The sequence below is a fragment of the Bos javanicus genome, chromosome 2 (assembly GCF_032452875.1).
Source record: "Bos javanicus breed banteng chromosome 2, ARS-OSU_banteng_1.0, whole genome shotgun sequence".
NCBI classification, from domain to species: Eukaryota; Metazoa; Chordata; class Mammalia; order Artiodactyla; family Bovidae; genus Bos; species Bos javanicus.
The window spans coordinates 4,018,588-4,090,676 of NC_083869.1; the positions used below are offsets into that span (position 1 = coordinate 4,018,588).

Consider the following 72,089-nt stretch of genomic DNA (forward strand, 5'->3'; position numbering starts at 1 on the left):
AATATCCCAACTCAAGGCAGTCAGGCAGAAGGCATTTACATTTTTGTGCTGTTCAGGTTCTTGGCTGATTGGTGACAGCAACCACATGGGGAGGGCAGGCTGCTTTCCTCAATCTACCAATTCAAATGTTAATCTCAGCTCCTTCACAGACATACCCAGAATAATGGTTAACCAAACATCTGAGCACCCTTTGGCCCAATCAAGTTGACATTATAAGATTAACCATCACATGAAATGCCAGGCTGTATCTGCCTCTATGCACAGGAGGAAGGGCACACAGAAAGCAGCCTCTTCTAGGGGATAGGGTACAAAGAGCTTGTGTAATACAGCTAATGCTGCCCTGCTCCACTGAGGTCCATCTCCAGGTTTTTACTAGCATGTTTCCCCCAGCCATAAATTCCCTCCTTCCTCTTTGTGGTTACCCTAGCCTTACTGACCGCTCAAGGTCCAGCAAGATGTACGCACCTACTGTCTGAATCCCAACTCCCCAGAAAAGCTGCAAGCAGGGCTGATTGTGGGAAAGGGGGTAGTCTCTGCCCAAAGCTGGGGCTGAACTGAAGATCGGGAGTCAGTGTCCAGCTGGATCCTGATGGCAGATGGGGCAGGCCAATGTAGACCAATAGCTGAGTGCCAGGGCCAGGGGGAGAGGAGAGGAGAGCAGGAGAGGAGAGCCCAAGGGTAGCCGTGGGCACCCACTCAGGCCTTCCTTGCTCCACAGCACACACTTCTGGGTGAGGCAGGAGACAGATGGCCCCAGGCTGAAGCAGCTGTAGTCTGTGCTCTGTGGACAAATACTCCAGGATGAAGATAATAGCAGGAGGGGAGAGGAGCTGAGCCCTGCCCTGCCCAGATAAGAGATAAAGAGTCCACGTAGTTCTCATTCTTGAGGTTGAGAGAACCTTCCAGACTCCACACACACAGAAAGGCTCCTTGGGGGATCTAAAGGGGAGGTGATGCCACCTCATAGTAAGAAGTGTCAACCTTCCAACAGGCCTCTGTGCTAGAAGACATCTTGACTAAGATATGCGTGCACACACATGGGAGGATCCTGAGAGATACCATAAATGGACTCAGAGCCAGGCAAAGCAAAATGGCCAGAGGAAACCAGAAGAAATGCCCCATATCAGTGGTTCATACTACCACGAGGATGCTACTGTCTCTCCGAGCCCCTTCACCACCCCCACCTCCGCCCCATGTGAACCTATTCATATACTTTTAAAGAGTCAGACACGACTGAGCGACTTCACTTTCTAATGAACACTTTACTTGTTTCACTACTTTCTCTTTATGGAACTTCACTTCTACAAAACCAATGGGCTTTGTCATTGGCCACTGGTTTAGTGGCTAGGATTCAGCGCTCTCACCACCACAGCCTGACTTCCATCTCTGGGTGGGACTCAAAATCCTGCTTCAAGCTGCTGCAGGTCGAGGCCACCCAAGATCATGTGGACTGGATGCACCCAAGATGATTTTGCCTCCTTCACTCACCAGGAGGACTTGCACACACCATTTCTCTGCCACCATCAGCCTAAGACACAAACCTGGCCCCTCCTGCACTGTTAGAGAAGACAAAAGGCACTCATTTAATGGGCTGGGCCAAGGGTAATGGTTATCTCCACTGCCAGTTGCCCCCTTCCCTGTGAAACGCATAATATACCATAAGCACTGCTCAGAGGCAGATAAAAATAGCTTTGAATCAAAGAGGTAGTTTCCTTATTTTGTCTCCAAGGACAGATCAGAGGACTGGACTGCATGTGGGCAAATCAGTTTTTCCTCTTGGCAGGAGTTTCAGTGCTTTTCCTCCATAAGCACGGAAAAGTCTGCCAATGTCGATATCTGAAGCTGAGATAATAGGCTGGGGCAGTGTTTTATCTTTTCTTGACCCACTCCCGGCCTTCAAGGTCTCTGCTATCCTTCTGTAGACAGACAGGCTAAGCCAGACATAACAGCAATAGCAGAGAAATCCCCCAGGCCTGCCAGACTGATGCAGCTATGTAATGATGATCATTGTTTCCACTGCAGACATCTGCCTGACATTCTGCAGACCCATAGCAGCAGCCTCATTTTACAAGTGGGGAAACCGAGGCTCAGAGAAGCCACGTTATTTTGTTAAGGATCAGAGCTTAATCCAGTTACCCTCAAAACTTGAAGCATTTTAGGACTCTGCAGATGTGGAATTACAATCCAGGGTTTGCCTCCTAACTCCTCCTTTTAAAAGCTTAGTCTCAGAGATTCGGCTCTTCATCTCTCTGAGCCCCCGTTTCTTCATCTGTAAAATGGGAGTCAAAACTGCTTCCAGAGCTGTTTGCAACTCTAAGGAGATCACATAGGAGTTTTTTAATCTGAAAATTGACATGTAGATACTAGTTGTTGTTATTCTTTTAATTGAGCATTTAATGCACACAAGGCAGTGCTCACCAGGCCCCTAAGAGGCAGGTACTATTAATATCTCCACTCTGCAGCTGAGACATGGAGGTACAAGAAGGCTAAGGCCTTGTGCACAGCTAGAAGGAGGTGAAGCCCTCATGTAAACAGAGGCAGCTGGCCCCAGAGCAGGCACAGTGAAGTCTGAACAAGGCGATGCTTATCCCAGATGTATTTTCCTGTCCTGAAGACTGTTAGGGGTGATGGCACCTTTGCAAGAGAATCTTCACCTCCCTTCAAATTCTCCCAAAGGTCTATTCTGTTCTCTAGTACAATCTTCAGTCTTGGGGGGAAGAAAGGATCTGATAAAGAAGTCACACCAAGGTGGTGCTGCAGATAACGGCTCAGTCTGTAACCAGCACTGTGTTTGCATTCAAATCAAAGCCTGGAGGGACCATGTTTAATTCAAAGGGCATAATCCGAACAAGACAAGCAGAAGGCAGACAGAGGGTCAGTGCCCAGCCAACCACCTCTGCAGCGCATCCATTTTTTAGCCCAGCACCCCTCGAAAGGGGGCAAGGAAGGGGGCAGTAGGGGATGGGGGCTTCTGGAGAAGACTTTAGCTCACTAATGTGGGCACTCACCCCGTCAGTACATTGGACTAGACAGCAAGTCCAAGTGCACCTTGGCCCCACACCAGCCCTCTGGTACCTACTCCAGGGCAAGGATGTGGGAGGGGCCTGAGCAAGCCAGCCATGCCCTGTGGCAGAGTCCCCACAGATACCGCTCCTAGCCCTGCCCCCAACTGCCCAGCACTGGGAAGAGTGTCTGGAGCATTCCTTCCCCTGTAATTGGTACCAGGGCCTCTCACCCCAGGTGGCAATGAAGGTTGGATGAGTTGCATGTGTAGTCATGGTTGCAGAGCAGATGATTGCAGGTGGTCATTGCCCCCTCCACCCCCATGCACACCCCTCCCCAGCACCCATGCTGCCTGCCTCCCATGAGCTCACACACCTCATGCTCTTCTCAGTGCTGTGTTGAGTGGGTGCTAAGCATTCAACCCAGTGGCTAGCACCCGCTCCCTCTTTCTTTTGACCAGAACAGAGTGGGAAGTCCAGATGCCCCTACCACCAGGCAGGCAGGGCCAAGGACCTGTGTGCCCATCGAAGGGAATGAGCAGAGCTGAGCTCAGGATTTACCCAGAGGCCCGGAAGAAAGCTGTCTTTTAGCTGGACTTCCCTAAGGAGTGCTGAGGCTGGCCCCAAGAGCCATCTTCTCATAGAGTATTGAGGAGCAAGACCTGCATGAGGAGGAGAGAGGGGAGGAGAAGGAGCGGGGACCTCTTAGGAGCTGTCTCGGTCAGCTTGTCTGCCATAACAAAATGCTGCACAGCAAGTGGCTACAACAACAGGAATTGATTACACAGCCTGGAGATTGAAAGGCCAAGATCAGGGTGCCAGCAAAGTCTGGTGAGATTTCTCTTCCTGAACTGTTGCATGCTATCTCTGATAAGGAACAGCTCAGCCCTGAGCCAATGTGTTACGGACTGAATCTTTCTGTCCTCCCAAAATCCATTTGTTCAAACCCCGAGTATGATCGTATTTGAAGACAGGGCCTTGACTGCATTTGGGTGTCAGAAGAGGTCATGAGGGTGGGGCCCTCATGAGGGGACTAGTGCCTTCATAAGAAGAGACACCAGAAGCTTGCTTTCTCCCTCTCTTCTTGCCCCACTAGCCCCCAGCTAAAAGGCTTCTGCTTCTCTCTCTCCTTTTCCCTGGCCTGGTCTTACCTAGTTTGAGGGAGAGGAAAATTTGGCTTATGAGCTTGCTGACCTTTAGAGACTCTTCTCTCTATATCTACATTTCTGCCTCTTCTCAATATGACACGGGGGAGGGAAAATTGTTTTAGGTGATCCTGCCAAGAAATAGGTTGGCAGGGCTCAGAAGAGGTTCCTAGGGAGGAGCAGAGATAGGACGACAAAGGCTCGGACAGAGCCTAGCACACCCATATCCTGAACAGCACAGGGCAGAAGGACAGCTGAGGAAAGGCAGCCAGAGAAGGGTGGGGAGCCTGCAGTGAGCCTGGCCACCCCGAGGCCAAGAGATGAAGGCATTGTGAGACTAGGCAGGATCGAGGCTGACACATGCTGCTGAGAAGTAGAGAGGAGCACAGAGACGTTGAACTTGACCCCTTGGGGAGAGGAGGTGATCTCAGGTGGCCTCTGCCCACAGCAACTTGGAGCAGGGTCGCAGTTCTGGCCAGAGATTGAAGCCAGGCTGCAGCAGCGAGGGCACTGAATCCTAGCCAGTGGACCACCAGAGACCAGTGGCCAAGGACAAGGCCCGGGCCGTCAGCTGTGCATAAATGAGTTCCCACATGGAGACAGCAAGTAGTGAAACAAGCAGAGTGTTTATTAGGAGGAAACACAATGAATGTGGACAGACACATGAGCAGGCTGAGAGACAGTCGCACTTTCGTGGTAGTTTGAACCACTTTTATAGGACTTTCTTCCGGGTTTCCTCTGGCCATTCATCCTGGTTCTGAGTCCACATTTAGTATATCTCAGGATCCTTCCATGGAGAAGGTGATGGCACTCCACTCCAGCACTCTTGCCTGGAAAATCCCATGGATGGAGGAGCCTGGTGGGCTGCATTCCATGGGGTCTCAAAGAGTCAGATACGACTGAGCGACTTCACTTTCACTTTTCACTTTCATGCATTGGAGAAGGAAATGGCAATCCACTCCAGTGTTCTTGCCTGGAGAATCCCAGGGACGGGGAAGCCTGGTGGGCTGCTGTCGATGGGGTTGCACAGAGTCAGACACGACTGAAGTGACTTAGCAGCAGCAGCAGCAGCAGCAGGATCCTCCCATGTGTGTGAGAGCGTCTCTCAGCCAAGATGGATTCTAGCAAAGAGGCCAATAGGTAGGTTGACATCACTTATTATTAGGTGACGTTGTCCCCTCTCTTTTGACCTCCACGAAGCCTTTCTACACACATGTAGTCAGGAAGATCTTGACTTTGAGAATGAGAAATACGTGTTCTTTTATATCTCATCTAGGCAAGGCTCGGTTCCTCTCTCACTCCTGCTAATTCGGAATATCTGTCCAGAGGGGATGATCTCTGGCTCCTTAGCCTGGGGTCCATCTACCCCCTGCCTCAGAAGCAGTAGGAGGACAGACAAATCCAGCAGGATGAAGAATGAAATGAAGAAAGCAGCAGCCCATGGGGAAGTCATGGGAAATAAGGCTTCTGAGAAGCTGGGCAGCCTCCCAGGGGCCGCGTGTTCCATCCTGAGGAGCCCAGAGCACCATCCCAGGGAGGCGGCAGAGCTGGGAAGGTCCATCTGCTGTCTTTCATCCATTCCACAGTTGGCTGGGTCCATCATTTTCATGCTTACACATCCTCTCTCACCAAAGAATATTTGAAGATTACAAATGCTAATCAAGTCTTCTTTCTCATTTGTTTTTTTCTGGACATACCTTTTGTTTTCTGAGTACAAAAATAACGTACAGTTGTTTAAAAAAATCACATGACCTAGAAAAAGCGTAAGATAGAGCATAAACTTCCTTCTCAAACCTTCCTTCTAAACTTAACCGCTGCTTACTGATCCTTCCAGACATTGTTGCTACATCTTCATTTTTTTTCTTTGACAAGGATGGAATGATATCTTATATGCATTTCTCCTAACCCTGCTTTTAAAACTAGCAGTCAAGAACATGTTCCTACCTCAATGCAGAGTGATCAAATTCATTGTTTTAACATTTTCATCACCTTCGAAAGAAGCATTGTCCCCTTCAGCTCTCACCCCTTTTACATGCTCACCCTCCCCTAGCTCCAAGAAACCACCAATCTACCTCTATCTCTGTAAAGTTCTCTATTTTGGACTTTCACACCACATGGAATCACATAATATGTGGTCAGTTGTAACTGGCTTCTTTCACGGAGCATATTTTCAAGATTCCCCCATGTATCAGTACTTAATTTCTTATTACGGCAGAATAATATTCCTATATATGCATATATCACATTTTGTGCATGTATTCATCAGTTGATGGAGATTTGAGCTGTTTCTGCCTTTTCACTATTATGAATAATGCTACTTTAAAGACTTCTACAAGTTTTAAATAGACATATGTTATCATGTATGTTAAATGGCATCTCATTGTGGTTTTATTCTGTTAATATAAATGCTGTTAAGCATCTTTTCATATGCTTATTGACGATTTCTACATTTTCCTTGGAGAAATGTCTGTTCAAATCTTTTGCCCATTTTTAGTGGGGTTCATTGTCATTATTATTACTGAATTGTAAGTGTTTTTTATATACTCTAGGTATAAGTTTCTTAGATATGTGACCTTAAATATATTCTTCCATCCAGTAGATTGCCTTTTTACTTTCCTGATGGTGTCTTTGAAGCACGAAAGGTTTTCATTTTTATGAAATCCAATTTATTCATTTTTCTTCTGTTGATCATGCTTTTACTAAGATATCTGAGTATTTTGCCAAGTCATGTAGTAATAGAATTACAAAGATTTACCTGTATACTTTCTTCTAACAGTTTTATGGTTTTAGCACTTATACTCAGATCTCTGATACATTTTAAGTTATGAAAATAGCTTCTTGAGTGTGTATATCAAGTGTAAGGTAAGTTCAACTTCATTGCATGTGACTGTCACCATTTGTTGAAAGACATTTTTTCCTGATTGGCAATCTTGTTAAAAATCATTTGACCATAGATGGGTGGGATTTGTATCCAGACTGTCAATTCTATTGCTTTGTAGTAAGGTTTGAAATCGGAAAGTGTGAATCCTTATATATTTTTTCTTCTTTCTCAAATTTGTTTGGCTATGTGGAGCTCATAATTCCATGTGAATTTTTGAATTATCTTGTCAGCTTCAATAAAGAAAACAGCTGATATTCTAACAAGGATTGTGTTGAATCTGTAGATCGGTGGGGGAATGTGGTCATCTTAACAATAATAAGTCTTTTGATCCATGAAAACGGGAGTTTTTTCAATCCATTTATATCCTCTTTAAATTGAATTTTAAATTTTTTTAATTTAATTTAAAAATTAAATTCAATTAATAATTTTTAATTTTAAATAATTAAATTTATTTTTAATTTACATTTTAAATTTACATTTTATAATTTTAAGAGTGTGAGTTTTGTGCTTTTATTAAAATTATTTCTAAGAATTTTATTTATTTTGATGCTGTTACAAATGGAATTAGTTTCTTAATTTCATTTTTAGAATATTCAGTGAATCTGTATAGAAAGACAAGTGATTTTTTTATCCTGATCTTGTATTCTGAAACCTTACCAAACTTATTTATTCTAATAGTTTTTGAGTGAATATCCTATATCATTTAGTGTTTTATATGAGTAAAGATAGACTTTCCTCCTGGTTTTGAGCCTGGATGTCTATTATTTTTCCTGTTGTATTGCCATTCCAGTATGATGTTAGACAGAAGAGGCAAGAGCAGATGTCTTCATCTTGTTCCTGATCTTAGGGAGAAAGCATCCAGTCTTTCTCATTAAGTATGACAATCATTGTGGGTATTTCATAAATGCTCTTTAACAGATTGAGGAAGTTTCCTGCTCATTCTGGTTGTTACTTATTTTATGATGAAACAATACTGAATTTTGTCAAATGTTTTTTTCTGTATCTATTGAGATAATCATGTGGTTTTTATTTTTTGGTCTATTGATATGCTCTGTTACAGTAATTGATTCTTACATGTTGAACTAACTTTGCATTCCTAGGGTAACTCCCACTTGGTTATAGTATATATTCTTTCATATGCTGCTGGATTCAGGTTCCTAGCATTTTTCCTGAGGATATTTTTATCCATATTTATAAGAGATACTTGGAGAAGGCAATGGCACCCCACTCCAGTACTCTGGCCTGGAAAATCCCATGGACGGAGGAGCCTGGTAGGCTGCAGTCCATGGGGTCGCTAGAGTCAGACATGACTGAGCAACTTCACTTTCACTTTTCACTTTCATGCATTGGAGAAGGAAATGGCAACCCACTCCAGTATTCTTGCCTGGAGAATCCCAGGGAAGGGGGAGCCTGGTGGGCTGCTGTCTATGGGGTTGCACATGACTGAAGCGACTTAGCAGCCGCAGCAGCATAAGAGATAGTGGTCTGCAGTTTTCTTATGATGCTCTTTCTGGGTTTGGGTATGGGTAATATTGGGCTCAAAATGAATTCACAATTGTTTCTTTCTGTTCCATCTTTTTAAAGAGGTTTTGAACGATTGGTATTAATTCTTCTTTCAATGTTTGGAATTAAAATTCAGTGATGGAGCTACACGAATTTTAGTTTTTCTATGTGGGTAGTTTTTAATTCCTAATTCAATATTTTCACTTGTTTTAGGTCTATTTAGGTTGTCTAGTTCTTCTTGAATCAGTCTAGGTAACTTGTGTCTTTCTAGAAATTTGTACATTTCATCTTATCTGATTTTCTTGTCATATCGTTATTCATAGTGTCAACTACACTTGGCATTGGCACTTGCCATCTATATCTACAAGGATTGAATCATGTGCTGCTACAGGTGCTGATTTCAACATCCCCAAGAGGAATTCAGGGTGCAGAGCAGAAATGAGGCACTCTGTGCTCTGGGAAAAACTGGCAGAACAGGTCTTCAAATAGGTATTTTCAGGAGCTGATTTTATGAGCCCAATTCTTTTATCTCTTCTTATCTAGAAAAGCACTAAAATCCTTTATGGTGATGCCTGCTCCTCATGCCTATCAATAACCATTTGCAAAAATATATGCACTAGATTGCAAATACTCTCCCTTCACCAAAATCACATGTGTACCAACCTTCCTCCCTACCTCTTTGGAGCAGTTTCTCAGAGCTATCTGAGGTGCTGTTTCCCAGGCTATAATTCTCACATTTTGCCCTAAATAAAACTGAAGTCACAACTTAAGTCAACAGCTTAATGACAACCATGAAAAAGGGACCCAGAGTGGACTTCTCTCCTTCACCAAAACTCCATGAGGAACCAGAGCCTTGGTACGAGCAGAGGCCCTTTGCACTCACTTGCCTCCCCAAGGAGTCCAGACAAATTTGAATCTCTCCTGTTTCTTGGATCTCCATGTTGGCTGATGATCCTGAGTTTTATATGGCAGTGTATAGCAGGTACCTGCCCTCTCCCAGTTAAAAGATACTGGAAGGAGGGGCAATTGAAAGATACCAGGGAATACCCATCCAGTTGAAAGATACTGGGTGGGGCTCAGTTGAAACATACTGGGAAATACCCACCCAGGTGAAAGATTCTGGGGCTGAGTTGGGGAGTGGGCTAGTTGAAAGATACTAGTGTTTGCCCAGTTGTGGGAGACTCAGTGGTCTGCACTGAGTAGTTAGGTAAGAGGCTGATCTGAGGCTTTTCCTCAATTTGGCCACCTTAATAGAATTTGTTGGGATAAAATGAAGATATTATGTGAGAGTTTTTGCTCTGAAGAAAGGGGGCAAGACTTCTCCCTCTGGCTACAATTTTCTCAGGTGACTGAGAAATTTATGGAAGTGGTGGAGGCAGAGTCCTCATACCATGCATAGGGAAACCCATTCATTAACTAAAATACTTGTTCACCCAGGGGTTGCAAATAAGAATTGGCCATACAGCAATCTGAGCACCCACGGTGGTCTTAGGTCACCAAGGAAAGAAACCAAGACACATAAGAGGCCTGGAATGACTCCAGGGTGATGCCTAGAGGAATTAAACTCACGAGCAGGACACTGGCCCACCTCACAATTTCATTAGTAAATTTTATCCTGAAAATTCAACTTTATAATGGAAACTGCTGCTGCTGCTGTTAAGTCGCTTCAGTCATGTCCGACTCTGTGCGACCCCATAGACGGCAGCCCACCAGGCTCCCCAGTCCCTGGGATTCTCCAGGCAAGAACACTGGAGTGGGTTGCCATTTCCTTCTCTCACTTTTCCTTAGTTGTATTCAAAGTTTACTACAACGAAGTTCATTTGTCCACTCATAGTTCCATTAGATCTTCACATAATTTCTCATCTTGGCATTTCACTTCACAGAGGAATGTACTGGCATTTCAACATGTGCTTTCTCTTCTTGAACATTTTCAAAGTATAAAACCAGTATCAACATTAATCCCCACTGTTAATAGTTTTCAATTCAAAATAGCAGACCTCCTTCAAGACTCTTAAGCTGGATGATAAACTAGACCCTATCAAAACAGAAACAAGGAGCATCAGAAAGTCAGGCTGTGACTAACACCTCAATCCAGTTTATACTTGCAAGTACCTACTTAATTGACTTCGCTGGTGGCTCAGATGGTCAAGTGTCTGTCTACAATGCAGGAGACCTGGTTCGATCCCTGGGGGGCAAAGATCTCCTGGAGAAGGAAATGGCAACCCACTCCAGTATTCTTGCCTGGAAAATCCTATGGATGGAGGAGCCTGGTAGGCTATAGGATCGCAAAGAGTCGGACACAACTGAGCAACTTCACTTTCACTTTACCTACTTAATTGGGAAACTTATACTAAAGGGGCATTTCCCTGGTGGCTCAGATGATAAAAAAGCTGCCTGCAATGAAGGAGTCCCCGGTTTGATCCCTGGATTGGGAAGATCCTCTGGAAAAGGGAATGGCAACCCACTCCAGTTTTCTTGCCTGGAGAATTCCATGGACAGAGGAGCCTGGCAGCCTACAGTCCATGGGGTTGCAATGAGTCCGACATGACTGAACATGTAACACACATACTAAAGGAGATCTCAACCTAAAATGGCCAAATTGGGGATCTTCTGATATTCCAAAATTGCTATTTTTGTGCACACAAAAAAAGTCAGCTGTAAAATCAAACAGACTGAATGGAATGCTTACTTTGATTGATATCTAGAAGCTTCTTTACTAGAAAAGGTTGCTAGCACTCTGTCTCTGACTCTGTCTCTCCCTCTGCTTCTCCCATGGATCCTCTTCTATCTGAATTGCCTAGCCTAGACACTATCTCTTTTTCTCTTTCAACTCTTTTGCCTCCTACTGCTCCCTCTTCCCAAGGAAAGGGGAAAAAATCAGAAGTGATTATAGCTCCCTTAAGGAGAAACAGGGAGAAGGGAAATATCCTCAGTGTTTATGTTCACACTGGACCCAAGCAGAAATTAGAGTCTTGGCTAAAATACCTTCAATCCAAGTCAGGGTTCACTGGGATTTGCTAAGGAATTTGAGTTACCCATCTGGACCTGCAAGACCAGGTTTTCAGAGCTTTATCAATTAACACAGCTGTTAGTTTCTGAAAGCAAAGCTAGGGAATGGATCAAGAAAACAGAAACAGCCCTTAATGGATTTTTGAATCACAGACTCTCATTGAATGCAAGGAATTAGCTCAGAAATAACTTGAACTGATCCCAGGGCTTTTTCTGAAAACCATCAGACAGAGATTCAACAGTGCAAGCAAAGATCTAATGAATGAATCCTGGACTATTATGAAAGGTTTGAAAAAAAAATTTTAAGCAATATTCTGGCTTGACACCTGAATCATTCTGTAACCACCAAAATCATTCTTTGCTTAACTCTGCTTTTTTAGAACACTTAGATGACGATTTAGTTACTCTAATCAAAAGACACAATCTAGGTTTGTTCGTGTTCCATAAAAACACCCTTGTTATGCTAGCTGACCAACTTTTCAAGGCCATAAGTAAAGGAAAGGAGAAAGAATAGGTGTATCTGCAAAAACTATGAACATCCAACTGCACCAATTAAGTACACAATGCCTGTCGAAGTTTAACCAACTCACGTTTAATTTTAATTCCAGGTGGATAGAGAAAGCTAGCTTGAAGGAATAAATAAAGAAAGGCACCTTCAGAATTATGACACTGAGGGAGTAAGAACCTGATTTTCTTTACCTGTACCTTCAGACTAGAGTTCTCAGGATCACTTATCTATTAATACATTACCTCTAATTCCTGAGACTGAAGGCAAAATAAGGCATGGGGAAAATTCTTTAATGTATTCAACTGTTATTTACAACTAGTAAGTTTTATATTGTGATATCTGATTCATGACTTACTTTAGAAAATGAATCTATGAGATCTCTCATTGTGTCCGTATGTTTACATGTGCCTTTGTTTTTACCTTTGGATGATATTATCAGAATTAATTTGTGAGTTTTACTTAATTGGACTACAGGAAATTAAGCACCTATATAAATTCTCAAAAAAAAAAATACAGGAGGTAACTGGCCCGAATTAATTTCAGGTTCATTGAAATTAATTCAGGTTCATTGAAGTGAGAGTTATTCAATATTAAATTAATACCTGGTATTAATGTTTAAGTTTGTTGATCTAATAGATCTACATATCTTTAGAGTCATCAACATTAAGTATAATATTTTATTGCACCTAGGTTTAATATTAATTAAATGAAATCTTGTTATATACATAGCAAATTTGTCAGCAAGGAAAGTAACGTAATGTGAAGAAATTTTTAAGGAAAGAAAATGTAAATGAGATAAGAGCTTTAGATAAAGTCTATTAAGAATAATTATGTTTTAGGAATGCCTGTCTAAAATAGTCTCCAGATTTTGGTAACTTGAAATTCCACAGTTGTGCTAAATTAAGTTTTGGAAGTTTATTGACTAGCTAGGTCATTCCCAAATAAAATAAGATACTGAAACATTAATTACTAAACACTGGCTTCTTTTTACAGAGAAATGAAAAGTTAAAGCTATTTATATGTTTGGTGCCACACTGAGATATTTTTTGTAAGGAAACACATTTTTCAAAAAATTATTATTTGGATTTATGTTTACCAGTCTACAGAGTACTGATATAAAGGACAGTTATGGCTACTTAGGGCTTCCCAGGTGGCTCAGTGGGTAAAGAATCTGCTTGCTATGCAGGAGACACTGGTTCGATCCCTGGGTTGGGAAGATCTTCTGGATGAGGGCATGGCAGCCCACTTCGGTATTCTTGCCTAGAGAATTCCATGGACAGAGGAGCCTGGCAGGCAACAGTCCATGGGGTCACAAAGAGTCAGACATGACTAAAGTGATTGAGCATACACATACGGATACTTAAGGAATCTTGAGTAGGATGTGTGTATTCAGTGAAGAAAGCGTGAGGAATGGAAGTGCATTGTATTAAGGAAAAAGAAGTAGGTTTCACCTACAGCTGACTGTTTCTGGGTGGGAAATATGAAAATGATGGTACAGAAAGTGGTGAAATGCTTGTGGAAGTGGACACCAAGAAAAAAGTTTTATGTATGGTCAGGATTGACAAAGTTTAAAATAAACTTAATTGAGTTCATGAATTTAAAAGTAAGCTGGTTTAAATTTTGAATTTGGCTTTTCTCTCAGTTAAGAGGACAAATTTTCTTATGTTGAATTGCCTTGGATAACAGAGTTTAATCTCTTTATCTTTTAAGTGCTATGCTCTGTATTTATCTTTGAAATTTTTTATCATTACTTTGGCTAAGTGAATAACTCTTGTTTGACAGGGATCTGTGATTCTACCTGACTGAATGTTCTAAACTCTTGCAACATTTTTTGACAAAACTTTCTAAATTAAATTTCACTGAAGTCCTCTTGACCTCTAGCTATCTTTGGAATGCTTCAAAGATCCCTTGAAATACCCCAAAGAGAGATATTAAATGAATTAGGTTTATTTGGCATGCTAAATTACATAGAAAGTATTGTCAAATACGTAATAAATCTTTTTAGGTTACATTGTATAGTAAATACTTACTAACATAGGTATTCTAGAAATTATATGGCATTCCAAAAATTCTGACATGTCCTGGTAAAATGTTATGTCATAATTCCAGTCATTATCTTAAAGAGTTGTATGTTACAGCAGTAACCAAGTTCCTTTGTCAATTGCATTGTAATCAGATTCTAAACATGCTTTCTTAAGTCTTTTGTCACTTTAGACATTTATGGTTTTATTCTAATGTATTTGCAAAGATGCATCTTCTTCAAGAAGATTTATAGAAAGGACTTTTGGATAAAGACAAGTTTCTGATTTTCAGACTAAAACACTGAACTGGGTAAGAAATTAAAGAATTCTAATGGAAAACCTAACACCTTCATAAAACTGTTAACAAAAAGGATTGGTTATATAAGACTGAGTGAACTGGTGAATGTGGTTATAATGTTTAAGGTTGATGTCTAAAAGATTACTGGTTTGAATCTACATTTTCCAGGTATAAGGAAAACCTTTCCTTCAAACCAATTAAGACTTACAGTAATTTGGTAAGTTATACCTTTGGAAACAGAACTGAAACATTCACCTTTTCTCTCTATCTGATCCCTCCAGAGATTGAAGACTCTTAGGTTTCCAGCAGCTTTCCCAGATAAATTAGGAAGGCTACATCACTAACAGGTACAGAAAGCTTAAAGCATTTTGAGGACCTTGAAAATGGAGGAATTCATTTACATCTTTTAGGCAAAATCTGCGATAAATCCTGGCATGATTTTCCGTGCCCTGAGAGTTTTTTTAAAAGTTCAGTGTGAGACTCTTTATAAAAGTTCCATCAAAGCAAAAAAGGACTATATGATAAACCATAGTTACATATGGTGGCTCAGAGGTTAAAGCGTCTGCCTGGAATGCGGGAGACCTGGGTTCAATCCTTGGGTTGGGAAGATCCCCTGGAGAAGGCAATGGCACCCCACTCCAGTACTCCTGCCTGGAGAATCCCATGGAGGGAGGAGCCTGGTGGGCTACAGTCCATGGGGTCACAAAGAGTCGGACATGACTGAGCGACTTAAAAAAAATAAATAAATAAATAGTTACATAAATCATCAGGTCAAGTTTATTGAGACCAGACTTATTTTGCAAACAAATTAGACTTAATTTGGTTATACTTGGTAGAAAATGAGGGTAATTATAGAGGAAGTAAATATTATGTTTCAATGAATATTAAATCCCAGTTTTGTTAATAGAGATCTGTATTTAATAAAACTCAATTCCTATACAGTTCCTTTTTGTTCCATTATGTTAATGTAAAGTTTAATTGAATTATTAAAAAGACACTCTAAGTTTGTTTCTGAAGCATATCTTCATAATGTATCTTTGGATGAAGATCAGATGTCCCATGACCTGAAACGAGAGACTGTCTCCAACCTAAGGATCCTTATCAGGTACTCTTAACTACTTCGTGACCAGAGAAACTTAAGGGAATTGACTCTTGGATTAACTCCCACTTACAAAGGGTCCTTATACTGGACTGGCTGATAGAGACAATGGCTGACCTCAAAATCACTTTATTTTTTTTTTATTTATTTTAATTGGAGGCTAATTACTTTACAATATTGTGGTGGGTTTTGCCATACATTGACATGAATCAGCCATGGGTGTACATGTTCAAAATCACTTTACAACAATGCTCAAACAGTGGAGGAGCTGCACTCACACTAGGATGAGAAGAAGATGACATCAGAAATAGACAACTAGTCCAAGATCCTGGACCTGACTCATATGATCTTTATAATGTTTTCTTGAGTTCTTGGACCTTTGCATATGAATCAAATGTTTCCCTATTATGGAACGATCCTATGCTGATTTTAAAAATCAAATCAATCCAATTGTTGGGTTTGCCACCAATTACCTTTGTCTAGTACTCTGAGGATGCCTTGGTGGATTTCTCCCCTCCAAAGCTCTGATTGGATAGCCCTTAGGAAATTATTTTAGAAGAAAGAAAGTTCAGTCCCGTTCAGGCTACTTTTGATATTACCAAATAGGAATCCCCTCACCTAGTCAATTAATAATACCTTCTCTGACCCTGGCCATAAAAAAATGAATTTTCATCTAAAGTTACTCAAGCCCAATCAGAGAAACAAGAAAAATTTCAGCCAAGAAATAAAACTTCTCACAATTACAAGATGGATATGCAGTTAATACCAGACTATGGTCATTTAAGTTTAAAGCTCTTCTATGTTGGAAACAATCAAGTCATATTAAGGATGATCAGCCTAGTAACATTAGGAAACCAGGCTGGGTGCCTTATGAATGATGCCTACACGTTACTACCATTAGTGACTGGTATGGAACTGACTGGGTCAGATGACCAGAGATTCACTGGGTTGCACCTGATGGAACTCATGGAATTTGTGGTACTTAGTTTTATGGCCTTAGCTTCCACCAGGATGGATAAGAAGATGTATCCTGGGATTCTCTTGGATTCAAGGTCACATAAGTAACAATATAGAGATGACCCTGGCCAACCTGCCATTGGTATGAATCCAGTGGGTCAATACATTTGTATTTCACTGGTATGACCATTTAGCAGCTCTTTTTGCACCTTCAATAGGATTGGAGAATGTAATCACCCGTATTGAAGCCTTAACAAAATTTACTCAATGGGCTTAAATGATAATAACCAACTATTAGCCAATTGAATTCTGAGATTTCTATGATGAACAAGCAGTGCTACAAAACCATATGGCCCTTGACATTCTCACAGCCTTTTATCTCATTACTTCAAACTGAATGCTGTGCCTGATGAATCCTCTAATATAATGCATTTAATGAACCATATCAGATCAGAAGAAAAATCAGATTTCTTCCTTAAATGACCCACTCCCTAGTCTTGATGATCTCTTCAGAAACTGGTTTGGCACGGGAAATTCTTGGCTTAAATATTTACTTATAACTCTATTAATGTTATTAGCTATACTATTTTTATTTTGTCTGTATTACAAGATTATTGTTTCTTGTATTACCAAATGTATGACTGAGCCTCACGCAAAAATAATAATGACTCAGCAACTTGAAGCAGTTGATCAAATATATGGTTCTGTATGAGATCAATGATTGTAGCAGTGTAACTACAGATATGGAAATATGCAAGAGGGAATTTTCTTGGACCATAACAGACTAGTAAGACAGGTGGTCCAGAGAAACCTTTAGTTACTGTTAATAAGACCTAGTCCAGTAGTAGCACATTGAGTGGCCTATCAGCAAAATCTCTGCCAGATCTAGGAACAAGCCTTCCTAGCACCATGGGACAAAATGGTCATGAAATGCCTCCCAAAGCATGGTCAAATGTATGATCATGAGGGGGCCCTGTCAACTATGAATTAGCACTTGGCATTGGTACTTGCTACCTCTTAAGGATTAAATTGTGTGCTGCTGCACGGCTGATTTTCAACACCACCTGAAAGGAGTTCAGAGTGGAGAGCAGAAATGAGGCAGAAACTCTGCTCTGGGGAAAACTGGCAGAACAGGTCTTTAGATTGATATTTTCAGGAGCCAAATTTATGAGCTCAATTCTTGTATTTCCTCTTATCTAGAAATGCTCTAAAATTTTTCATGGTGAGGTTTGCTCCTTGTGAGGAGCAGTAATCTTCCCAAGACTAGCAGAAATCTTCTGCAAAAATATGTGCTTGATTTTATGTACTCCCCCTTCAGCAAAATCACATATACACTGAGCTTCCACCCTACATCTTTGGAGCAGTTTCTCAGAGCTGTCTGTAATACTGTCTCCCAGGCTATAGTTCTCATTTTCCCCAAATAAAACTTGACTCATGACTCTCATGTTGTGCATTTTTTTTAAGTCAACAACAGTATCCTTTTAGAGTCCTTTTTATTTCTATAATGTTGATAATAAAGTTACTCTTCATTTCTGATTTTAGTAATTGTCTTCTCTTTTTTTCCTAGATTTTAGTCAAGCTAAAGGATTGCTGATTTTGTTGACCTTTTCAAAGAATCAACTTTTGGTTTAATTGAACTTTTCTGTTGTTTTTCTAGTCTCTATTTCATTAATTTTCACTCTAATCCTTATTATTTCTTTTCTTGCTTGCCTTACATTTAGACTGCTGTTCTTTTTTAGTATCTTAATGTGAAAGTTTAGGCTGTAGATTTGAGTTCTTTCTTTTTTCTTAATTAGGCATTTACAGCTATAAATTTCCCTCAACATAGCTTTTGCTGCATTGCATGGACTTTTTTAATATGTTGTATCTTCATTTTCATTCGTTTCAAAATACTTTCTTATTTTTCTTTTGAATTTTTCTTTGGCCCATTGGCTATTTAGAAGTATGTTGTTAATTTCTCAATTTCTTTCCTGAGATTGATTTCTAATTTTCTTCCAATGTGATTGGAGACGACGCTTTATATTATTTCTGTTCTTTTAAACGTACTGAAGTCTGTTTCATGGGCTATGATCTATCCTGGAGAATGTTCCATATGTACTTGAAAAGAATATGTTATTTTTGTTGGATGGAGCATTCCATAGATGTCTGTTAGGTCTATTGGATTTACAGTGTTGTTACGGTCTTCCCTTTCCTTGTTAACTTTTTAAAAATTTCCTCCAGCTTTACTGAGGTATAAGTGACACAGAGTACGGTATAAGTGTGTGGCATACAGCACAGTGACTTGACTTATACACATCACATAATGATTACCACAGCAAGTTTAGTTAACATCCATCATCTCACATAGACACAAATAGTTTTTTCCTTGTGATGAGAACTCTTAGGATTTACCCTCTTTACTTTCATAGATATTATACAACAGTGTTAACTATAGTCATCAAGTTGTACATTACAGCCCTAGTGTTCATTCACTTCATAAATGGAAGTTTGTGCCTTTGACCACCTTCCTCAGATTCCCCTTTTCTCCAACTCCACGCCTTCGATAACCACAAATCTGACATCTTTTTCTATGAGTTTTGTGTTGTTGTTTAGATTCCACATATAGGTGAGGTCATTTAGTCTTTGTCTTTCTCTGTTTGATTTATTTCACTTAAAAAGTCATAATTACCCTGAAGCTCCATCCATGTTGTCTCAAATGGCAATATTTCCTCATTTTGACTGAATAATATTTCATTGTATATATAGCACAATTTCTTTATCTACTTATCCATTGATGGACACTTAGATTGTTTCCACAGCTTGACTACAGTAAATAATGCTGCTATGAACTTGGGGGTGCAGAATTTTCCACATAGGGTTTTGCTTTCTTTGAATTTATTCCAGAAGTAGAATCACCACATCATATGATAGTTCTATTTTCAATTATTTGAGAATACTCCATACTGATTTGTATGGTAGTTTCACCAATTTACATTTCCAGCAAGAGTACACAAAGGTTTCCTTTTCTCCATATTTATTGTTTTTTGACTTTTTGATGCTAACCATTCTAACAGGCATGAGGTAATCTCATTATGGTTTTGACTTACATTTCCCTAGTGATTTGTGACATTGAGCATCTTTTCAAATATCTGTTGTCCTTATTAATCGTATATCTACTTCCTCCATTATTGAAAGTGGATTATTGAAATCTCCAACTGTTATGTTTAATTCCTCTCTTCATTTCAGTCAGTTTTGCTTTCTGTATTTTGGTCTTCTGTTATTAGGTGCATATATGCTTATAATTGTGACTTCCCTGGTGGCTCAGACGGTAAAATCATCTGTGTACCATGCAGCAGACCTGGGTTCAATCCCTGGGTCAGGAAGATCCCCTGGAAAAGGAAATGGCAACGCACTGCAGTACTCTTGCCTGGAAAATCCCATGGATGGGGGAGCCTGGTAGGCTACAGTCCATGGGGTCGTAAAGAGTCTGACACGACTGAGCAGCTTCACTACACTACACTATGCTTATAATTGTCATATATCTTCCCAGAGGATTGACTCTTTTATCACTATAAAATGCCCCTCTTTGTCTCTAATAATTTTTCTGTGTTAAAGTCTATTTTATCTGTTGTCAGTATAGCCACTTCAGCTTTCTTCAGTTCTTTAAAGAAATAAATCTCTTTCCATCCTTCTATTTTCATTCTGCTTGTGTCTTTAAATCTAAAGAGTGTTTCTTCTGTGCTGTGCTTAGTTGCTCAGATCAGATCAGTCACTCAGTCATGTCCGACTCTTTGCGACCCCATGAATCGCAGCATGCCAGGCCTCCCTGTCCATCACCAACTCCCGGAGTTCACTGAGACTCACGTCCAATGAGTCAGTGATGCCATCCAGCCATCTCATCCTCTGTTGTCCCCTTCTCCTCTTGCCCCCAATCCCTCACAGCATCAGAGTCTTTTCCAATGAGTCAACTCTTCACATGAGGTGGCCAAAGGACTGCAGTTTCAGCTTTAGCATCATTCCTTCCAAAGAAATCCCAGGGCTGATCTCCTTCAGAATGGACTGGTTGGATCTCCGTGCAGTCCAAGGGACTCTCAAGAGTCTTCCCCAACACCACAGTTCAAAAGCATCAATTCTTCGGCACTCAGCCTTCTTCACAGTCCAACTCTCACATCCATACATGACCACAGGAAAAACCATAGCCTTGACTAGATGAACCTTTGTTGGCAAAGTAATGTCTCTGCTTTTGAATATGCTATCTAGGTTGGTCATAACTTTCCTTCCAAGGAGTAAGCATCGTTTAATTTCATGGCTGCAGTCACCATCTGTAGTGATTTTGGAGCCCAGAAAAATAAAGTCTGCCACTGTTTCCCCATCTATTTCCCATGAAGTGATGGGACCGGATGCCATGATCTTCTTTTTCTGAATGTTGAGCTTTAAGCCAACTTTTTCACTCTCCACTTTCACTTTCATCAAGAGGCTTTTGAGTTCCTCTTCACTTTCTGCCATAAGAGTGGTGTCATCTGCATATCTGAGGTTATTGATATTTCTCCCAGCAATCTTGATTCCAGCTTGTGTTTCTTCCAGCCCAGCGTTTCTCATGATGTACTCTGTATATAAGTTAAATAAGCAGGGTGACAATATACAGCCTTGACGAACTCCTTTTCCTATTTGGAACCAGTCTCATGTCCAGTTATAACTGTTGTTTCCTGACCTGCATACAAATTTCTCAAGAGGCAGATCAGGTGGCTCAGTTGTGTCCAACTCTTTGTGGCCTCGTGGACTGTAACCTGAACTGTAACCATGGACTGTAACCTGCCAGGCTCCTCTGTCCATGGGGATTCTCCAGGCAAGAATACTGATGTGGGTTTCCATGCCCTCCTCCAGGGAATCTTCCCAACCCAGGGATCAAACCCAGGTCTCCCATATTGTAGGAGGATTCTTTACCATTTGAGCCACCAGGGAAGCCCAAGAATACTGGAGTGGGTAGCCTTTCCCTTCTCCAGGGGATCTTCCCAACCCAGGAATTGAACTGGGGTCTCCTGCATTGCAGGTGGATTTTTTACCAGCTGAGCTACCAAAGAAGCCCAGAGCTACTATGTGCTGTGCTGTGCTTAGTTGCTCAGTCCTGTTCAACTCTTTACAACCCCATGGACTACAGCCTGTCAGGCTCCTCTGTCCATGGCGATTCTCCAGGCAAGAATACTAGAGAGGGTTGCCTTTCCCTTCTCCAGGGTATCTTCCCAACCCAGTGATCGAACCTAGGTCTCCCACACTGCAGGTGGATTCTTTACTGTCTGAGTCATTGGGGAGCCCATGAATACTGGAGTGGGAAGCCTGTCCCTTCTCCAGGGGATCTTCTCGAACCCGAAATCCTGAATTGCAGGTGGATTCTTTACCAGCTGAGCTACAAGGGAAGTTCCTTTGTTCATCTGCCTAATTATTAGATTGCTTAAATCATTCTCATTTAATATTTGGATTGATTAACATATTAATATTTGGATGATTTACATATTTGAACTGACATCTGCCATTTTCCTTGTTGTTTTCTGTATGCATCGTGTGTTGTTGTTGTTTTTGTTGTCGTTCCTCTATTCCTCTTCTACTGCTTTCTTTGTATTAAAGGAGTATTTTCTGATTAGCATTTCAATTTCTTTGATAATTTTTTCAGTATATCTCTAAGGGTTTTTTCCCTTTGGTTTTTTAGTGATGGCTCTAGGATTTACCATGCACATCCTAACATCAGAATCAACTTCAGATTTACACCAGTCTAATTCCAGTAATGTGTAAAAATGATACACTACAGTTCTAGTCTCTCTTCCTCTTTTGTGTGCTATTATTGTCATATATATTACATATGTTAACGTTATAGACCCAACAATACATTACCATAATTATTACTTTACTATCTGTAGTTATTTCCTTAGCAGCTTGCTACCACCCACTTTTTTGTAGTTATTGGCAATATATATTTTTCAATGTGTTACACACTCTACAAAACATTATAAATGTATGATTTTATACAATTGCTTTTTAAGTTAGCTAAGAAAGGAAAAGAGAAAAATATGTCCTTATACTGTCTTTTATAGTTATATAACTGCTATTGCATACCTTTCCTTTTCCCTCTGACTGCCCTCCCTCGGCCTCTCAGCAGGCAGCTTCAGACCTCCTTGTGACATTTAGGACACAGAATATCCAGGTGTCTCCCCCAGCAACTGTGGAAGCTACCCTGGAGGGTCAGCCACACCAGAGCAGGAGAAACAGAGAAGCAAGCCATGCTGAACTCTCTGCTTCTGGGGCCTGTCTCCAGGGAGTCAGAGAAAAACCATCACCATAGTTGAGCTTCTACTGTGTACCAGGACCAGACAGAATGTGTTACTTACAACATCATTAGCCTCACAACAGCCTGGCCAGAAAAGTGTCATCATTCCCATTTTGCAGATGAGAAAAGTTAAATGACTGGCTTACAGTCAACAACTGAGACAAGATTTTAAACGCTTTTATCAGATTGCAGTGCTAGAGTCAAATAAGCTTCCAAGGATGCAGGGGGAAATGCATATTTGATCCACGTTCAAGTACAATTCTTAAATCTTTATTCAAAGGATGTCTCCAGGAGGTACCTTGGTAAATCCACCTGGTTTTACATTGTTTCTCTGACAGAATATAATGATGGGAGGGAAGGTTGTGTGTTGCTGTTTTTAAATTATTTCCCTTTACCTTCCCTTTACCTTTTAAATTATTTCCTTTACCTTTCAATAATGAAACTCTTTTCTAATGGGGAAAAAATTGAAACACATCCATATTCTATCAAGCTGGACAGCATTACCTCAGAATACAAATTGTTCTGTTACTTTTCAGTAATTTTTAAAGATCTCTTTCTTATTATAAAATTAATACAAGCGTCAAAATGGAAGTAATATATATTACTTTAGAGGAAGTTTGAAAATGCAGAAAAGTATAAAAAGGAAAAACATAAATTCCACAAAATTTCTTTATTTAAAAAAAAAAAACAACCACTATTACTGTTCTGGTGCATTTTCTTGCTTTTCTCCAGTTTTCTGTATATCAGATGTACACATGAGCATGATTACAGGGCCCTCCAGGCACCGGGGGAATAAGCCAGTGACAGGAGAGGAAGAGGGAGCAGGGTGAGACATGTTCCTACCCTGGAAGAAATTGATGGCCAAGCTAATGGCCCCAAAGGAATGGACTTAAATGATATTAGGAGAGACACAGTCAGCAAAGTTACAATTCAAAAGCAAGGGGAAAAACAAACTCAGAAGAAAAGATAAAATGTCCTAGTCCATCATCAGCTCCAGTGTGGGGGCTCTCAGGCGCACGGGTGCAGGTTCTAAGGCAGTCTGCTCTGAGCTGAGTTTTTTGGCATCAACTATGCCAGGAGGGGTTTAGGGTGGTGACTGGCAGGAAGGACTGCAGAGGAGAGGACTGGTGTGAGCAGCCCTGTGGACACCCTGTCATCTAATTCTGCAGCCTCCAGAGGGGAACACTGAGCTGTTGGGACTCACCCAGGTCACCAGCTGGCCTGCCAGTGCCAGCACTCTGAGAACCAGCACTGTGAGCCCTGGAGTTCGTGCTTTTTCTGATTCTGGGCTCAGACCCTTTGGTGCTTAGCAGCTGACTTCCTGATCCAAGAAATCTCTGAGGCACTGAGCCCAGGACAGCCCATCAACTGGACCCAGACCTGGCCAGGGAAGGACAGAGTCCACTCTCCAGGGACATGGGGAACCCAGTTCCACCTCAGGGGACCCTTTTTTGGACCCACACAAGGAAGGCTAAGTATTCTCATAATGGCAGGCATGGACGTGCTAAATTGCTTCAATGATGTCCAACTCTTTGCAACGCTATGGACTCTAGCTTGCCAGGCTCCTCTGTCCTTGGGATTCTCCAGGCAAGAATACTGGAGTGGATCGCCATGCCCTTCTGCAGGGGATCTTCCCAACCCAGGGACTGAACCCGTGTCTGTTCTGGCTCCTGCATTGGCAGGCAGGTTCTTGACCTCTAGCGCCAACTGGGAAGCCCTAGGCATGGACACAGTGCACAAAATTGTAGCTTGCTTTCTCTGCTTGACAAGACAAATATGAGAACAAAGCAGCCCAGGCCTTGGTTTAGGGGTGGGTCTTAAACATCAGACCCACTGTCTCAAAGCTGATATTCATTCTCCCTGCTCTTGGGGACACGACTGGAGACAATGGGGAATGAGTAGGGAAGGTAGGTGTATGTATCTGTGTGTGTGTGTGTGTGTTCACTGACATTAAAAACTGTACTTCAGATGGGAAGAAGTGGGGGTGGGGCAAAGCTGAGTCCCATTGGTTGGTGGTGTTATTTTCTAGAAGTTCAGCCCCCGTTTCTTCATCTGCAATCCACATGGGCTTTAATGAACACACAGGTGTGAATGAAAGGAATTTTTATGGAAGTTTTGCTAATTATTCTCCCTAATGGCAGGGGCCATGTTTTTATGCCTTTTTAAGTCTAAGAATTTAGAAGACTGAGTGACATGTGGAAGTCTTTATATAACTTTATTTTTTAAGTGATTATGATTGATTCTCTGCCTTTTGGCTCAGATTAGTGTAGGATCTGTTCTTATCAGCTTAAAATGGTGATGATGATGGTGTCATTTTAATACAGTTATGTCCAAACCTTTTACCAAAGTTTATTATGTAAATATTCATGTTCAAATTTTTATAACAGTGTGTCATGTATTTTAAAGAAATATTATGTGGAGTCCAATATTTGACAGACTCTACAGAAGCAAGAGTAGCCCTCATTCAAGAGAAGGGTACAAAGTCCACTCAAAGTCCACTCTTGTCTGATGGCAGTCCCCACAGCAGCTTCACGGAAGCTTTGGGCACGATTTGAAAAATAGTTTCAGAGACAGTTTGCAAATCACTCTCTTGAGTAGAGGATGTCCTTTCAATTTCAGAACTGGGGCTCTGGGACACAGCACAGTGAGAGGAGGTTTCGGCTTCTCCCAGCACCCCGCTGGATGGCCTTTCTCTAATTCCAGCTTCCCCAAAAGAAGAGGAACCATTGCAGCAAGTGTCATGGGGACAGCAGCTGACATGCACCAGCCTGAGCTAAGCCCTAAGCTCACAACATTCAGGGCACCCTAAAGGTCCAATATCATCCATACGCCCATTTTGCAGATTAAAAAAATAAATAAATAAAAGCTTAGGAAGGTAAACCAGCTTGCCTCAGATCAATAGCTACTAAGCAAAGGATTCAGAATAGCACCCAAACCAAAGTCCACACTTGTGGCCACCCATACTGGAACACATTGGGGACACCCAGACAGTGGGAAGGAAGAAGCACGCCAAGGCTAGGGTGCTTGGTGCCAACAAACCCCCTGCTCCCACCCCTCCCCTGACAAGGCCCTTGATGAGTGGAGGCAAGTGACTCCAGAACTACTCCCTTCTCCCTTGACAGGAAGCGGGACCGCTAGGCAGGCAGCACAGGGGAGAGGGTGGGGTTGCCTAGGCTTTAATACAGAGGAGTAGTGGGGGTACACTGAGGTTCCCGTCTGTGGTCCAGTCCGGGTCACCAGGCCAGAAGACCCCAATGAGGAGGCTGGGCCAGGTACTTCAGCTCCAAGACAGGAGCCCCCACTACATCCCTGAGAGCAGGGAATCAACTTGGTGGGTTGGGGGTTGGGGGATGGGGGCTTGCAGCTCCTGTCTAGAGAGGCAGCCAAGTCTGCACTTCAGAATGATAGACGGATGTCCTAGGGCTACTGGGATTTGCCAGCACAGCCTCCTTCCCTCCCCCACGTGGCTGGGTGGAATCCCTGCTCTTTTGATGCACTGACTAATGTTTTTTAAATGGTGCCTACTAAGTGCCTGGCACCCTGCTCAGGGCTGGGTTGCCAACAGACACTGGAGTGGAGGGGAAAATGAAGGACAGAAACAAGTGGGGCAGGACCCCGTGCTGAGCAGGACTCTGGGTACTGTAGGGAGGCTCAGGGGGGCCTGGGGAAAGGCCCAGCACACACGCACGTGGACTGCAGAGGAGGTTGCAGTCCCAACCCTTGGCCCCACCAGGCCTAGTAGGGGAGCCACCAGGCCTTCTGTGTGCCAAGGGGCCCACAGCCTCCACCTGAGGAGCCCCTGGGCTGAGTCTAAGAGAAGAGTTGAGTGGGACCCTTTAGATTCCCAGGCCATCTGGGATGGGATGGATGCAGTCCCAAAGACAGAGGATCAGAGAGAGTCAACCAGTCCTGGTGAGGACCCCCAGAGTAAGGGCATTAGGAGTATTCCCTGGCCTGGGTCAGTGTAGCAGCACCTTGCTCAGACCTCCCAAAGGAATCAGTCCTCATCCTTCAGAGATGCCTCCTGAACTCAGAAAAAAGTCTGCGCAGAAGGCTGCTAGCACCCTCACAACCCCCCCTTGCCTTTTTTGGACTTGATCCAGCACACCCTGATATGGTGTGGCTGCAGCCAACCCCAAACAGGCCTGCAAACGTGCTTGCCCTTCCACCATGCAACTGGTCCCCTCTCTTCTGCAGCGGAGAGGACATCCTGGTGACAGGAGTGTGCTATGAGAGACCATTCAGAGCTCAGCTTGAGCTTGGCCCCTTGAGGAACAGGGTCCCACTGCAGAACAAGAGAGGGAGGTACGGGGCTGGGCCAGGGAACTAGCAAGACTTGTGCCATGTACATCACCCTTGCTGCTGGGCCCCTGCCCCATCACGATGCCCGCTCCAGCTGATGAGGCCTAGTAGCTTGGTGAGATGAGGTGTGATGGTCCCTGACACAGCTGTCAAAAGGACATGGAATTAAGTCATCCACATGCCTGCTCTGCAACCAGATCAGTACCAGATGCCTCTAAATGCACAGCCAGCCACTGCCCAAAGCCAAACCAGCTTCTCCTTAGACTAGTCTACAGCCCTCCAGACACAGAAGTTAAGACCCCACGTTGGACTCTCTAAGGCCTTTCTACCTCGGGGCAAACACTTCAGGGAGTTGATTTCTCCTGTCTGGGTGGGGCCAGGATGATGGTGAGAACACACCCCTGATCCCCTTGGGCATCCCTGCAATGTCGAGACAACTGCTGAGGGAGCCCCGTCAACAGCAATGAAGCCAAACATTCCACAGAGACACAGAACAATCTGCACGATCTGACTCGGGTTCTTCTAACATAAATGTCAATAGAAATCACCAACTCTATTTTCAGGAAACCCAATAATCTGTCATGTGTACTGTGCGCGATCAAGAGAGACGTGGCTTTCCACCTTCTGACACCACATCACTAATCTCCCCTAACGGCCAGGAAGTGGGGGAGCATGTCTGTGGACAGTGTGACCACCCATACACTGGTCTTCTCAACCACATCCCTCCACAGATAAACATCACCCCCAGAATGAGGAACTCAGCCGCCCAGAGCCAGCCCCACAAATCAGGAACAATCTAACATCTCAAGGTCAGCTCAACGGAAAAATCATCATGAGTCTTTCAAGGCAACAGATCTCCCCGTGCTGCCTCGGGTGCTTTCCAGCCCCAGAGCTGCCAGCACAGTCCTTGGTCCTGGTGGGACTGCAGGAGGGAAACAGGCAGAAGGGAGTGAGCAGAGCAAGAGGCAGCCAAGCCAAAATCAAAGGGGCTCTGCCACCTCTCACGGGCATCACTTTGCAGTGATGCACAGCAGCTCAGAGTCAGAAGGAAACTCAGAGATACTTTGCTTCAATAATTTGTTTTGTTTTCTCAGAGACAACCAAGACCAGAAAGGTAATGACCTTACTGGTTCACTAGGTGACAATCCTGGGAGGGGAATTCAGATCCCTTGCCAGCACCTCCTCAAATGGACAAAGGCAGAACTCCAGTCCTCCAACCAGAGGCAGGTGCAAATATTCAGTAAGCGTCAGAGATGACCCAGGGCCCATGGCGGTGCCCCTCACCAGATCACAGGTGACAAACAGATAATCACACAAACTGTTATTTATATGAATTTCAGTTTTTTTTAAAAAAGCACATGGGGCTAAAAGACCTACTAACCAGGGGATCTAACCTATCTAACCTAGTCTTGGCCTGGCAGGCAGGGGGGACTTGCCTCAGGAGATGCTGTCAAACCTGAGCCTGGAAGGTTAACCGAACAAAAGATGGGCAGAGACCCAGGAAAAGGTGTCTCCCTCTCCCCTCCCCCTTTCTCCTGGCCTCCCTCCCTCCTCCTCCAGGAAAGCTGTTTGCTCCAGACCAGCTAGCCATATTGCCAGCTTTTACGCATGGCATAGTCATCACTTTCCCTCAGCAAGGTCGCCTGCACTCACATCTCTCAAATTCCTCCCACTCAGCAATTCAGGTCCTGCCCTTCCCCCAGGATCCCAGCTTCCCCCAAACCCATCACCCAACGTGGGCTTCCTCCCCTCAACATCAATCACAGCGTTGGACACGCCATAGACTCAACGATGAATGGAAGGATGGATGGGGTAACGGGCCCATAAGATGTGGCAGGAAACAGGGCAAGAGAAAGTCTGAGATGTCCATCCTAGCCCAGCAAGGAGCCCAGGGCGGTGGTTATGCTCGTGAGCCCTGGACAAGGCCCAAGACTCCTCTCTAAGTAAGAACAGAGACCTTTCAGAGCCTATTCCCTCAAGATACTTCTCTACATAGTGGTCCAAACACGGCCTTATTGAAACTCCCTTACACCTTGGTCTCATAGGGAAGACTCCACTCAGATGGGAAACAGCCATCTTGTCCAGACCTGGTTCCTCCATCTGCTGCCCCAACAGGCTCCCAGAAGTAAGGGCTGCAGGGTGATCAATAGACAAGTATCCTGGATACCACTGCCCCTGACCTGCCAACCCACCTGGGTGGAGGGGAAAGGGAGCAGTCCATACCAGCTGATGTGTGTGTGCTCAGTGGTGACTCCTCGTGACCCCGTGGACTATAGCCTGCCAGGCTCTCCTATCCATGGGATTTCCCAGGAAAGAATACTGGAGTGGGTTGCCATTTCCTCCTCCAGGGGATCTTCCCAACCGAGGGGTCGAACCCATGTCTCCTGCATTTCCTGCATTGGCAAGCAGATTCCTTACCACTAAACCACCTGGAAAGACTTTATCCTGGCTGATAGATCACCAGGAGCCAATCACTTGAGCCTGTTTATCTACACACGTGAGGAGGCGCCAATGAACTGGAATTTTAAAGTCAAAGCTGTTTTTCCGCATCTAGGACTAGAGACAAGTCACCTAGCAGTCCAGTTTTGCTTTCTGGGGAAACCACAGGAGTGGTCCCTCTCTGGTTATGGTATCAGTGAAGCACCCATGCCCCAGGAGAATTTATAAGAGGACCTTTAGTGTTCTCTGCTGTACAATCTCCAGTGAAGGACCCTGGGGCCCTGTTGGAGAGAAAGGAATAGCATCACAACCCTGTAGCCAAGACGTGTGCACGCACAGTGCAGCCTGAGCTATGGCCCTCACCACTGCAGCGGACCAGCCTCCACAAAGCTGTGCAGGGCTTGTGTACAACAGCGACACCATGTGGCAGCCGTGGAAACCACAACGCCTCTGGCTTGATTGCTTTCCTAGCTCTCTCCCTGGGCGTCTGAAGACAGGACCAGCTCCAGATTCTGGGACAGATCAAGGACTTCCTGCCCTTCTACTGATGAAAACTGGCGAAAACTCCAGTTGTTCACTGCCATGTAGCCATATCTCCCCATGTCTCCCAAGCTGGTATGGGGCCATTCCAGTTTGGCATGCCCTGTCTTGATTGATGCTCATAACCCCCTGAGTGGCACATATCCGTATTGTCTGATTTCTGCAGATAGCGTTGTTCAGGAATTAACAACTTTCCAAAAATCACACACCCCAAATAAGTGGCAATGCTGGGATTCACACCAGGTCTGACTCCAGGATCCACACTCCTGCACTCTACAAAGCCTTTCTCAGCCCACAGCAGAAGCCAGAAACTACAAAGTATCTTAGGGCCACACTAGGTTTAACCCAATTAATGCTTCCCTGGAAACCTGTCCCTATCCACACCTTCTCCAGTCAGTGTAACGTCTTTGGCATTTGGTTCACATGTGGCCCAAACCCCTTAGATCAAAGACCATGTGTGCCATATGGCATGGGTTTTGCTTCGGGTTGGGTTTTGTTTTTGTTTTTTTTTTTTTTCATTTTGCTTAGCTGGTGCAAGAAATATGTCTAAGCAATCAGCATAACTTGAAAATCAATTTGTATCCTGTCAGCCCAAGTATCGTTAAGAACCTCCACTAATACAGCAGTAATGAACATCTGGAAACACAACAGCTGTTGAGGGAACAAGTTATTATAACAACACTAAGATGACAGCTTGTTTTTCATAAGCTAGATTGGCTCTTGTACAAATGGGAGAGAGAGGCAAACAGACAAAACGGAAACCAGAGGAGGAGGAGGGGAAGGGAAGCAGGAGGAGCAGCTATGCCCCAAGAGCGACTTCACTGGCTGAAGGTCTTCACTCCCCTCCTTCTCTGAGCCGGGCCACCCTGGGGAGGGTACCTGTGGGCTCAAGTATCCCTCTGGCCAATCAGAGAGGCCAGCAGTCCAGCATGTGGACCTCTGTGTGGATGAGCATCCAGAGGTGGGCAAGCTGGTTGAGAAGGCAAGAGGGCCACCCAATGCAGGAGACATCTAGGCCTGGACTGGAAGTCTAGGGAGCCGAGGAAGGAGGCCTCTCCAGGCAAGAGTTGCCGAGGTTCTAGAGATGCTGGGTGTGACCAGAGCATTGGCCCTGGAGTCGAAGGGACAGAGGCTCCTCCGTGGGAAGCCCTGGCAGGGGTCCACCTTGGATCCTGGAAGTGGGTGTGACACGGGTATTTTTAAAGCTGTGTTTACAATGGGACAGATGTGTGAGGCAAAGCAGGGGCCCAGCCACATGCCTCTTCCCAACCAGCACTGCTGAGCCCCACCTCAGCACCTGAGTACCAGGGGTCCCCCACCTCTGGGCTATGGACCGGTACCTCCTGTCAGATCAGCAGTGACATTAGGCTAGAAATAAAGTAAGTGCACAAAAAATGTAATGCACCTGAACCATCCCCAAGCCATCCCCCTTCCCTGGTTCTTAGAAAAATTGTCTTCCACGAAACCAGTCCCTAGTGCCAAAAAGGTGGGGGGCCACTGCAGTAGGCAACAGGGCAGACAGGGTCTCTGCCCTTCTGAGACCCGCAGAGAGAGGACAGGTCATCAGGCTGACGTAACACCCTCCCTGGGGAGGATGCTACTCCAACTAGGGTGGTCATGTGCAGCTTCTCAGAGAAGACTGGAGTGAGCAGAGCCTGGGGAAGCATGACCCACAGCTTTATAGGGACCAGGGGCTCCAGGCAGAGGAACCAGCAAGGAGAAGGTCCAGTGTGCTCAAGAAGAGGGTCCTGAGGCCCAGGAGGGTGAGCAGCAGACTAGTAGGAGAGAACAGACTGTAGGGCAGGGCCTACTCTGGCCCACTGGCCACAGCTCAGGCTCTGAGGCTAGGAGAGCTGACTGCCATAACCACTCACAGCAGGAAAACTGGCTGCTGCTTTGTACGAGTTTTGTACAATTACTCTGAAACAAATTCTCAGAATTTGCATGATTAAGAGTAGGAACATTTTCTCACCCTCATACTTGGCCAACCATACTATTTTAATCTACCAACAACAACAAAAAAAGACAGTCTTAAAAAGTCAATTCCCTTCCAGTCACTCTTTTGTTATTCCTTATATGGGAAAATTAACTCCAAAACTCAGTAAAAGAATATTTCTAGGTAACATTTTAGCTAACTACATGGTGCTTTGTTTCCGTGTTCATTTTAATCTGCAGAAAATGGGTTTTCTGTCCTTCAAAGTAGCATCACTTTTTTTGCAGTGTGGAGCCATAGAGTGTGGGATCTGAGCTGACACTTAAAGGGCCCTTTGGAATTGGTTTCCAGGCTGATGATGGATTCATCTGTATGGGGACCCAGGGAAGATGGTGTAACAGACACCCACCTCTGCGTCCTGAGATGTGAAGTAAGTTACCTGCTTAGTCCCTGAGCTACATTATCCTGGGGAAAGGCCCACCTCTACTGAGACCCAGTGTCCATGTCAGTGGCAAGCGCAAGGGCAACACTGTTGGGGCTCCAACCTGCCCTCATCCCAAAAGCTGCCTTGGCCCAGTAGTGGAAATTTGAGAAGTAACAGCTGAGCTTTGGGACAGTGAGCCCAGAAGAGGTATCCTTGGGCAGGAAGCATCAACAAAGGGTGCTCCCCAGCAGAGGGTTAGGGCAGGGAGCCCCGTAATAGCGGTTCCAGAGGGCCGAGACATGAGCTCTCTCCCCACTCTTCACACTTGGCGGCTAGACACACTGCTGTCTCTGCACTGCTGTGCTTGCTGCGGCTTTACAGTGGGATTTAAACTCAGGGAGTGTGAGTCCAGAGGGGCTCTGGATGAGCAATTCATCTCTTTTACTCACTCTAAATCTGTTGAGATTTTCTACTTCATCTTGAGTCAGTTTTGGGAATTTGTGTGTTTCCAAGAATGAGTCCATTTCATCTAGATTGTGTGCTTTGCTATGTTTGGTGTATAATTATTCATGGTTTTCTCTCATAATCCTTTTAATTCCTGTAAGCTTGGTATAATGTCCCCACTTTAATTTCTGATTTTAGCCATTTTCTAATTTAGTCCTCTTAGTCATTTATGTATCCTCTCCGTTTTTATTAGTCTAACTAAAGAGCTACCAATATTTTTTTTTTATCTTTTCAAAGCAATGACCTTTGGTTTTATTGATTTTCCTTATTGTTTTTCTATTCTCTTTCTATCTCTATTCTGATTATTATTATCCCCTTTCTTCTGCTACTTTTGGTAGTTTCTTAAGGAATAAAGTTGTGTTGGTAATTTAAGACTCTCCTTTTTTAATGTATGTGTTCATAGATAAACCTCTCTGAGCACTGCTCTCACCGCATGCCATAGGTTTTGGTATGTTGTGCTCTTGTTTTCATTCATCTCAAAGTATTTCATAATTTCTCTAGTTACAGCTTTGACACATTGGTTATTTAAGAATGCTGCTGCTGCTAAGTCACTTCAGTCATGTCCGACTCTGTGCGACCCCATAGACAGCCCACCAGGCTCCCCTGTCCCTGGGATTCTCCAGGCAAGAACACTGGAGTGGGTTGCCATTTCCTTCTCCAGTGCATGAAAGTGAAAAGTGAAAGTGAAGTCGCTCAGTAAGTGTCCGACTCTTCGTGACCCCATGGACCGCAGCCTACCAGGCTCCTCCGTCCATGGGATTTTCCAGGCAAGAGTACTGGAGTGGGGTGCCATTGCCTTCTCTGTATTTAAGAATACATTGTTTAATTTCCATGTATTTCCTTGTTTTCCAGTTTTCCTTCATTTATTGACTTCTAGCTTCATTTGTTGTGGTTGGAGAAGACACTTTTATGATTTCAATCTTTGAAAATTTATTTAGAACTGTTTAATGGCCTAAATATGATCTATCTTGAATAAACTTTCCAGGGTACTTGAGAAGAATATGTATTTTTTTCATTGTGTGAAATTTTTATTCACTTAAATCAATAATATAGAGAAAAACAGACAAAAAGTCAATAAGAACATAGACTACTTGAATAGCACAATCAGTAAACTCAACAACAGACATATATTGTACACAACATCATGCAAATTCATTTCAAAAACAGAAGTATATTTTCAAAAACTGACCCAGGGCTCAGTCATAAAACAAGTCTTTAAAAATTTCAAGGGATTAAAATTTTTTTTCAAGGGATTAAAATTTATATTAATGTTTCCTACTCATATTGCAGTGCAAAATTAAAAGTAGAAACGTCTCTAGTGAAGTTTTCATTTTATCTATTGTACTTTCCAGCTTCAGAATTTCTATTTGGTTCCTTTCTATAATTTTCTGTCTCTTTATTGGTACTTCCTATTTGTTCATATACCATTATGATTCCTTTAGTTCTTTGCCCATGGTTTTCTTCAGTTCTTTTAGCATCTATAAGACAGTTAAAGTATTTGTCTAGCATATTCAATGCCAGGGCTTTCGTAGGGATGGTCTCTATCAATTCCTTTTACCTGTGGAGAAATCAACATTGCTAATACTATAATGTAATAACTCTGGAGATCAGATTCTTCCTCTTTCCCATGCATTGTTGTTTTTTGTTGTTGTTGTTGTTGTTATTGAGAGCTGCAACCATCTGTTTAGTGACTTTTCTAAACTTTTTTTTTTTTTCCCCAAAATCTTTATGCCTTGTTTCATGTGGTCACTGAAGTTTCTGCTCTGTTATCTCTGTGGCTAGACAGTGACTTGACAGCAATTTCTTTGAAAGTTGGGATCCAATAAAAAAGAAAAGATGCTCTGTCTCTTTAAAGTCTTTCAATACACAATACACGCTGCTCAGGAAGCTGCTTCAGCCAGAGGGGTTGAAAAGAATGGTCAGCCTCTATGTTGGCCCCTGGTTTACCCATCAAAGCAAAATAAAACACACAATTCTATTTTTGGAGGGCAAGTTTTATTGCCCACTCTGGCACCAGCAAACACACCAGGAATACAGGCCGTCTTCCCCATAACTGCCCGCCTCACGGCTGGACAATGGAGGCTGGAGTCTGCTACACAAACAGCAAGTTACCAAACCCTCTCTTCATCAAGCACTCCGCTGGATGCTGCAAGGATTTGACTAGGTTCCAGAGTTCTAAAATAGTGTATTCTGACAGTTTATGCCAGCTCAATAACTGTTTTGGTGGAGGGACCAATTCCTGGAACTTCCCACCATGCCATTTCTATGACGTAATAGTTGTTTACCGTTTTATGGATCACTTCTCTTCTTTTGCCTAGTTATTTGTATATTCAGGCTTTCTCTCTCTTATAAAGTTAAGTTTTGGTCATTTATACTTGTTTGGGAAATAGTCTATCTATTGAGTTGTATTTAGCACTTTTTTGACCCCAGTTCAATCTCCTGCACCTCTGAGGGGCTATTTCTCCTTTCCGGCTCCTTCCTTCTTTAGGTTCCTGCTTCCTCTCCATTGTGAAAATGCAATGCTGTTTGTGGGGGCATGTGGTTAAATGTACAATGAAAGGTTTCGTTTCTAATTATAGTTCAGTTTCTAAAGTTTTGCAGATCATTTTAATTAATTAGACCAAATTCAAATTTATCCCTGAACTGATCACATTCCACCAGTTTACATTCCAGAAGAGTTTCCTGAGTGTTTGAGGAATGGAGTTCCTGAGAAGGGCGTGCGCTTGCACGGTAACCCTGGGTTCACCGCAGGGAGCCATCCTGGCTGGACCGCCATCCATCATGTGTATCCTGGTGAAATACACCAAGGCCAACAGGACTAGCCAGCCGGTTATCTCTTTGTTGGGGGTTTTCCAAAGTACCCATTCTAGTATTTATTTATGACTTGGGGTTTCTAATTCATTAATTTCTGTTTCTAACTCCTAAGTCCTTTGCCCTGAGTTCCTTAATTTACTTTATTCTTCTCTTTTTATTCATTTCTCCTTTCTGCCTAACTTTGAAATCATGTAAGGTCATGAATTTGCTTCATTATATCTTTGACAGATCTCCTAGGTTTTCACATTGCCATTTTCTTAATATTCAACAGTTGTGGTTTCAAATTTGCTTTGATTTAGAAGTTATTTAGGAAATGGCTGCAGGAAATTAAACACTGCAGCCGTTTAATTTTCACACAGATGAAGATTTTGCTTTTACCTTTGTTATTAGTCTCCATTTTCACTGCACTGGGTCAAAGCACTGACCTGTACAATTTCTATTATAAGGGATTTACTGGAAATCTTTTTCTTGACTGTTGCGTAATGAATGAAACACTTTTGCAAGTGTCCCACGGGTACTGGAAAAGAGCATGGCTTCTCAGTTGAAGAGCACAGAGTTTGGTATGTAAGCTTTGGGTCGTCCCCTGATTGTACCACTAAGAGTCTCCAAGTCCTTATTGTTGCATCCAGCACCCAGAGCTATGATACAGTTTTCACAGTTACACTGTTTTTCTCACATTTTGCTTGTGTTCCTGGGTTCAGTTGAAGGTGCCTAATGTTATTCTGGAATGTTATTGCTTAGAAAGAAATACAATTGGGAAAGGTCACTGCTCAAAGGAGAAGCAGCACATCCATGGTCAGAGGCAGGAGCCCCTGTGTGCCCTGCAGAGGCCAGCATGCCCGCCCAAAGGAAGGTGACACCCTAGACTGGGACCTGCTGCTCATGCGACATCCTAAGGCTGCTCCACATTCCAACTCTGGGGCACGCCCAGCATGTTAGAAGATTTTCCAATTCCATAGTTTGGGGCAGCCAGTCTATAGAAAGGACTTGGGGGGCTAGACAGAAGATGACACCAAGTTAAGGAAATTGAATTGCACTACCAGCCCCTGCTTAAAACCATACTCAGCCTCCACCCAATTCCTCCCCATCAGTAACTTTAGCCTTTGTGTCCCCTTAGAAGCTGAGCAAAGATGGTCAAACAGGAAATTTTTAGTAAGACTTTCATGGATCTTCTCACACTGACATTACACAAGGCCCAGTAAGTTACCCAAGCTCCAGGCAATACCCACTGTCTAACTCAGTGTTAGATGGACAAGAGGCATGTTCTTACTCCCTGTCCCACACCTTTCTCCTTCTTTCTTCTGGTTTTTCTTGGTTTTTTTGGAATTTTTGTTATTGCTGTTCGGGCTTTTATTTTTGGTTTGGCTTTTTGGCCACACTACATGGCTTGTATGATCTCAGCTCCCCAGTTGGGAATTGAACCTGGGCCGTGGCACTGAAAGCCTAGAGTCCTACCCATTAGGCCACCAGGAAACTCCCAAGGCTTTTGGAATTTGAGAGTCAGTTTCTCTTTGTTTTTATTATCACTAAAATCTTCCAATGACTTGTATTGAAGTAGTAATACATACTTCACAAATAAAACAGGAAAATACAAATTAAGAGCATAATGGAATACCCTATAAACCCACCATATCAACAGTACATCAGCAAGCACCATGGACCCACTGGAATTCTCAGACTCACCAGACACTGCTAGGAAGAGTGCAAGATGATACAGATACTTGGAAAAACAGTTTGATTTTATCAGTAAAGCTGAAAATATGCTTGTTTATAACCCAGCACTCCCACTTCTGGGTATATAGCCCATAGATACGTGAGCACATGTGCACATATAAAGGATGATCACAGTGGAAATATCCATATGAGCCAAATATCAGGCACAAGCCATATGACTATTGAAGTGAAATGGATAAATAAATTGGGATTTATTCATACAATGGAATTCCATACAGCAAAATAAATAAACTATAGTACATATAACTTTCACAAATATTATGCCAAGTGAAGTAGAAAGACACAAAAGAATACAGGAAGAACTGTGCACAATTTCAATCCATATCCCAGTCTTCTACCTCCAACTACCCACCCACCTTTCCATGTGCAGCTTAAACTCAGCTCACACAATCTGAGTTTCTGCTCTTGCCCCTCAAAGCCTGCTCCTCCCATCAGCTTGTCTAATGACAACTGCACCTTCCGGTGCTCAAGCCAAATACCCTGCAGCCACCCTTACCTCCTCTTCTCCGCTCATGGCCAGCAGCCCTCTGCTGAATGCAGGTCCACGCCACCATCGTCTCCCACCACACCAATCAACAGCAACTTCAGATCTCCCTGCTTTTCCCAACTCCAACAAGATCGTGACCCAATGTGTTCTGGTCTTCTTGGACCCCTATTCTGCTCCTCACTCACCCTGCACCAGCCACTCTGGCTTCTATCCTAGGCCTTGACATGCCAAGCATGGTCCTGCCTCGGGGCCTTTGCACCTCAGTTCCCCACACCTGAAACACTCTCCTCCATGAATGCACATGGCCCTCTCCAACTTCAGGCTTTCTCTAGGTCTGTGTTCAGATGTCAGCCTCAGTGTTGAGGTCTGTTTGGAACACCGCATGTAAAGCTGCCCCTCCTCCTCATTTGGCATTCCCCTGCCAGGGCCCCACTTTAGTCTGTTCATACTGCTCACCACTTTATGACATTGTCCATAACACTGTCTTCCCCAGCCCACCACCACTTCTAGAACATCAACTCCATGAGGACAGAGATGTTTTTCTGTTTTTGCATTACCGTGTCCCAATGTCCAAAACCCTGCCTGGGACATAGTATGTGCTTACTTTAGCACAGCGTCCTTAGAAATCAGAGCCTAGGTCAAACATTTGTGCCAACACTTTCAGGGAGCGAGAGTGAGGGAAAGACGAGTGAACCAGGAAGGAGGGGAAGCAAATCCTGACAGCACACAGCCAAGTGGGACACAGCCTGATGGCAGAGCGGCTGCCGGAGGGGGTGGCCAGGATGTCACCTCCTCGTTCCTCCCACTGGCCAATGTCCACTCCCCGGGGCACTAACTTACCTTCACCCTCTGCCTCTCCAAGCAGCGCCTGCAAGTCCACTGGGTCAGACCTGGGCAGGGAACTGCAGAGATGGGATTTGAGGCTGACCCTCACTCTAGGTCCCCAGAAGCCCACATGCTGTGGCCACAGAAAGAATAAGAGCCATCAAAGGACCACTAAGCTGGGAGGGGAGGGGAGTAGCTACGGCCAGGCAGATCCAGGCCCAAGTGGACAGTAGGAGACAGAAAATCTGGGCTTGGTAGGGGGATGGCTGCATATAGTTGCTGGTAAATGAATCTACTCTTCCCAGATGACATGAAATGCCACTTTAACACAGAATAAATTGTTGGAGTTGCTCATTTTAAATCATTATTTTATATTATTTACTTTATCTTCCATTATTTTTAGAAACACTTTATCCTGTTTTGTGTTATTTATCTATGGCTTCATGGTTTGATAAAGTCAGGCCTGACTGCTTCCTGCTAGCACATTCATGCCAGAACATCCAGGACTTCAGAGACACCCTAAAAGAAAAAAAAAAAGGGTCAGAGGGAACTGCAGCTGATGCAGAGAACCACTTAGAAATGGAGAGAGGGGATCCAGCCCAGTGCACCAATTCCAAAGCTTCCTGTCACACCAGCAGATCAGAGTTTTGGGGACAGAAATCAGGTTTCTAGTCAGGGAATACATATTAAGTCTGGATGGAAAGAAGGGTGGGATCAAGAGAGTGCACAGGACTGGGTACAGAGACGGGTTTTCACTTTTACCCAAGTTTCACACGCACCACAGTTAGAAGAATGGAGCATTCAAAGCCTGCTGATGGTCAGAGCTGACCGGGCTGGGCCGCTGACTGTGTGTACTGGGTGGAGGTGTCTGCCAAAGCCCCACCCTGGCCAACTGGCCAGCCCAGCACAGTCTGATCCTCTGCCCTGAAGTCTGCAGCAGCCTGGGGTCCCACCTGAGCCTTTAGTGCAGAAACCCTTCCGGTCTCACTCCTTTCCTGGCCATCCACCTAACAGGCCAGTGTTCATGGCACCTTCTCAAATACACACAAGGGCAAGGGCAGGTTTCTTCTCCCGGGATTCCATTCTGGGAAAGGTGGGGCTCATGAGGATCCTGGGTGTACACCCTGCTAAAAATTAGCACCTTGTGTCTCCCCAGGCCCCACCCGCCAGGGAGCTCAGAGCCGCACTCAAACTCAGCTTGAAGAAACGACACAGGTCCTAAATCATCTGATAATTTGCCTGTTCACTTTTCTTGGATTTACTCTTCCATCTCCCCTTATTCTTTTATTTTGTTTTAAATACATTCAGCCTTATTCCAAAAAAGAAACAGAAGTTGCTACAAAGTTACATACGTAGAACAAGCTAATACTCTGTGTGTTTTTGCTGGTGGCTCAGCTGCAGGCTTCCCTAGTAGCTCAGACAGTAATCTACCTGCAATGCAGGAGACCTGGGTTTCATCCCTGGATCAGGAAGATCCCCTAGAGAAGAGAATAGCTACCCACTCCAGTATTCTTGCCGGGAGAATCCCATGGACAGAGGAGCCTGATGGGCTACAGTTTCCCAAAGAGTTGGACACAACTGAGCAACTAACACACACACAAGCTAATATTAAATTAGAATAAAAAGAGACCCAGGGCAAAGCTAACACGAGAGTGTGGAAGTCAGGTGACTCACTCTGTGTAGTCAGAGCACTACCTCTGCACAACCATTTGCTTACTCAGCACACCCGCCGCGTCCCCCACCCCCCAGTTCCAGGTACCTGTAGGGGCCTGAGGCAGCCTAGGAGGCAACAGCAGTGGATGGGCCCAGAGCCTTCCCTTCACAGATGTGGCAGGGGAGTAAGCGTGGGTGCCAGGGTTTTGATCAGAGAGCACAGTCCGGCCCCAGACAGGGACCTGAGAGGTGACAACACTGGCCAGCCAGCTCAGGGAGGACACGGAGTCCCCAGGGTGGGGTCAGCCCCCTGAGACATGGCCTCCCAAATGAGGAGGATTCATACCCTGGGGCCCAGACCAAAGGCAGGGGGCACGGCCAGGCCGGGGGCGCGGAGGATGAACTTGATCCCAGGGCCAAGGAACAGCCTGCCAGTGCCCACCTGGCACACTCATTTACCTTTTTCCCTGGGTAATGATCTGTCTCTATTTTGTAATTACTGTATTGTATGAGTTCTTGTGAATTGTCTTGAACCCTCTGTGGAAAGAAGAAGGGCATTCACTGACTGACAAATTAATTAGCAAGTCCTTTTCTGTCCATTCTTTACACCTGGGCCTGCCCATTCCCAGCACAGCATCTGCCTCGAGCATCCTGCAGCAGGGAGAGGTGCCATGCTGGCAGGCAAGGTGGTCCCATTTGGAGACCCTGGCAGACCACCCTGTCTCTCCTCACACCTGGGGGCAGCACACAGAGGCCTGGAGCTGAATGCTACCCTCAGGAGCAGGGTACCTAAGCCTGCCCCTCGGGCTCTGCCTACTAGCGGGTCAGGCCTGCTTCTCTCCTCCTTCTCCCTGAGTGCCTCTCAGGGAGAGGGGACCCTTCCCTATGCCAGCTTCACCACATGCACATCACTCCACCTGGGCCACAGCGGGGCTGCAGCTGGGCCAAGTTGCAGGCCCAGGGCAATGTCCCCAATACCCTGAGCCTCAGCCTCCAGAGGGGACCCCAGAGACACCTAGCATCAGGCCTAGCCCTGGGACCTCGCTCCTCCCTGGCATCACCTGCCCTGGAGCTTCCTGTTGGGTCTGGCCAACACGAGGCCTCGGCAGAAACCTGGAAGCAGAAGCAGGCAGGTCAAACGAGGCTGGCGTCCACCCCAGGCCACCGCAGGCAGGGCCATGTCCTCCATGTGCAGCCACTGCCCCACAAGCAGGCGCTTCCTCTCACCACGGCTGCCCACCCCTTGGGCCTCGGGCCTCGGTGGCCATAGCTTCTGTGGTGGCTCTGTCTTTATGCTCACTGCTTCCCTCCACAGCCACCCAGGTTGAGTGTGCCATTCCCTGCTGGGACCCCTTCTGGTACATCTTTTTCATTCCAAGATGCCTCAGACAAGGCTCTTTTGCTTACAAGGGAGAGAAATATGCATAAGCCACAGCCAACCCGTGTTGGGTGTCCCCAAGAGCATCCTCAGGCCGGATAGTTAACTAGCAGACTCTCACTACTCAGAAAAATGTTGTTCTGCTCACAGGGATGGTTTGTGCAGGGAGAAAGCCACTGCAAGAAGCTCAGGGGATGCAAGCACAAGCCTCTGGGGGTCCCTACCAACAGAGCTACATGGGGACATAACTAATTCCCCCAACAACGTGAAAACAGGTGCAAACTATTCCCAACCAGAGGCTCCCCTGAGCCCTGGTGACCAGAGTTTTTCTAGGGCTCAGTCACAGGAGCCTGCAGGACTGATTCCACTCCCCCGAGAAAATGCAGGCATTTACCGGCAATCACATTATCCGGATAAACTTATCTGGTCAGACTGGTCCAGCGTGGCGCAAGGCCTCAGGCATGCAGAAACACTCCTGCCAGGCAGAATACCCTAAGATCTCTGAAGTCAGGCCTTCATCTGCAATGGACAGGGCCTGCCATTAAACAGAATGAGGACAAAGTGGCTCCCAGAGCTGGGGCTGACAGCTGGCCTCTGAGAAAGCAGAGCTGGCAGGGAAGCCCCAGGAGTCCCTCCTCCTTCTCTCCTTCCTGCTGTTCCTGCCCTTCTCTGTTTCCTTGTCTTCCCTTCTCTTCTCTTCCTCTCTCCCTCCACCTCCTTCCCAGTATCCTCCTCTCCCATAGGCACATGGGCCAAAAGCAGAAGCCCCACACCACCTGCCTCCCACCTTTCAAGGAGTGGGGTCCCCACCCCACCCCGCCAGTGCTGCATTAGCTCCAGCCCACACTCATCTCTGTACCACTCAGCACCCTAAACTCAGCCTCCCCAGGGGACCCCAGGGGACATCTCTGCCTCAGACATAGGTGCAGGTACTAGTGCAATCGCAACAGTCTGAGGCCCAGTTCCGAATGACTGGGAGAGAAACCATGGTTGGACTGGCTTGAGTCAGATGCTCACACCTGCTCCCATCAGCCATGGCCAGAGAGGCAGGGGCAGAGAAAAGTGGTGTGGGCTGGGGAAGCTTCCCCAAAAGACATCCGCTCCATAGGCAGAGAACTCAGGGCCCACACGGACAGGTGAGATGAGGAGCAGGGTCAGAGAAAGTACACATGTGGGACCAGGAGCCTGCGGAGACCACATTCCCCGTTTTAGCCAGAGAGTCCATTAGCACAGCATCCTGGAGCCCTCTTTCTGGAGAAAGACCTGAAATGGTCAAAAATGATCTCAGTCTGAGATGATCTGACCTCATTTCCAAGTGCGGGACATTTGCTAGGTCTCCTGCGTGGACATGACTGGTCCCAGAGCAAGGGGACCAGTCAATTTGACCAGGGGCAAAAGCAGCACCTTAACAAAAAGAACAGGCCTGCAGAGCCCTGTCTTTTGGCCCCATGCTATTAGGTCACCTCTGATGGACTGGGTGGCCCTGAATGAGGTTCACAGAATGACCCCCAAAAGCATTCTCACCTAGAAGGGGGAAGGAGCCTGCCTAACAACCCAGATCAAGGACCTGCGAGGGGAGCTGTGCTGGCCAAGTGGGGCGAGTCTGGAAGCAGGGCAGCTACTTTGGCCCACGTGCAGTCAGAGGCGGGGAGCTCACTGCAGGGAGAGGAGACGCACAGCACATCAGTACAGGACGCAGGCGCCAGGGCAGGTGTGAGTGTGCGAGAAGGGAGGCGAGAATGGACATGCTGGGCAAGCCGCCACTGGGCTGCAGGGACTGCTGTGTGGCCGGGCCAGGAATCTCGTGGTGCACTCGGAATTAGGACCAACTCCTCGAGTTGAGACAACCCCAGGACAGCCAAGGGGAAGGGAGTTCCCCTCCAAATAAGGTGTGTACAAATGCTGTTGGAAAAATAAAAATGATAACATATTTTCTGAAGAGGCAGGCACCATGATCACTCACCTAACACCCGCCATAGAGGCCCCCTATCTCCCTTGTTCACTCCTCCTTCTCCACTATGGGAACCCTGCCTCAAGAATCACCCTGGTAGCTCTCACCAGGAGCTGCCGAGACTGGCACAGGATTAAAGGTTATTACTTCCAAGAAAGGTACTGTTGAACACACAGAGGTCTCTGAGTGGACTGTCTGGACTTAGAAAATTGAGCAGCAACATTGAGAGACCCAGGGTCCTTCGCACTGCCCTGCTCCCACCCAGTCACAAAGCAGAAGGGATCATACATCCAGAGCACACTTGGCCATCTCTTTCCCACTGGCTCCCGGGGCTTCTGTGGCCCCTGACCCAGCCCCTCCAGCGGGGGTGCTGGGGACCCAGGAGCCAGGGCAGCACTTAGCAGGCATTTCTACCATCCCTATCTTTCTCCCCTCTCCCCCCCAGATCAGGCACGCAACCCCCCTGAGCTGCTGATGATCCATCAGTAAAATGGATAGAATAATATTAATCTCACCAGGGTGTTATTTAGACTTATTTATTAATGCTGGCAATATACTCAAAGCCCTCAAGATTAAAGCAATAGATCACCGGGAAATATTATTGCATCCTGTTGCCATAGCGATTGTTCCACTCTCTCAGCTCCTCCTCGGAGCCCCTTGCAGCATTAGGCTCTGAGGGTCTGGGGAGCAGAACTGCACCAACCAGGACATTAACACTAACAACGGTGATAATTAAATTACACAGAGAGGAAGCCCATGAAATATGTATGGGAGAGAAATGGATTTGATTCATTTAGGCAAATGGGCATGTTTTCCCATTAGAAATGGCTCCCCGGAGCCTGGGGCTGGCTCCCCTCAGCACTCATCTCTTTAGACAAGGCCAGGGACTGGGGGCCTGGGTAGGAGCCTAAGCTGAGAGCAGGGTTGGGGCAGAGACCCAAGTAAAGCTTTCTGAAAGCAACAGCTCTGCCGGGGCCCTGAACTGGAGAGCTAGCCCTGAGGCACAGCGCCCTGGATGAGACCCTCCCCTGCCACTCACTAGCAACTCCCCTGACTTTCCCTGCAGCCACCTCTTCTGTTAAGATAGAGAAACACTGGGTGACCAGGTTTATTGTAAGGATTCAAGGAGGTGGAAATGAGGCACAAATTGCCCTCAGGGGTCATCATCTCCTTTGCACCGAGAGGACTCTAGGCTTCAGAACTAGGTCAGGAGAATTCTCTACATGTGGTTGGCTATCCAACTTACTGTCCAGCGGGAGCAAGCTGCAGCCACATGAACTGGGCCCCCGACCTAGAAACATCAAAGCTAGCTGCCCCTCGCAACTCACCCCCATCCGCCCCACTGCCCTCCCAGCTGGCCAAGCCCAGGACGGCCCTTCCAGATAGCCACCCCATCCACCCCGAGTGGCCCTGCTCACACAGGCCCCGTCTGGGGCCTTCTGTCCTATGGACAGGGACCAACTGTCTCTGCTATATCATGCTGCCTTCCTGCCCAGGATGGTAGTGAACCTCAGATGGGAGAGAACTCTCAGACCCCAGAAACACATCCCACTCTGCCTTGACCAGGAGCCTGAAAGTCTGCTGTCAGAGCCGCAGGCCCCTGAAGGGAGTAGCTGGAGCCCCAGCTTGGAGCCAGACACAGGTGGTACCAGCCACCCCTTCACTAGCTCACCAGGGAAGGTGGATGGATGTGTCTGGGGCCACAGCTCTCCTCCTTGGCTGTGGTGTCCTTTCAAGGCCTCTCATCCCCTCCAGTGCCTATCGCTTGGGATGGGTGTACCACAAGAGCCCCTTGCAGCAGGCAGTTTTACTCTGCCCATTTCACAGATAAAGAAACTGAGTCTCGGTGAGCTCAGCCATTAGCCTACGGTCACGGAGCATGTCACTGGGGCAGGATTCAGACCCCAGCTCTCCCAGGAAGCTTTGTATTCCTGGCCATGTTGCCCACCATGGAGGGGAGGGCTCTGTGTCAGGGGTGGGTTGTGGGCAGAGGCCCTGACTTTGTCCCTTGCTGCACCCCACGTCCCTCAGAAGTTCTACAGACGCTCCTCCACCTGTGTGCACCCTGCTGAGGACCAGGGGAGAACACCTCTTGTGCCCAGGGGCAATGTCAGTAAGGAGCCCAGGCTCCCTAAGACACACAGAGGAGACTCAGGGAGGGGCCCTGCACAGGAACCAGCAAGCAGCCCCCTGGAGTCCCCACGGGGTCTCCCTTCCCTGGGAGGTCACGCCTGAGCCTGGTTCTAATGTCATCCTGGGTGGCTCTAAACACATCTCAGCTTAAGCCTCACGCTCCCCTCAGACCAGGAGCTCCTCACTGGCTGGGACAGAGCCTCTCCGCCACACACACACACACACACACACACACACACACACTCATACACACACTCACACACAGGGCCAAACCAGCTCTGTCTGATTTGAAGCCAGAAACCCTCTCCACACCCCACTGAGGCTCAGAAGTACCAGCAGAGCCCCTTCCACTGTGACCCTGGGCCCTGTTTCCATGGCCATGGGGTGGAGGAGCTTCATGCTGGTGGCCTTGCCCCACAGAATATCTCAGCACACGCAGCCCCCCACCCCGCCCGCTATGTGCCAGGCACTACTCCAGGCAGAGGAGACTCGGGGAACAAAGAGCAAAGCCCTACCCTCCTGAATCTCACAAAGCCACGACAGATGGCATGTATGCAGCATTAAGACAGTGACCAGGGAGCCTTGCTGACAAGGTGACACCAGGCAAACACCTAAAGGAAGTTTAGGAGCTGACCACAGGGCACCAGGAAGAAGAGTGACAGGCAAGGACACAGCCTGTGCCAAGGCCTTCCCACTGCATCCACCTACAAAAAGCACCTTGTTGGGCTCCCAGTCCCCAGGCATGAGCCTGGCACCTGCCAATTCCTCTACAGTTACCATACCCCAGGGGCCCCAAAACCACCTGGCAAAGGTTACCTCACTTTGCTGTTTCAGAAACTGAGGCTCAGAGATCTTAGGTGGCTTTCTGAAGGTCACATGCTTATGTGTGCAACTTGACAACAGGTCTGCCTGGCTCCAAGGCTTGCGTCTGCCCACATCCCCCACCCCTTCCCGCCCTACTTAATGCTGTGAGTCCAGCTTATTCAGCCTTGGTGTTGATATTCTTCCTGCAGAAAGAATGAATGGGTGAATGAATAAATGAACCAGCACCAAGACAGGCATTGCAGTCTGGGTGGGCAGGAGGCTGGCCCTGGTCCCTCTTAAGAGTAGTCACAGCCAGCTGAGCCGGGCATCCACTGAAGCTACCCTGCTGCCAGGCAGCCTCAGGCCAAGACTAAGGAAAGCAGAACCGTGAGCACCACCAGCTTCCTCCAGGACTAGGGTGGCATCTTAGGTTAACTAGCAGGGGCTGCACTCACACCCACTCTCGTCTCCAGAGGTGTTCTGACCCCACCTAGACAGCCCTGACAGGTGGCAGCAAGAAAAGGCATCAGGACCCTCAGCCCCTCTCCTGCCCACTGCTCCAGCCACACTCCCACCTTCACCCCTGGATTCCAGCCACACCAGGCAGGAAGCACCTCAGTGGCCAGCCCTTGGCTATGGTGTCCCTCTGCTCAGAAGGCTCTGTGTGGCTGCTGCGGGGCTTCTGAGACTCAGGTCAACCCTAGCTCCCCCAGGTAGCCTCCTGACCGCCAGTGTCCATCAATACCCCCTTGGAGACCCTGCCCCAAGGGTTGACTGCTTATTATGGCTGCAATGCTCAACACAGACCTTGTCCCTGGCGCAGCCCTGGTGGTGCATCCCGCAGTCCTCTGTCCCCAGCGAGCCACCAGCAGACTCTCCAGAAAGCATCTGGGGACAGAACCAAGCCCTCTTTGCACATCTCAGGCAATCTGTTTTCTCTTTCTGAGAGCGCTGCAAATCCATTTCCCCAGCAGTGATGGGAATGGGTATTGTCAACAGTGGGGAGAGTACATTATGAATGATTCCACTTGAGTCCATTTCTAAAAGGAGGAAATCAATATGCTCTTCCCGGCATGGCCTGCTCCCCTCCCCTGACCTCTCTGCTCAGGCCCCAGCTGCTCCCTGCAGAAGCCCTCTCGCCTTTTTCCTTCCCAGAAGGGGCGGGTCCTTTCTCAGAACCACCCACAAACCTCAGGAATCCAGGCTTCTCTTTCAGGGAAAGGGCACTCACCCCTGCAGGTCACCAGGGGATAGGAACTTGATCTGTGCTTGAGAAACCTCCATGGACCCAGCCTGGGGCCTCTGAAACCACAGGCAAGGGCAGGCCTGCCATGTACTGGGCACTACTCAGCATTCACACACATTGTTTGCAAAACACGTGGGAACACCAGGACTTCCATCTCAGGATGAGCCCTAGGAGCTCTACCTAATGGGCAGGCAAGGAGACCGAGGCTCAGAAAGGCACAGCGATTCCCCAAGGACAGACAGCTCAAACGTGGGTATGCTGAAACCTAGGTGCTAAGCTGCACCTCCGTGGGTCGGCTCCAGGGACACAGGGTCAAACCCCAGCTTCGTCAACACAAGCTGTGTGAACCTCAACAAGTCACGTAATATGTGAACGCCTCCTCCAGTACAGGCTGGTACAATTCCTCAGGGCAGCAACGCTAGTCTCCTATCCAATGCTAGTCAAGTCTATCCCAGCCAGCTGCGCCCTGAATGAGGTGGCTTCCTGCCACACTCATCCCAGCCTGCATCCAGCCTTCTCCCTTCCTGGCCGACCTCAAGCCTGGCTGTGTGCTTCAGGAAGCGTAACCAAAGGTGTTCTGGACCTTGCCTGGCCACCCCGCTGCCAGGAAGCCTCAGGCTGGTGTCGGCAGCCGTACACACACCCCTGGCCTCAGGCTAACGTGAATACTGAGTGTCCAGTGAGCATTCTTTTCACTTTATTGACTCTCCCTCACCCCAGAGTCAGGCCATTCATTCTTCTGTTCTGCTTTGGAAGCATTTCCACAAATTCACTTTCTGGAAGCAACATGATTCTTCAAAAGAAAAGAGGCTGATGCAACAGGCAGAGATTGGGTTCCAGCTATGCCACCCACTGGCTGAGAGGCCTGAGATGCCACCCTAAGTTTCCCCCTCTGTAAAATGGAAGGTTGAGCTAGATGTGTTGCAAGAAGGGGGATCCCTTCCAGGCCCCCTTCTTGGGGAAGTAGGCTCTTGCCTAACACTCGGAAATGAATTGTCCGAGGAGACATGTGCTGACAAAGCAAGAGACTTCACTGGGAAGGGGTGCCCGGGTGGAGAGCAGGAGGGTGAGGGAACCCAGGAGGACTGCTCTGCCACGTGGCTGGCAGTCTTGAGTCTTACTGTAATTAAGTTAGTTTCCGGGCTGTCTCTGGCCAGTCACTCTGACTCAGGTTCCCTCCTGAGGGAGGTGCACGCATCTCTCAGGATGTTTCCAGTGAGAAAGATCTGGTAGTTGATAAGACATATGGACTAGCATCTCCTCTCTCCTTTTGACCTTTCAAAAGTCTTCACGGGTGGTGGCAGCTTGTTAGTTCTGCATTCTTTATCAAGATCTTGTGTTTAAGATAACCACTCCAGTGGTTACGCCAGTGGCTCCAATCAGTGGTTCCCCTAATGGATGCATTACCAGGGCCCCTCCAGTTAGGGGCAGCTCCTCCTTTCTGGGCAAGGTGAGCTGACACAAGGCATCACCTGGCCTGCCTCAGCCGACAACCCACTGTTAGTCATTTACAATCAAAGAGATTAGCTTTGCAAACACCGCCAAACCCAGATGAGCACTATTCTGGGTGTTCCCTCACTCCAAGACTCAGATGGAGTTAGGGCTGCTGTCTGGAGATCAGCTGGTCCCTGGAAAAGGCAGCAGGATTTCTGAAGAGCCTGACATCAGAGAGGAAACACTGAGCCTGCAGGTGTCACTTCTGCTCACAATGAAGCTGGAGTTTCCCTGGTCCCCACCCAACCATGAGGAAGCCAACCTGGAAGGTCGCAAGCTGGGCACCCTAGGAGGCAACCCACTGAAGACCACCCAAACCTGCATTTCCCAGACAGGAGCTCAGCTAGGGCTGCCTGGGTGAGAGCCTCCCGGCCCTTGAAAAGGCTTGAGCCCTGTGCAAAGAGGGAAGGCAAGCCCCAGACAGAGGGGCTCTCTGTGGGAGCTCTGAGGGCCTGGTGGTGGCGGGGGGGCGGGGGGGATACTCCAAGACTGAAAGCTGGGACCCTCCTCATGCCCTGCCTCTGAACATCCTCACTAGGGCACAGTGCATAAGGGAGGCTTCAGGGGGACAGAACAGGAAAGGGGAGACCGCATGGGCAGGGACATGGGATCCCAGAAATACAGTAGTTTAAGGCTGGGGATGGAGAAGGCAATGGCACCCCACTCCAGTACTCTTGCATGGAAAATCCCATGGGCGGAGGAGCCTGGTAGGCTGCAGTCCATGGGGTCGCTAAGAGTCAGACACGACTAAGCAACTTCACTTTCACTTTTCACTTTCATGCATTGGAGAAGGAAATGGCAACCCACTCCAGTGTTCTTGCCTGGAGAACCCCAGGGACAGGGGAGCCTGGTGGGCTGCCGTCTATGGGGTCCCACAGAGTCGGACACGACTGAAGTGACTTAGCAGTAGCAGTAGCAAGGCTGGGGAGGTTAGAAAGACAGGGGAGGGGGGAAGCAGAATTAAACCTGGAAATTACTGCTGGTCATGTAGCTTCATCCGCACACCTGCCAGGACCCAGAGCAGCTGGGGGAGGGCCTCTTGACAGAGCTGCAGGAACACAGTGACCATTCTAAGGCCATGTTTACTGCATCTTCCAGCAACGCCAGTCCTAAGCAGAAACAAATTCTGCCCAAGACTCCGGCCCTGTTCACTCACACTGCACTCATCCGACAAGCCAGGAGCTAGACGTGAGCAACAGCAGCCCTGCCCCCAGACACTGGACGCAGGGTGACTGCTGAGCTCTGACCCCAGGCCTGCTCTGACTCTGCACCCCTCTCCCTCCCCTAGTCCTATGTTTCCTAGGGTTCTGCCAGCACCGGGCCCTGGGATGGGGTGGATGGAGCCCATGCTGACCTGCTGCCCACCAGCCCAGCAGGACATGCATGTCCCAGGAGCGTCTGCAGGAGCGCAGCACACTGAGGCCGTTGGCAGCGGGCAGGTTACTACTCTGACTATACAAGCGAGACAACAAGGCCCACAAAAGCTTTGACTTAACCTTGCTGGCAAATTACCCACTGCAGACCCACCAGCCCACCTCAGCAGAAAAGCGAAGGCATAGCAGGCAGCAGCCCACCTGTGTCCTTCAGGGAAAATGAAGAACACGCATGCCCCTCCCAGGCCAGAAAGCTGACTAAGCCCTCCTCCCCACTGGCACCCCTTGGGTCTGCCCCCAGGGCAGATCTTTATGGAACTTCTGAGAAGCTTTATCTTCACCCCAGGGCCCCTCAAACCCTCTCCCCTTCACCACAGCCAGAAGGCCCGGTCCTCGGTCAGCTGCCCCCAATATACATGGGTCTCCAAGGGCCAGGACCCGGTGTCACCCCTGGGACCTCTGAGCCCAACACAGTTTCAGCCTCAGCAAGATCAGGATGTTCACAGGACGGGATGGACGAACTCACTGATACCCACCTCATACAAGCATGATAACAGCATTTCACCTTCTCTTCATTTTTTTTAATAATTTTTGTCCTAATGGAAAATATGCCAAAAATTAAGACAAAGAAAAAAACTCATAAACTCAGTGTTGACATATTCACATATCTCCTTCCAGGCTTTTTAGCTGGCTTTTTAGCTCCTATTTGTTTACAAAGCAAAGTTGCAAGGATTGGGAATGGTTTTGTTGCCTGCTTTTTGTACTCAAGGTCATGCGGCAAGCATTTTTTTGAGCGTTAATTCATACATTTGGTAAATTTTTTAATGATTGCACTACATTCACTTTAATCACTTCATGATTTAGATACTCATTCCTCTAACAGGGTCATTAAGTAGCTGCCAATTTTAGGCCACAGAAACATGGCCACAGGGCCTCACTCCAGGCATGAGCCAAGGTCTGCACATGCGAAGTGCCCAGAGCAGATTCTCATCTGGCCTCCCTGCATGGAGCCCTGTCCTTAATAAGGCTTTGACCCAGATGCCAATGGCTTTCCAGCAACTATGGCTGGCTCCATCTCAAGAGCAGGCCCAGGAATCGCCCCCCTGAGGGTCCCCCCTCGGCAGCCCCTGGTCCTTCTCACCTCCAGCCAGAAGGAAGAAGGTTTCTTCCCAGTCCTCTGGACTCCTCAGTCTCTCGGCCCCTCACACCCTCCAGACAAGGCTGATCCAGGCCAGCCTCCCACTGCTTATCTATGAAACATGCCAGATGATAACCTGGTTGTGTGCGTGTGAAATCATTCCCATCGTGTGTGACTCATTGCGACCCATGGACTGTAGCCCGTCAGGCTCCTCTGTCCATGGGACTCTCCAGGCAAGAATACTGGAGTGAGTTGCCATGCCTCCTCCAGGGGATCTTCCCAACCCAGAGATAGAACCCAGGTCTCTTAAGTCTCCTGTATTGGCAGGCGGGTTCTTTACCATGAGCGCCACCTGGGAAGCCTGACGACTTGGTTACCAGTCTGGAAATAAACACAGAATGGGGAGGTGGCCTTGGTCTGGAATGGAGCCCTTGCTGCCCCTGCAGCCCTGGGGTGCTGCACCTGCCCCTAAAGAGGGGTCTGGGATGCCCTTGCTGAAAGTAAGTCCAGCCAGAATGGCCACGGCAGGAGTCAGACTACCCAAGTCATGTCACCATGGCCTCAGGCCCCGGAAGGTGGGGCTCCCTGAGTGAGTGCCCCTTCCCACTGGGTGGGTGCCTCCCTGCACCTCTGTTCGCTGCCCCCTTCTCCTCTCCCAACCAGCTCCCTGCCAGCAGCATGCAGCTGCCTCCTGCGCACAGGCTCTGCTGGCCTCCCCAGTTCACACGACCCCTGCCTGCGGAATCTGACTGGCCCAGCTCAGGCCCTTGTGGCTTCTCTCAGGACACAGGTGGCTGCTTGGCCACAAACAGGTTTCTTCGCCCAAGCAGCCTGCTCTGGTCTCTTGGCTCAGGCAGGGGAGAGAAGCAGCCCTGACCAAACACAGGGTGGGGTGGTACTCCTGGGAGGCAGGGCCGTCTCAGAAGAGCCCACAGCATCTGTGATACCACCAAATACGTGACATTAGCCAAGAGCTGGCCCCAGACAGCTCCCAGGCACCTCCAGAGATAGCCAGGGCCTGAGGAGAGGAGGAAAAGGCAAAGAGAGGAGATGCCAGACAAGCATTAGGGACCCAGGTGCCAGCAGCTGTGAGATATCCCCTGGGCATCCCTGCTTATGGGCGGATGGAAGGTTGGGAGGGGGCTGCTGGGGCAGAGGGGGAAAGGCAGGAAAGCCTAAATGGGTGTGGGGGGGAATTTGGAAGGAGGGGGCGGACCCCAGCTGCAGGGGCCACACCGTTCCAGGCAGCCAGGCCCAATGGCTGGTGGAGGCAGGAGCATAGGGCCCTGGCCACCTCAGCCCACTGCCCCCATGGGACATCTCTGAAGGCCACTGCAGCCCAGCAGTTGGCGTGTGTAGCAGCCCCAGTGCTCTCCACCTGCTCTTGCTTTATCCCAAGATCACTCTCGAAAAATCATCCTGTCCAGTCTACTCTCTCTGATCCTGCCTCCAGGAAACCAGTGTGGACCCTCGATGAAAAGCCCCAGGGATACTGCAGCGCTACTTCCTGAGGAAGCTGGATGCAGTCACCTGGGCCGCAGGCTTCTTCAGCCCGTGCCCTTGCCCTGCCCTGCTCTTCCCCTGGGGCTCACAGCTGCTCCCGTGACCCAGTGTCCATCACCACACCGCCAAGGCTGCTGACCCTGCTCCTGACCCTCACTGCGCCTTCTGTCTCCCACACGCTCCCTCCTGCAGCCTTGGCCCTCCGCCAGTTGCTTCCCACCACAGCCGCCCTCAAGGCCTGCTCAGAGCCCAGCCGTACTTCACACTGCTGTTCCTCTGAGGTTGCCCACTGGGAGCCCCAATTCTGCCTCAGCCTTGGGTTCGGCCGTCACAGTCAGGACAACTGTGCCAGGGGGAGCACGGCTGGAGCAAACGGAGCGGCCTTATGCTCCTGCCTCGACCAGCCATTGGATCTGGCTGCTGGGGGGGCGTGGTCTCTGCAGCTGGGATCCGCCCCCCACACCACCCGACGCCCAGTGTTGACAGCATTTCCTAGAAACTATTTGGGCTTTCCCGTCTTTGCCCCTCTGCCCCAGGTCCACTGGGTCCAAATGTGCAAAGTCAGGGACAACTTGGGGGCAGATCACCGAGAGTTGCCCATGGAGCTTTGACAGAGAACGTACCAGGCTGTCCCACCTTGGGGGCTTCTCATCCATGAGACACAGAAGTGGAGGGACCAAGGACCCAGCTGGAGGGCCACTGCTGGTTGTCCCCATTGTGGGACCCCTCACCTCACATTAACAAAGCCACAGAGAGACAAAACCACACATGTGATGTAAAGGGCCTTTGGGATGAGTGCAGTGTGGTGCTGTGAGCATCAGCTTGGAAACAAACACAGTCAAGTTTGGGAAAGGCTTGAGGACCCACCTCACGGAGGCCATGGAAACACCATGATGGTGAGGGATGGGTGTCCAAACAGGGGGCCCCGGAATTCAGGCCAGCACACACCATGGCCACCCCGAGGGTGGACGTGACTGTGACCCACACGTATGAGTGTATTCATCCACGAGGCCCGCCATAACAAAGTGACACAGCCGGGAGGCTTAAACAACAGACATTATGATATCTCGGCCCTGAAGAACAGAAGTCCAAGATGTCAGCCGGGCTGGTTCCACCTGAGGCAGTGGGGAAGGGCCCCGCCCAGGCCTTGCTCCCTGGCTCACAGACTCCCCAGGTCTCCACAGGGCCCTCCCTATGTGTCCGTCTGAGTGTAATCTCCTCTTCTTACTAGGGGTCCAGTCCCCCTGGATCAGGACCCACCCAGGGCCTCTTTCTAAGTTGACTGCCTCTGAAAGGACCGTATGTCCGAGTAAGGTCAGATACTGAGAGGCTGAGGGTTAGGACTCCAACATATAAACAGAGGAACACGGTGGCTCTGCTGGACTTTTGCTGCCTCGTCACATAAAAGAAGGGCCCTCTAGAAGCTCTGTGCACCTCTGCACAGGCTGTGGACCACGGGGGCCATTGGCCACTGCTCCCCACTGCCACCCGGGAGACAAGAGCAGGGAGGAGGGCAGCCCAGAGCCAGTCGGAGCCCCCACACTCCTGTCGCCAGTCATCAGACAGCTCTCTGCTCTCCGCTGGACTCTAAAATAACCTATCGATTTTTGAGCCAAGGCTAACTTTAGTTACCATTGATGCCACTAACAGGGGAAAATAAGTAATCATCATTAGAACTGAATCCAAATGAATGAACTAGCATGGGTCTCACTGGGATTTGGGCTGTTGCTTTATTTTTTTTAATTGTCATGGTTTGCTGACATAGTTCTTCCTAAACTGAAGCAACATGAAAGAAACCTTTTACCAAACATGACACATTACCATTTGGGAAATATTAAGACATTGATTATTCTGCTTATCTACAGCTGTTTTACAAACCATCCCAAGATTTAGTGACTTAATGCAACACACTTTATTATCTCTCACTGCCTTGTGGATCGGGACGTGGGGCAGAACGCGGCTGAGTGATTTTCCTATTCTGCCTGACGCTGACTGAGGTTGCTCCACCATGCCCGCTGGTTCAGGATACCAAGATGTCTACCTGCCCCTCGGTCTTGGTTTCAGGGCCTCCCACACAGCCTCCCCCACAGGACCACCTGGCCTTGGTGTGGGGACGCAGGGCCCCAGGGGCAAATCATCTGGGCAGAGATGCTAGGAGCCCACACCAGAGAGGGGAAAGCAACCTGGAGAGGAGCATGGGTCCCCAGCAGGCAGAGCAACCCCTGACTCACACCTGCCCACTCACACAGTCTCCCACATGTACACCTGCCCACATGTACATACTCCCACACTAGCCCATACTCACACCTGCCCACTCACACATTCCCCCAAATGCAGATCTGCCCACATGTACACACTCGCACACTCACCCACACTCACACCTGCCCACTCACACACTCCCCATATGTACACCTGCCCACATGTACACACTCCCACACTCACCCACATTCACACCTGCCCACTCACACACACCCCATATGTACACCTGCACATGTACACACTCGCACACTCAACTACACTCACACCTGCCCACTCACATAGTCTCCCATATGTGCACCTGCCCACATGTACACACTTCCACACTCGCCCACACTCACACCTTCCTACTCACACACTCCCTCATATGTACACCTGTCACATGTGCAGATTCCCACACTCACCCACACTCACACCTGCCCACTCACACACTCCCCCATATGTACACCTGCCCACATGTACACACTCCCACACTCACCCACACTCACACTTGCCCACTCATACATTCCCCCATATGTACACCTGCCCACATGTACACTCTCCCACACTAGCCCATACTCACATCTGCCCACATGTACACACTCCCACACTTACCCACACTAACACCTGACCACTCACACACTCCCCCTATGCACACCTGCCCACATGTACACACTCCCACACCAGCCCACACTCACACCTACCCACATGTACACACTCCTACACTCACCCACACTCACACCTTCCCACTCATACACTCCCCCATATGTACACCTGCCCACATGTACATACTCCCACACTCGCCCACACTCACACCTTCCCACTCACACATACTCCCATATATACACCTGCCCACATGTACACACTCCCACAGTCACCTACACTTACACCTGCTCACTCAGTCTCCCATACGCACAACTGCCCACAACACATGCTGCCACACTCACCCCACTCACACCTGCCTGTGCCCACATGTACATTTACCTACACTCACACTCACTCACACTCACCCACACTCACACCTGCACACTCACACACTCCCCCATATGTACACCTGCCCACATGTACACACTCCCATACTCACCCACACTCACACCTGTCCACTCACACACTCCCCATATGTACACCTGCCCACATGTACACACTCCCACACTCACCCACACTCACACCTGTCCACTCACACACTCCCCCATATGCAAATCTCCCCACATGTACACACTCCCACACTCACCCCACTCACACCTGCCCGTGCCCACAGGTACACTTACCTACACTCACACTCACTCACACTCACCCACACTCACAACTGCTCACATAGACTATCTCATACACACCCACTCATATCTGCTCACATGTACATCCCCACACTCACCCACACTCACACTTCCCCACTCACATACTCTCCCATACGTACACCTGCACATTACATGCTCTCATACACAAACCCATACACATATCTGCCCATATACACATGTGTGTCTCATACAGATTCACTCACATTCATACCTGCTCACACACAGTCTCAAATACACTCACACCTGCTCACATGTACATTCCCCCATACTCACACCCATACTCACACCTATTCACACACATGCTCTCCCTCATTTACACACTCACAATCACACATCCTCATACACATCCACACCCTGACAGACACACCAACACACACTCATAGACACAAATTGCCCTCACACATCCATACACACACCAATCACACCTATTTTCCCTCATAGCTCAGTTGATAAAGAATCTGCCTGCAATGCAGATTGCAGTTCGATTCCTGGGTCAGGAAGATCCCCTGGAGAAGGGATAGGCTACCCACTCCAGTATTCTTGGGCTTCCCTTGTGGCTCAGCTGGTAAAGAATCCGACTGCAATGTGGGAGACCTGGGTTTGATCCCTGGGTTGGGAATATCCCCTGCAGAAGGGAAAGGCTACTCACTCCAGTATTCTTGCCTGGAGAAATCCATGGACTGTATTGTCCATGGGGTCACAAAAAGTCGGACACGACTGAGGAACTTTCACTTTCGCATACATATGACACATCACACATACAGTCACACTCACAGATGCTCACACATATTTACACAATGTCACCACAGCACAAAACACAAAGTTGTGGACCCCTGGGGCACAGTTATGGAGAATACACCAAGTGGATCACCTCCTCAGGAATGACTAGTTGGACATCACCAGGCACCAGGCCTATCCCAGGTGTTGGGGAGCAGCAGAGAAGAAATGAAGTGGAGACGTGCTTGGGAGGATGCAGTGCTGACCCGACCTCTACATCTTCAAAGTGAAGTCGCTCAGTCGTGTCCGACTCTTTGCAACCCCATGGACTGTAGCCTGGCTCCTCTGTCCATGGGATTCTCTAGGCAAGAATACTGGAGTGGGCTGCCATTTCCTTCTCCAGGGCATCTTCCCAACCCAGGGATTGAACCTGGGTCTCCTGCACTGCAGGTAGATGCTTTATCCTCTGAGCCACCAGGGAAGCCCTCTACATCTTCTATGCTGTTCTAAAGATTTGGTCCCATAATTCCTGGACTCCACCTCAGAGGCAAAAATGGACCCATGAGACAACCAGCTAGAAAATCATTCAGCCCGACAGTGGCTTTTCTGTTTTGTTTTTTAACATCTGTGCTGTTTACACTCTATTCTACATTTTGATGCAAATACCTCCCAATAGAACACAGGCCTCTTATTAGAGCCACTCAGTATTTTTTTTTTTTCAGCTGCACCATGGCATGCGGGATCTTAGCTCCCCTGACGGGGGATCAAACCCATGCCCCCTGTTTTGGAAGTGTGGAGTCTTAACCGCTGGATGGCCAGGGACATCCTTGTGTTGCTTCTTTAATTCATTATCAATTTTTAAAACTCAGGAGATACCACGTAAAATCTGGATTTCTGGTTTCTCTTGAAACACTGGAAGACCTTAGAATGCATGATGCCAGGCTGAGTGCTAGGCCCACCCCAGTTCTGCAAGCTAGCCTCCGGCCTAAGGGAGATTTCTAAAGCCTGGAGTTGGTAACCTCCATATCACAAAATGGCAGCCCTTAGAAATTTCATTTCCTGCTGAAGAGCCAGTCTGGAGAGGAGGCAGCCCCATCCCTGGGCACAGTGGAGCTGTGCAGGGCCACTCAACCCAGCATCCTCTGAAGAGGCCCAGGGTGGGGGTGGGGGCGAGGGTCGGGGGAGGCACACACCCAACAGGTCTCCCCATCTCCACTTCCCCCTCCTCCACCCAGGGCCTCACACAGCTGCCAGCCCCTCCTACCTGCCCCATGCAAGTCCCTGGGGGGACTTAACCATTTGAGAAAACAGCCCAGTTTCTCCAAATTCCACTTCCAAAGTGGAGTCCGTGGCTCCAAACTCTGGACAGTTTGGGATAGGGGTTCTTCCCCAAGGAGGGTGACAGTCCCCAGGGCCCAAATTGACTCCAGGATGAAGGTCTGCCTAGGGACCAGGCTGAGGCCAGGTTCCCCACCTCCTCTACGTCCCAGGGCCCTGACTCACCTCACCAGCCAGGTTCCCACTCCCTGGGGCACCAGCCTCCTGCCCTCACCTCTCCACGCTGTCCCCAAGAGCACCCACCTGCTCACAGAGGCCTCCCCTGTGACCCGGGGGCAGAGCAACCCAGATGACACAAGCTCCAGCTACTAAGTGAACAAAATAAGTTCCAAACCCCACACAGAACAGGTGACAACAGGTAAGGACACCGACCCTCAGCATGGTCGTTAGGGTGGCTGCGCAGGCGCAGTCTGACACCTTGCAGGTGCCTGGGGGGTGACGGCTGCAGGCGTGATTATTATCAGGGAAAAGTTCACATACTCTCTGTACTAAATCTGGCCAACACCGGTGTAGTGGGAGAGATTCGTTAATTTCACCGTATGTCCTAATTGGAACCATAGCCTGAATCACTACCGCTTGCCAGAAGAAAAGAGAGGAAAAAGCAAGCCAAAAGGCTTTTTTTTAACTTCCTGTGGATTGGAGCAGTTATCAGGCAAATGTCTATCCTCTGATTCTGACAGCCCGTCACCGTCTCACACTGCTTTTAATCTCTGCAGTCGTCCCATGGCCTCGGACTAAGGAAATGTCTCTGAATCCCAGGAGGCATATGTGCTAACAGCCATCTTTCAGGCTCCATAGTACACGAGGCAGTTCACTGAGCAAATTCTCACACGTCAACCGCCTGTGGTGGTGACAGACAAAGCGGAGTGAGCGCACCACGGTCCCTGCCCCAGGCAGCTCAGGGCAGACGGGAGGCACTGACTGACACCCTCTTAGGGGACCCTCGCCAGGACGTTCCGTCAGCACAGATGTGCTAGGGCCCCTGCAGCTGTGCGTTGAAGGGCCTGTCTCTACACCAGGCTCCCAGACCAGCCATATGCAATGGAGGACGTGCAGAGGGACAGCCACCCCCTGCCTTCCACGAACAGGAAGCTCAGCCTCCATCACCACGCAGGGAGCTGGGAGCCAGTTGTTCAGAGTCTTCACGTCCGTTAGAAAAAGGGTCATAGGTGCCCAGGTGTTGAAGAGGCAGACCAAAACAAAATCAAGCCATCTGTACAAGGCATTAATGCTTTGCACGTTTCCAGCTGAGTCAATGAGGAAAGGAAGGAGCAGGTACCATTGACACAGAGAAAAGAGATGGCCCAGGAGCCTCTCCAGATCCTCCGGGACTCATCTGAATCTGTTCCCAATCCCTGTGCTCTAACCGACTCCACACAGATGAACATGAAGTGACTGCCCCCATGCCTGACTCCCCTGCCACCTGAGCGTCCCTGCTGGCATCCCCAGGGAGGCTATGGCACCCACACACACGTGGAGGAGCCAGGGGTTAAAGCCTGGGTGAACTTTTCCCCATGGCCATACAGGAGCCAGTGGGCAGGTTCCTTCCACCCCTCCCCTACCCTGAGGGATAGATAGCCTGAAGTCCAGGATACAGCTTCTCAGGGGTCCAGACCTCTCCCTCCACCTCCCTCTCCCACCCTGCCCACTACTGCCACCCCTAACAACCAGGACTTGCACTCTCAAACAAATGCATTCTTTTCACAAAGGCACCACATAGCATCTCCCTCTCAGGAAAACACACCGTATGTATGAATCACAGGAGGTCACCACCAGAAGGGTCTCCAAGGCTACCTTTTTCAACCCCGGTCCCTTCCTCCTTTTTACAGATAAAGAAATTGAGGTCCCAAGTAAGAAGGGAATTCATTGTCCAAGGCCACACAGTTGGAAGCATAACTAGGACTAAAGTCACATCTTTTGTCTCCTCAGCCAACTCTTTGCCCTCTGCCCTGCTGTCTCTTTTAATGGCCCCATATATGCATATTCTTTAATTCTATTTATCTTTGGCTGTGCTGGTCTTCATTGCTGCACGCAGGCTTCCTGTAGCTGCAATGAGCAGGTGCGACTCTCTAGTTGCGGTGCACAGGTTTCTCTTGTTGCTGAGCACAGGCTCTAGGGTACAGGGGCTTCAGTAATTGCAACCCGGCGGCTCCAGAGCACAGGCTCAGTAGTTGTGACATATGAGCTTAGTTGCTCTGCAGCATGTGGAATCTTCCTGGACCAGGGATCGAATCCATGTCCCCTGCCTTGGCAGGTGGATTCTTTACCAATGAACCACCAGGGAAGTCCCACATAGCGTATCTATGACAGGGCCCAAGCTCTGACTTCTAGTGTAGACCCATTTTCCCTTTTCCTGCTAAGATCATCATGGACCCTGGAAATGGCACAGTAGACAAAACATCAAAGGAGATTTCTGTTTAAAAAATAAAAGTAAGAAAAAGGTGAACTGCTTCAGGACTCCAGGAACAGCACAGTGGCAAGAAGTTTTGCATTCCCTCACCCAACACTAGAAGGAATCCCAAGCCTGGTATTTCCCAACCTCCACCCTAGCAAAAGAAGGCAGCCCAGGTGGGCTTACTCTTCCCCTGGAGCCATCAGAGTCTCCATACCTCCTACACACACACACACACACACACACACACACACATACATACATACTGTTACTCAAGCCCAAACCCACTAGCAAGATCCAGCACTTGGGAGACCCATCAGAAATAAGTGGCAGCGATAGAGTTTTTTTCCCTTCTGAGCCTGAGACTCCTTTTTCCACTGAGAGATGTCAAGGTGGCTGGTGGGCAGGGCCAGCAGGGGAGGCCACCACAGGCAGCTTAGTTCAGAAAGCCCTTTGTCCTTCCCTGACCAGAAATACCTGGGAAGGTAAGAGCCAGAGGGCCAAGACTCTCCTCTCCCACCCAAGACATCCAGCAAGCAGCAGTAACATAGTGACATCACTCCCCTCCCCACCAAGAAACCCTGAGTAGCTTAGCCTTAGCAAACTCCTCCCCGCCGGCCCCTGGCAGCATAGCAGGGACCAGTGGGAGAGTCCCAGCATAAGATAAACCAACAGACCAAAGTAGCAGTGCAAAGGCTCTGAAGTCTCATTGGAACCTCAAGCAACAGTCATAGACAGCAACATAAATCTGCATGCTGTTGTTTCTGTTCAGCCACTCAGTCATGTCTGACCCTCTGCAACCCCATGGACTGCAGCATGCCAGGCTTCCCTGTCCTTCACCATCTCCAGGAGTTTGCTCAGATTCATGTCCGTTGAGCCAGTGACGCCATCCAACCATCTCATCCTCTGTCACCCCCTCCTCCTCCTGCCCTCAATCCTTCCCATTATCAGGGTCTTTTCCAATGAGTCGACTCCTCACATCAGGTGACCAAAGTATTGGAGCTTCAGCTTCAACATCAGTCCTTCCAATGAGTATTCAGAACTGATTTCCTTTAGGATTGACTGGTTTGCTCTCCTTCCAGTCCAAGGGACTCTCAAGAGTCTTCTCCAGCACCACAGTTTGAAAGCATCAATTCTTCGGCTCTCAGCCTTCTTTATGGTCCAACTTTCACACCCATATGTAACTACGTGACTGCCTGCTAAAATAAGGTTATATAGAACTCAGAGCCGCCTAACATAATAGACAAAATATCCAAGATACAATAAAAAAAAAAATTATCCATCATAACAAGAACCAAGAACCAAGAAAATCACAACTTGAAGGAGAAAAGACAGTCAACTGACACTGAGGAAATAAAATTCATATTGTATGACAAAAAAAAAAAAAACATAAGCATAAAAATTTTCTCTGCTGTTCTGGGCCTCTTTCCTCCCCTTTAGTGTATATGGTACATTTGCATTAAGCCGACCTCCTTACGAAATAACATTCCTTCTTAATCCTGCAACAGGTCATGGACTCGCTTCGTACATGCAGATCTGGATTGTATAAACTGTCAGTACATCATCTGATATATAACCCTTTGCCTCAAAAATGTATATAACTGCGCTTTGACCTCTAAGGGGCAGAATAGTTCTCAGAGCTTTCTGAAAGACTGCCTCCCAGGTTACAGTCCTCAGATTGGCTTGAATAAAATTGTCTATTTCTTTCTTAGACTAACAGTTTTTCATCAATATTCACATGGTGTAGTCAGCAAGATATCAGAAATATCCGCCAAAGGAATCTACCCTGAGCCAGCATTTGGTTCCCGAAGGCAATGGCACCCCACTCCAGTACTCCTGCCTGGAAAATCCCATGGATGGAGGAGCCTGGTAGGCTGCAGTCCATGGGGTCGCTAAGAGTCAGACATGACTGAGCGGCTTCACTTTCACTTTTCACTTTCATGCATTGGAGAAGGAAATGGCAACCCACTCCAGTGTTCTTGCCTGGAGAATCCCAGGGATGGGGGAGCCTGGTGGGCTGCCATCTATGGGGTCACACAGAGTCGGACATGACTGAAGCGACTTAGCAGCAGCAGCAGCAGCAGTGTGCTCTTTAAGCGCCCCAGCTTCTCAGTACTCCCCAGGAATTCTGGTAAGTTTACTTAATATCTGGATCTCATTGTTTTTAAGTGATGATCCTAAAAATTTTACTCAAACTGTTTTTACTTACGACTTGGAGTCTTTAAGGACACCAATGCATTCCTTAGACAGGGACCTAGGGAGATCTGAGCAGGAGGCCCAGGGAAACGTGGATGGCTGGAGTTTTGTTAAACTTGGCTTCAACTTTGTAAAAAGTTGATGTATCATCTGAACAAACCATTTGCTAGTGAAATAGAGATTGACTTATTCAGCTCCAAAAAACAAGGGACATCCACTCCTTCTAACCAAAAAGTGTTCTCAGGCAACTGAGGACTTGACTTAATTGTCAGAGGATTCATTCTGTTGTGACATGCAACAGTCCTACAGTGAACTCTACAACAACAGTTAAGTAAATACTGCACTTCTCGGGATGGAGTAGGGTGGCTGGGGTGGGTAGCTGAAGGGAGGTGTGCAACAGAGACTGATAACCTAGCATTCTAAGCAACCAGAGTGGTTTCAGACTGTTGGAGGTGAAACCATGTAATCCAGATTGAGACTTGACACTGCAGTCTTTTAACTAAGATCACATCTGGTCTCAGGACTTAATGAAACTCAGGTTCTTGATGTCTCATTGCAGTGAGATACAAATAGGTAAGAAGAGGATTTATTTAAGAGAAACTTTCCACAGGTAGATTGTGGGCCATCTCAGAAGGCAAGAGGCCCCAAAATATGGTGTGGTTAGTTTTTATGGACTGGGTAATTTCAAAGGCTAATGAGAGGGAGGATTATTCTGACTATTTGGAGAAAAGTGCAGAGATGTCCAGGAATTGGGCCATCACCCGCTTTTTGATCTTTGATGGTTGGCCTTAGAACTGTTATGGCACTGGTGGGCGTGTTATTCAGCTTATGCTAATGTATTACAATGAGTGTATAATGAGGCTAAAGGCCCATTGGAAATCCCATCTTTCTCCATCTTGGACCTAGGTGGTTCTTACCAATTTTTGTCATGTCCTGTGGCTATGTCATAGTAGTATATGTAACTAAGTAGGCACCCAAAGTAGGATGTATGTTTCCAGTAAAAGAGAGTATGAGGAATGGAAATGCATTTTGTTATGGGAAAATAAAGCAACTTTGTCCTAAAGCTGGTTATTTCTAAATGAGAAAGAAAATAAGGCACAGATTAATTTCGATGTAGACAGTGGTAGAAGGTTTGTTTAAAAAATGAGGGAAAGATCTTTAGAAAGGAATTCTATGTGTGATCAGGATTAAGATTAGAATACATTTAATTGAGTGAATTAATTTCAATATTAAAAGTAAGATGGCGCAAAACCTGAATTTGATTTTTTTTCCCTCTGTTAAGAGGACAAAATCTTCTTAGAATACTGATCTGCTTTTGATTATAGATTGTAAAATTTCTTTACCTTTTAAGTAATCTGTTGTAACTACCTGGATATGCTTCTGAAATATCTTATTGTCTCTTAGTTATGTGATTAACAGTAACCTATAGCCTATTTGACCAAATGCTTTAAAACCTTTTTGATAATTTTAACAAACCTCCCAAAGATAAAATTCTAATTGAAGATCTTTTGACCTCTGATAACTTTGGGATACTTCAGAGGGCCCCTAAAACATCTCAGAGAGAGAAATATTAAACTAATTAGGATTATGTGGTATGTTAAACTACATGGGAAGCATTGTCAAGTGACTGTTGATAAACCTCTTTAGGTTATATTGCATGGGTAAATGTCATTAATATAAATGTTTTAGAAATTATGTGAAATTTCTGAAAGTTGACTATGTCTTAGTATAATATTATCAGTCATAATTCTAGTTATCCTTTTAAAATGTTGTGTGTTAAGGCAATAACTGAGTTTGTCAATTGCCCTATAATCGAGTTTTTAACCTTGTCTTTTTAAGTCTTTTGTCATTTACAGACACATTATTGTACTCCAATGCTTTTGCAAAAATGTTTCATCTTCAAAAAGATTCATAGAAATATAAACTTTTGACAAGTACAGGTTTCTGATAACTTCTAGATCATTCTGCTGAATTGGATAAAAAAATAAAGAATTCTAATGGAAAACCTAATGGCTTCATAAGCTGCTAGCAAAAGATCAACAAGGATTAATCACATACAGCTATTTCATCCTTATTTTTCAAGTATAAGGAAACTTTCCCCCACCAGTTGACTTACAGCAATTTGGTAAATTATACTTTTAGAAGTAGAATTGAAACTTTTATCTTCTCTATCTACCTAATTCCTCCAGAAACTGGAACTTCTTAGGTTCCTAACAGCCTTATAAGATGAATAAGAAAGGACACCTCCTGGAAGGTGCAAAAGTCTCAGGGTATTTTGGAGACCTATTAAATAAGAGAGGAATTCACCTATATCGGAAAATAGCACAGGCAGATTCCGATGGAAAGCACTTAGTCTGGCTTTCTTGGCCTTGAATGCCTTTTGTAAGTTCAATTTAAGATTCCTGATAAAAAGCTCAAGCACAGCCAATGTAAAAGAGCCTGCATGGTCAATGTGCTGTGCTGTACTTAGTCGTTCAGTCGTGTCTGACTCTTTGTGACCCTGTAGCCCACCAGGCTCCTCTGTCCATGGGGTTCTCCAGGCAAGAGTACTGGAGTAGGCTGCCATGCCCTCCTCCATATGGTCAATTAGACTTATGTAAATAATCAGGTCAAGTTTATGGAAACCAGACTTATTTTGCAAATAAATTAGTATTAATTTGGCTATATTTGGTAGAAAATAGGGTATTTTAGAGAGAAAAATTATGTTTCAGTGGATATTAAATTCCAGTGTTGTGAGTTGAGGTCTGTATTTACTGCCTAAGACTCATTTCCCAAATAGTTCCTTGTTGCTATGTTACATTATTTAGCATATTTAAAGTTTAATTGAGTTATTAAAAGGACATTCTAAGTTTGTTCCTGAAGCTTATCACAGTAATCTATTTTGGTATGAGGATCAGAAGCCCCATGACCTGCAACCAAAAGATGATGCATACTGGAAAAGTCATCAGATAAAGGACTAGCCATGCTGGAAGGGACCATATCCACCTTCTTCTCTTGAATGGACTACAACTCTTGTTTCTGACTCCTGACTTCAACTAACTAACATCAGCACTCTCAGACCAGGATGAGAAAACACGTCTGAGATACACAGCTCACCCAAAATGCCAGACCAGGCCTATATACTGATTACTTTGATGCTGCTCACACTTTCAATTATGTACCAAATATATTTCTTCCTTGGGCTCAATCACATGCAAGATTCAAAAATCAATCCACTTGCTAGGTTTATTCCAATTTTCTCTGCCTAGTGTCCCAGTTTACTGTGGTAGATTTCACCTCTGCAAGCCTGTAATTGGATGGCCCTTAGAAATTTTACTTTAGAATAAAGAAACTCTGGCTTCCCTGGTGGCTCAGATGGTAAAGAATCTGCCTGCAATGCAAGAGACCCAAGCTCGATCCCTGGATCAGGAAGAACCTGTGGAGAAGAAAATGGCAATCCACTTCAGTATTGTCGCCTGGAGAATTCCATGGACAGAGGAGCCTGGGGGCTACAGTCCACGGGGGTCTCAAACAGTCGGACACAACTGAGCAACTAACACACACATTCTGAAACTAACCATATATACTCCTTTTCACTATATGGTAAATATTGGGTAGCTACTCATGGGTTCAAGGGATTTTTGGAATAAGTTTATGGTCTTGGGGCTCCCCAGGTTGGTTAGGAAGATGCAAAATTAGTTTCCCTTGGGTTCAAGGTCATCTACAATTAGCCTTAGAAACAGTCCCTGCTGATTAACCTTTAATCAAAAATGCTGGGTTTGATCAGTTTTCCAATGGTATAACCAATTGGCCACAATATTTATTCCTTCACTTAGAAGATATCATTACTTACATAGAGGATTTAATAAAATTTACTCAGCAATCTTTGTCCGTAATTAAGTCATTACCTTCTTCAATTCAGAAGTCTCCATGATGAGAAAAGTGGTCCTATAGAATTGCATGACCCTCAGGTTTCTTCCCTTGGGGGAACCATACTGAATGCTGTGTTTTTGTACATGATGAATACTCTAATGTAACTTGTCTTATGACACATAGGAAGAATCAAATTTCTTCTCTGAATGATTCTCTTCCCAGTTTGGGGAAAATGGTAGGAAAATGGTTTGGTTTAAGAGAATCTTGACTTAAAACATTACTGATGACATTGTTACTCTTATTGGCAATTTTGTTAGTCTGTCTTAAAAAGAAGAATTAATCAGACTATCATGACCTAACATTGAAAAACAGAATTGCCCCAGGGCAGGTACACAGCCACCCTGACACTGAGGGACCAAATATTTGATCACCTAATGCTGTCTATCAAAAGGTCAAAATGGGGAAATTGATGACATAAAATTTATATTCTATGGCGAGATGAAAAAAATTTAAGCTTGAAAGCATTTTCCATCTGTTTGGGCCTCCTCCCTCCCCTTTTGAATGTATTATACATCTGCATTAACCAGACTTCCTTAGGAGATAACATTCATTCTTAATCCTATAAGGATCACCAATATCACTACAGCTTCTACAGTCATTAAAAAGGAAATAAGAGAATACTATGAACAACTTTACACTCATAAATTTGACAATAAGAAAAAATGGACTGAACAAATTCATTGAAAATTATAACATACCAAGGCTCAATCAAGATGTAATAGGCATCTTAATAAACCTATAATCATCAAAGAAATTGAATTCATAATTGAAAAACTCCTCCCAAAATATCCAGGACCAGATGATTTCACTGAAGAATTCTACCATTTAAAAGAATTAACATCAATTTTATATAATTTCTTCCATAAAGCAGAAAAGAATACATTAATACCAAAACCAGATAGAAAACTATAGTCCAGTGTCTCTCATGGACTTAGATTTAAAAATCCTCAAAATATTGAAAAGAAATCCAACATGTATAATAAGAATTACACAGCATGATTAAGTGAGATTTATTCCAAGAATGCAAGACTGACTTAATATTTGAAAATCTACATAATCCACTATCAAGAAAGTAAAGAAGAAAAATTGTTTTTCACATTTTGTGAAATATCTTCACAATTTGTACAGAAAAAATATTTAACAAAGTCCAACACTCACTAATAATTTTTAAAGAAAATCTCACACTAGGGATAAAGAATAGTTACCTCAACTTGTTAAAGAATATCTACCCCAAAAAAAAATCCACCATACAATAATTATATTTTTAAAAAGGCTGAGTATTTCTTTGGACTGCAAGGAGACCAAACCATTCAATCCTAAAAGAAATAAACCCCAAATATTCATTGGAAGGACTGATGCTGAAGCTAAACTCCAATACTTTGGCCACCTGATGCGAACAGCTGACTCATTGGAAAAGACCCTGATGCTGGGAAGGATTGAGGGCAGGAGGAGAAGAGGACCACAGAGAATGAGATGGTTCGATGGCATCATCAGCTCAATGGAAATGAGTTTGAGCCAACTCCAGGAGACAGAGAAGGACAGGGGAGCCTGCTGTGCTGCAGTTCTTGGGGTCACAAAGAGTCAGATATGACTAGCAACTGAACAAGAACAACAGTACTTAGCAAACACATATTGAATCTCTATGCTTAAAATTACAAAATGCTAATGAAAACAATCGAAATAAATGGAAAGATATTCTATTTATTGAATTATTCCATGGATTAGAAGACTCAAAATAGTAAAATTGTCCATTGATTGATTCAAAGCTATCAAAATCCCAGCAAGGTTTTTAGTACACCTAGACAGACAAATTCTAAAATTTATATAGAAAGGCACTAGAAAAGTAAAAAAGGCACTAGAATAGTAAAAAAAATCTTAAGATAAGAAAAACTAAATGAGAGGAATCTCTCTACCTGCTAATAAGCCTCCATCAATTAGTGTGGCACTGGTAGAGGGCATGTGTAACATATAGATGAATGGGAAAGAATGGAAAACACAGAAATCAGTTCAGTTCAGTCGCTCAGTTGTGTCTGATTCTTTGCAACCCCATGAATCGCAGCACACCAGGCCTCCCTGTCCATCACCAACTCCCAGAGTTCACTCAGATTCACGTCCATCGAGTCAGTGATGCCATCCAGCCATCTCATCCTCTGTCATCCCCTTCTGCTCCTGCCCCCAACCCCTCTCAGCATCAGAGATTTTTCCAATGAGTCATCTCTTCACATGAGGTGGCCAAAGTACTGGAGTTTCAGCTTCAGCATCAGTCCTTCCAAAGAACACCCAGGACTGATCTCCTTTAGAATGGACTGGTTGGATCTCCTTGCAGTCCAAGGGACTCTCAAGAGTCTTCTCCAACACCACAGTTCAAAAGCATCAATTCTTCGGCGCTCAGCTTTCTTCACAGTCCAACTCTCACATCCATACATGACCACAGGAAAAACTATAGCCTTGACTAGATGGTCCTTTGTTGGCAAAGTAATGTCTCTGCTTTTCAACATGCTATCTAGGTTGGTCATAACTTTTCTTCCAAGGAGTAAGTGTCTTTTAATTTCATGGCTGCAGTCACAATCAGCAGTGATTTTGGAGCCCCCAAAAATAAAGTCTGACACTGTTTCCAATGTTTCCCCATCTATTTCCCATGAAGTGATGGGACCACATGCCATGATCTTCATTTTCTTAATGTTGAGCTTTAAGCCAACTTCTTCATTCTCCTCTTTCACTTTCAAGAGGCTCTTCAGTTCTTCTTCACTTTCTGCCATAAGGGTGGTGTCATCTGCATATCTGAGGTTATTGATATTTCTCCCAGCAATCTTGATTCCAGCTTGTGCTTCTTCCAGCCCAGCATTTCTCATGATGTACTCTGCATATAAGTTAAATAAACAGGATGACAATATACAGCCTTGACGTACTCCTTTTCCTATTTGGAACCAGTCTGTTGTTCCATGTCCAGTTCTAACAATTGCTTCCTGACCTGCATATAGGTTTCTCAAGAGGCAGGTCAGGTGGTCTGGTATTCCCATCTCTTTCAGAATTTTCCACAGTTTATTGTGATCCACATAGTCAAAGGCTTTGGCGTAGTCAATAAAGCAGAAATGGATGTTTTTCTGGAACTTTCTTGCTTTTTCAATGATCCAGCGGATGTTGGCAATTTGATCTCTGGTTCCTCTGCCTTTTCTAAAACCAGCTTGAATATCTGGAAGTTCACGGTTCACGTATTGCTGAAGCCTGGCTTGGAGAATTTTGAGCATTACTTTACTAGTGTGTGAGATAAGTGCAATTGTGCAGTAGTTTGAGCATTCTTTGGCATTGCCTTTCTTTGGGATTGGAATGAAAACTGCCCTTTTCCAGTCCTGTGGCCACTGCTGAGTTTTTCAAATTTGCTGGCATATTGAGTGCAGCACTTTCACAGCATCATCTTTCAAGATTTGAAATAGCTCAACTGGAATTCCATCACCTCCACTAGCTTTGTTTGTAGTGATGCTTTCTAAAGCCCACTTGACTTCACATTCCAGGATGTCTGGCTCTAGGTCAGTGATCACACCATCGTGATTATCTTGGTTGTGAAGATCTTTTTTGTACAGTTCTTCTGTGTATTCCTGCCACCTCTTCTTAATATCTTCTGCTTCTCTTAGGTCCATACCATTTCTGTCCTTTATTGTGCCCATCTTCACATGAAATGTTCCCTTGGTAGCTCTAATTTTCTTGAAGACATCTCTAGTCTTTCCCATTCTGTTGTTTTCCTCTATTTCTTTGCATTGATCGCTGAGGAAGACTTTCTTATCTCTTCTTGCTATTCTTTGGAACTCTGCATTCAGATGCTTATATCTTTCCTTTTCTCCTTAGCTTTTCGCTTCTCTTCTTTTCACAGCTATTTGTAAGGCCTCCTCAGACAGCCATTTTGCTTTTTTGCAATTCTTTTCCTTGGGGATGGTCTTGATCCCTGTCTCCTGTACAATGTCATGAACCTCTGTCCACAGTTCATCAGACACTCTATCAGATCTAGTCCCTTAAATCTATTTCTCACTTCCACTGTATAATCATAAGGGATTTGATTTAGGTCATACCTGAATCGTCTAGTGGTTTTCCCTACTTTCTTCAATTTCAGTCACGAACTCCTTATTGCCAAACACAGAAATAGAACCACACAAATATGCACTAGTGATTTTCGGCAAAAGGGCAAAGTCAATTCAATGGAAGAATAGCCTTTTCAAAAAACAAATAAAATGAACCTTGACCTAAATCTCACATCTTACACAAAAATTGCTTCAAAATGGATCATAGATTTAAATGTAAGACATAACTATAAAACTTTCAGAAAAAAATAAGAAAATCTCCAAACTCTAGGGCTAACAAGTTAGACTTAATAACAAAATATCATCCATAAAAAGAAAATTTGATAAATTGGAACCTTGTTGAAATTTAAAATTTTCGTTCTATGAAAAAGCAAAGGTACAAAATGGGAGAATGTATTTGAAAACCACATATTTGAAAAGGGACTAATATCTAGAATATTTAAAGAATTATCAAAACTCAACATTAAAACAAATAAATCAATCTGAACATCAGCAAAAGATATGAGAAGACATTTCACTGAACAGGATATACAGA

At 46.2% G+C, this 72,089-nt stretch overlaps 1 pseudogene; it reads left to right on the plus strand.

The window, feature by feature from the left end:
* The first annotated feature begins 24,956 nt into the window (after positions 1 to 24,956).
* On the plus strand, positions 24,957 to 25,062 carry LOC133236217 (U2 spliceosomal RNA; annotated as a pseudogene).
* The last annotated feature ends 47,027 nt before the right edge of the window (positions 25,063 to 72,089 follow it).